Source organism: Dasypus novemcinctus, chromosome 10 (assembly GCF_030445035.2).
Source record: "Dasypus novemcinctus isolate mDasNov1 chromosome 10, mDasNov1.1.hap2, whole genome shotgun sequence".
Classification (NCBI taxonomy): domain Eukaryota; kingdom Metazoa; phylum Chordata; class Mammalia; order Cingulata; family Dasypodidae; genus Dasypus; species Dasypus novemcinctus.
Window position 1 is genome coordinate 15,517,915 of NC_080682.1, and position 72,089 is coordinate 15,590,003.

The 72,089-nt window shown below is 36.7% G+C and overlaps 2 protein-coding genes across 3 annotated transcripts; both read left to right on the forward strand.

The window, feature by feature from the left end:
* The first annotated feature begins 4,899 nt into the window (after window positions 1-4,899).
* Window positions 4,900-31,368, forward strand: LOC101414236 (membrane-spanning 4-domains subfamily A member 4A-like). The gene is made up of 7 exons (XM_004477945.5): window positions 4,900-5,117; window positions 13,719-13,878; window positions 14,980-15,108; window positions 24,576-24,632; window positions 26,891-27,040; window positions 28,772-28,873; window positions 30,727-31,368. Exons 2-7 carry the CDS (start codon window positions 13,738-13,740, stop codon window positions 30,850-30,852), a joined length of 705 nt encoding a protein of 234 aa, XP_004478002.1. The 5' UTR covers window positions 4,900-5,117; window positions 13,719-13,737; the 3' UTR covers window positions 30,853-31,368.
* Window positions 31,369-44,013: 12,645 nt separating this feature from the next.
* Window positions 44,014-70,335, forward strand: LOC101414978 (membrane-spanning 4-domains subfamily A member 6A-like). Of its 2 annotated transcripts, XM_058305388.2 has the most exons (8): window positions 44,093-44,192; window positions 45,312-45,375; window positions 49,854-50,016; window positions 60,445-60,579; window positions 62,157-62,213; window positions 64,609-64,815; window positions 66,704-66,805; window positions 67,540-70,335. In XM_058305388.2, the coding sequence occupies exons 3-8, from the start codon at window positions 49,870-49,872 to the stop codon at window positions 67,621-67,623; spliced, it is 732 nt and encodes a 243-aa protein (XP_058161371.1). In that variant the 5' UTR covers window positions 44,093-44,192; window positions 45,312-45,375; window positions 49,854-49,869; the 3' UTR covers window positions 67,624-70,335. The 2 variants fall into 2 exon arrangements, with proteins under 2 accessions (XP_004478004.1, XP_058161371.1); XM_004477947.4 differs by lacking the exon at window positions 45,312-45,375 and having other exon boundaries at window positions 44,014-44,192.
* The last annotated feature ends 1,754 nt before the right edge of the window (window positions 70,336-72,089 follow it).

Sequence of the window (72,089 nt, forward strand, 5' to 3'; positions counted from 1 at the left end):
AACTCCTCACTTGAAGGATGAAAGAATAAAACCATACTTAATATCAACACTAACTTTTTTGGCTAAGCTGAGATTAAAACTTGGGTTATCTCACTCCCAATCATGCAACTAACAGTCTTCAACTTCCGTGCTTCCTAGATAGTCTTCATAGCAAAGAGTTCTTGCCAGTGGGATAGGAGTTCAGTGAATTCTCTTTGTCCTGATTTTCCCTTACTGTCATCGAATATCTCTTCCCCTCTTGGCATTTGCCCTTATGGTTTTAACACATTTTTCCTAGAAATCATAGCGAGAGCTATAATCTTTTTTTTTTCTTTTAAATGTTACATTACAAAAATATGAGGTCCCCATTTACCCCCCACCCCACTCTTCCCACATCTGCAATCTCTTCCATCATCATGGCACATTCACTTGCACCTGGTGAATACATTTTGGAGCACAGTGGTCTATATTGTAGTCTACACTCTCCCCCATTCCACCCAGTGGGCCATAGCAGGACACCCAATGTCCAGCATTTGTCCCTGCAGCACCACCCAGGACAACTCCAAATCCTGAAAATGTGCCCACATCATATCTCTTCTTTCCTCTCCCTGCCATCAGCAGCTACCATGATCACTTTCTCCACATCAATATTTTAATTTCTTCCCTTACTAATCACAACAGCTCCCCAACAGAAGGTGTTCTGCTATAATCTTCTTGAATCAAACTCATGGGTTTATTAAAATGATTATGTATAGTTTTAATTTATCCACTCTTTTATTAGAGCAGATGATAATGAATGGTTGCTAGATAATAGCACTTTTAGGATTACTGAATATGATATAGAAAGCTTGGGTTAGCTAATAATTCTGTGTTCAGAATTCACAGGGGACGATACTGTAAAAATATTATATCAACCTGCTGAAATGGGACATTAAAAATTGCTAACACATTTTACTTAGTCTTCTGTGGAGTTAATTTTTTTCTGCCACCATTTCGCAAGATAAAATCCAATGTATCATAAACATCCTATATGACTTGATAAAATGGAAATGTCGAGAAACTCCTTGCCAGAGATAATTGGTGATGATTATTAGCTGTGAAGCCCAATGTTCCTAAAGATGTCAGTTTAGACTTTGCTATTCAATTTGAATGACCTAATTATTCTAAAATAAATAAGTTCAGGTGAAAAGCTAATTTACTTTACTTGGCAAGAAATAGTTGCAGAGTAGTAAACTGGGCATAGTTAAGTGAGCTGATAATAATAGAAGAATGTGTGTTTTGCTGCTGGCCTGGACTAGCTAGGCCATTATCACTAAACAGCCCGTATCCCTGGGGGACTATAACAATTATTTTACATGTCAATATGTACAGGCACAAATGTATGGGGTAGAGTGTTAAGAATTTAAAGAGCAATTTCTTGAGAATAATATCTTTCTTTTTGTATATCTGCTATATGCAGAACAATTTTGTTCATAAGCACAGGGGAAGTCCACACAGAAATATATAAAATGTTAGTACTTTTATTTTGGATTTAGACAGACACTGGAAAGAATCTCATTTATTAATAGAAAACCAAGTAATATCCTTCCTGGCTTCAAAATAAGGAAGTGCAATTTTAGATAAACCACATTAACTTTATGTGAGCCCCTGTTACCAATTCATTTTTTTCACATTTTCCCTCTGCTCTAATTGTTTATACCAGATGTCTCTGAGGCTCTTCCTTTCCTCTTTAACTGAGGTTGGAACATAATTTTCTCTGATAATTTATCTCAACTCACTCCTGATATGTCACCTGCATTCATTTTCTCCCTTGACTCTATTTTTCCTACACAAAAACAATCAGCAGTAACTGCCTTACTTGGTATCAGACACTGCTAGTAAGAATACCAAGTATGATTATACGTTTGAACTGATGGCTAATCTTGGCAGCTCAAACACATTTATTGCTGTTCCCCAAATCAGCTAAAATAACTGTAAGGTGTAGGAGGAAAGTCATAAACCAACAAGTCCAGACAGAATAGGAGGTGGAAGTCCCCCAATGGCTGATTGCCTTTGTGGAACCCCAGAAAATCTTAAGAATTGGAAGCACCTCCAGTTGGAGTCATCTCTGGATGTGGAAATGAGTTCTGTCTGTCTAAGAAATCTGACCCTCAATTTCCCTCCTCCACTCCATCTGGTCAATTGGGTTCTAAGTTGGGAAGAACCCCAGCCCAGGGTATCCTCTGTGTCTCCATCAAGAATCCCAGCTTTAGAGGGTGAGTTAGGGTTTTGGTTGGGGCTTAATTCCATAATCCCCTTCTTCCTTATGTGTTTCTTTTCCTTTCTCCCTGTTATTTTGAGGCTCTGAAGTTATTTCTGGCTCTATCCTGTTTCTTAGCCAGCCCTAGCACTTGCACCTGTATATTCCCCTGGAGTAGAACTGCCACTTTGCTTGGAAAACAGTTCTCAAGCTTTGGCTTGGGGATAAACCACATTATGTGATGCCTGAGTGAGGGAGAGAGGCACAACTGATACAGCTGTTTCCAATATTATTTTAAAAATCAATTACCATAACAGAGCTCTAGTCTCTTTCCTACTCTGCTGCTTTTCATAGTTTTTGACACTGAATTTGTGTTCTTTCTGTATTTGCTCTTATTTCTACAGAGGTTTTCTTCTATGCTTACTTCGTGTGAGAACGATTCTATACATGCTTCTCTAGCAAGTCTTTTTCACTGTTCTCTGTGTCCCCATAATTCCGCAAAATTACTTGTCTGCTAATGGCAACCCTAATCTTGTCATCTTATATGTAATATGGAGTGGGAAGAGAGGCTGACACTTGCTCTCAGTCCAGCATCTTGACTTCCCTCGAGAAGTCATGAAACACTGAAACTTCGGCTTCTTTCAAGCCATATTTTCCTGCTACTGTTCCTGGCTCTCTTTTTCACATCTCTCTGGGAACTCTTCTTTCTGTTATTCCAGGTTTAATCCTGAGTTCTCCCAAAGCTTTGATTTTTTTCTGCCTCTACGCTCAACCCTTGGGTGACCTCCTTCCTCTATATGTGATGATTGCCAAGGTTTATCTCTATTGCCATGTTCTAATTCTTATCTGTCACCATAATTTGAATGTCCCAGCACAATTCAAACAAAACATGCTCAAAATTTTACAATCTCCTCTCACCAGAATCTGTCCCCATCTATGCCCTTTGCCATAGTGAAAGTTCCTATATAGTTCATTCAGTTCCCAGAACCAGAATCTGAGTGTCATCCTTTCTGAAATACTTTTTTTTTCAATTTTGAGAATAAGAATTCCAGAAGATTCTAGACAATGTAGTCTCTGGAATTAGGCAAAACTGGATGTCAATTTCACCTATATTACTTCACAACTGTGTGAACATCTCTGAGTTTCAGTTACATCCTCTAGAAAATGAACATAATAATGGCACCTATTTCATAGGCTGGTTGTGAAAATCAAAGTACAATTATGTCTACAGTTTGTGGCCTGGCATATAGTAAACATTCAATACATTCTTTTTTATTAGGGAAGTTGTGGGTTTACAGAAACATTACATGGATGATATAGAGTTACCACATAACTCTCCTATTATTAATATCTTGCATTAGTATGGTAATTTTTATAATTGATGAAAGAATATTGTAATAATTGCACTATTAACTATAGTTAATAGAGTTCCCTGTTTGTGCTATACAGTCTTATGCTTTTTAAAAATTTTAATTCTAATAACATTCATATAACCTAATATTTACCCTTTTATTTATATTCAGATATAGAATTCAATATTGTTAATTATGGCCACAATGTTGTCCTCTTATCACCACCATCTTATAACACTCGCTTATTTAAAGACTTTTTATGAATTCTCATTACTTAGAGAATAAATTTCACAATTCCCAGAAGTAACTTATGGCCCTGAATGATCTATTTTCACTCTGCCCTTGATCTGTTCTTCAGGGATTCTGAAGCCCTTTCAGTTTCGTGAGTGCGTCTTGATTTTTCTAGCCCCTTGGCTTTTCTTCACTCTATTGGCCATCTGGAACACCCCCGAGCTCCTAACTCTGTCTCCTGCTCTCTCTTCATGTCTCAAGTTAGAAACCTCCCTCTCCAGGAAACCTTCTCTGTGTTTAGGCTAACTGATCCTTCTATGAGCATATGGGGAATACTTCTTCTTCTTTACCTTTTAGGGTACAGATTGTCCTGGATTATAAGAGTATGTTTACATCTCTATATTACCCAGTAGCCTATAAACTCTCTGGCAGTGGGACTGTGACTATTTTTTCTGCCCTTTTTTCTGCAGCATGTAGTACACTGTTTGACCCATAGGTTTTATTTATTAAGCCAATGTTTTATGAATGAGAAATGAGCACCACTTTGTTTTCCTCCATATAAGTTAAGTGCAATAACAATGCCATGCAATAAATGATTGATATGAGTTTGTTTTAGTTAAAGGCCCAGACCTTCCAAATATACCAGCTGCCTCCTTGATTTGGAAAGGTGTTGGATTAATTGGTGCTATGCAACCAACTTGTTGCCTTTTTATGGCTATTAATATTTAAGTGGTTACTCCTAAAATATAACTTGAAAATGAATCTTCACTGGTTGAATTTCATGCAAATAAGACATTTGAGTTGTATATAAACATATCAAACATAGTTCTCTAGGTAGACAAGGAAGAATATATAAAAATGTGTGAAATTGTGAGAAAACGGGCTTTTAAAATGGTTTCTAAAACCACTAAATTATTCTGTGCATATAAAGACTTTGAGCAGAGTCTGACCACAATAAATGCTCAATCACTGATGTCCACTCATTTCCTCAGTAATAACCACTATTATATTTATTTAAAAAGCTGTATGAGGCCTCCACTACTTGTTCAGCAAATTTCACAACAGATATCTACACCATATTACGGATGCAACATCAGTTAGCACTTCCTACATAAAAAAGGAACTATTTGTGTTTCTCAGAAATTCTTTGTACAACCTTTGGAGGTTAAAAAACTGCTAGGAGAGATTTAAAGTTCTGTATGGTGTTGAGTGGGGGAAGGTGATCAAATCTGAACAGAAGAGGCATGAGGCATTTGCCCAGAGCCTCCTCCAAGCACTCATCAGACATCCAGCAGACACTGCAGTCTTGAAGCAAGGTATGTTGAAGGACTTGCCTTTCTAGGTTTTAGGCTGAAGGTTTTTCCTACCGGTTAGTTTGAGGGTCTTTAGGAATTGAATGAGAGACGCTGAGCCACTTTCCATGGCACAAGCTGGTATTCTGGGTTAGGGAAGTCTGAATGAACCTTTAAAGGTACATTTAGTCTGTTTTGGGAATGGTTTTTGCTACAGAGGATGAGGGTGAAGGGAGGCTCCTAAAGGCTAAAGCTGGATGCTGAGAAGTTTTACTTTTGTTCCAGACTATCAGAAAGCTGAAAGCAGTATTATAAACTTTGACTAATTGTTTTATGTGAGTTTGATCTCTTCTTCCATGATCTTTATTTTCTGGCTCTGGCATGCTATTTTTATATTTCAACATTTAAGAAAAAATCTGCCACAGCAGAAATTGATATTGTGGTATGGGAAAAAGACAGGGTCCCCAGTTTTGTGCCTTTAGACTAGTCTCCAAGAGAGAACTGTGATCTAATCTAGTTTTCCAATTGTATCTGGCACCTTACACTGGAGTTCCAAGCCTTTAAACTGAAGCTTCTTTTGAGAAAGTCTACTAATTAAAGAGACCTTATAGATTCTTAGCATCTTGGATCAGAAGGAAGCTTGGAGGTAATTATGCCCACCCTATTCTTTTTCTTCTGATGAGGTCAATGAAATCCAGGGAAAAGTATGACTTGCCCAGAATCACACAAGTCAGTAATGGAGCTAAGAGTAGAATCCAGTCTTGATTCCTTGTCTATGCCTTTCCTCTGCCACAAGCCACCATTTCTACATCACCATCCACATCCTCCAACAAACCATCCAGGTCCAGCCCTCCTTTCAGTCTTGTATTCTATTTTATAAGTTTGTCAAAGAAGGAGAGTTAGTCCCTTCAGGCAATCCTCCTCCTGCTCATCATACCTTGGCAATTGTGACCCATGAGGGGATGGTGATATAAAAATAAGGAAATGCAAGATTGTTGGTAGTGTTGATCCAGAAAGAGACTGGAGCCATTAGAAGGAGAAGGAGAGATTTTCTAGTATCTCCACTTCTGTACAGGTGTCAGTAGTCTGATGTATGTTGACAATGTGACAAGACTGAAGTTGACACTCTTCGCCAACCTGGAAAAATGTCTCTCAGTATTCTCTACTGGTTTAGTTTCCTTGGCAATTTAACATAGGGAAGCATGGAGCAATGGAGAGTAAACACAAATCGTTCTCCTTGGGTAACTTCCTTGTCCTAGATCATTAACATCTGGCAGTTCTAGGAGCTCAGGGCCCCAGATCTTCGGAAAGGCAGAGCACAAGCCCTGGGAGACCAGAACCTGACCTATGTCACCTAGAAATATAGACAGACCCTAAGGGTCACTTGAAAAGTTAATTTGATGTATCTTTGTCCTGAGAAAGTTTGAAAGCTTATAGGAAAGACAGTAAATATAGAGGAAAAACCACCCGGTGTTCAATAAGATGGGACCTACATTCCTTACTTCCCCGGTCCTAAGAGTTCATGTGGAAGCTTCTTTGCCTTAGAGATGAATAAACTGAAGCTTACACTTGGTTGGACTGAAAGAATTACTGTGGTTCCCTTTCCAACAATTTTGACTTTATGGTGTAAGAGGAAAGTACAGATTTCTTAAACTGTCTCTTAGGTTGAGTAAGCCCCCTAAAGGGACTGGGGTAAGTGGGGAGTTGTGTGAAAGAGGCAGAGACCATGTAGTACTGTCAGTGTCTAGCAAGATGAGATGCCAGGGTGGGATTTTTTGTATGGTTATTGTGGGAGAGGTAGGGCATTCTTAGAAAGGGCTGAGCATGTGCAAATACCCGAATGTAGGGACAAGATTGCTGATTTGGAAGAACTGAAATAAGTCAAATAGATTTGAGGCTTTGAAATTTTTTAAAAAGTAAGAGATTAAAGGTTAAGATTCAGCAATAGGATGCAGGCTAATGTAGTAGAGTTTCTCTTATCAACCACCTTAAAGGGCAGGGGAATGCCATAGAAAGATTTTTAAAAGGGGGTGACATGATTGTTCTTTGTAGTTTGAAGCTCTGGCTACAAAGTGGAGAATGAGTTGGATATACAGGGCCATTAGTGGACACAGGAGAACATAAGGAGGCCATGACAATGCTCCCGCTAAAACTGGAGGGTAGATTGGTCTGGGGATGTGAAAGAAGTGTCTAGAATTGAAAGATAATTGTGAGAAGAATCAGAATAACGTGACTGATTGCACATAGATGGTGAGTAAGGGGAGGCATCGTGGTGAACTCCCAGGTTTTTAACATAGAAAACTGAATTAATGGTAGGTAGCTCCACTTAATGTGCCTTATAACTCTCTTACGGCTTTTGTGAACTTTAGATCTATATTTGAGAATACTTGGAGGGATATGAAGCATCTTCTCTACATACTTATTGTACCGCATGATTGTCTTTGAACAGGAGAGTTTGAAGAAAGCTAGAAATCTTCTGCTTAAGTCATGCAATGTTTGAATGTTCTACTTCTACTGTTTTAATTACTCCTTGCCCTTTTGAGACGAGTTACTAAATGAAGATAAAATTAGATTTGTTATAAGGGCTTAAAATTAACCTCACTAGGGAGCAGTTCTCTCAGTTGAAGCTGGATTAGAGATTATGGATTAAATTTAAGGCAAAATTGAAGGTTTCTCATTTTGTTCTATCCCATCACAACAAACTTGGATCTTTTTTGATATTCAAGTGTACAGATCAGTCTAAATACATCTACTCAATAGCATATAATATGTAATTTATATCACAGCCTGGTTATTTATCAGAACAAAAAATGCAAACGGGAAAAAAGGGCCTCCTGGCCGCCTTTGACAGTCTTGGGTCTAACTTATTCCATGAGAGCAGGACTCGGGGGCCAAGTGTAATCTTTCAAAAACAAACCTTGAAAGAAACTGCAAAAGAGATGAAGATTCAACCACTGACTACATGGCACAATGAATATCATGCTCTTTTCTTTTCTTTTCTTTTTTTTTTTTTTTTTAAAGCTGTAGTGGTATTTATAAAAAGTAGTTGGAATCCTTACCATCTATGATGAGGGAAATAAATTTTTTTGACTGCAGAGCAGAATAAAAATTACATTCTTACTACTCACAGAGATCAGAAGGCACTACTGAAAGATGTGGATGAACTCCTTGTGTATTGAAAGAATTTACAGATTTGACAAATGATTTTGTTTTAGTTGGCAAAAATACTCCAAAACATATATACCAGATGCACAAAGAAAACCATAGAAAGCTGGTAATAATTGAAGGAGTTCTCAAGTTACAATTCTAAAACATTTATCCTTTGTAGGGTGCTGCCAACACTATTATTCATTCTAGTGCAGGCAGTTACCAACACCTTGCCAGTGTATGTTCTGGTCTGCAATTTTTTTTTAATTTTTAAAAATTTAATTGCTGGTTTTTTTAAAAATACATATATCAAAAAAAATATTACTTTAAAAAAAATAAGAGGTTCCCATATACCCTACACCTCACCCCACTCCTCCCACATCAACCTCTTTCATCATCGTGGAACATTCATTGCATTTGGTGAATACATTTCGGAGCACTGCTTCACCGCATGGATTATAGTTTACATTGTATTATGCTCTTACTAATTATATATCAGACAGGTCAGGATGGAGGGATGTGAGGAATAAATTCCCTCTCTAACTGTCCCTGAGTGACTTGAAATGTTAGAGGGATTTTATGTTTCATGCATCAATCCAAAAAATGGGTATATAATAGTAGTAACAATTTAATATTTATTATATAATTAACTTTTATAAATGTTTTGCATATATTATCTCACTAAGTTCTTAAATAGGTAGTTGCTAATATTATCCACATTATAGAGTTACAGAAACACAGAAAGCAAGGAGATTAAGTAATGTGAGAAAAAAGCACAGAGCTACAATTTAAATCCAGGTGATATATTTCCTGAGGCCCATTGCTTGACATGATCCACTGCAGGAGTTTGGTAAATGGAAAAAAATATTTTTTTGTACATTTATCGTGTATTCAGGTAGTTTTCTGAGGTATTATCAATTCTAAGAGATTTTTCAGTTGTGATGCTTTAAATTCCCTTAATATATAAATAGATCTTCACCAAAACACGGGTTTCTTTCTACCATATAATTTTTTATAAGATAACAGCTTTATTAAAATATAATTTATACATCACACAATTCACCTTTTACAGTGTACAATTTAATGCTTTTTAGTATACTAAGAGTTGTTCAACTAGCACTACTATCCTATTTTAGAATATTTTCATCACCCCCCAAAAAATCCATAAGCAGTCATTCTCCATTTCTTTTCTCCTTTAGCCCCTGGTAACTGCTAATCTTTCTGACTCTATAGATTTGTCTATTCTTGACGTTTCATATAAATGGAATTGTATAATATGTGATCTGCTGTGACTGGCAACTTTCACTCTTAGCATAATGTTTTTGAGATCATTTAGTTGTAGCCTGTATCAGATCTTCATTCTTTTTCATCTCTTGATAATATTCCATGCAAGCACCATAATGTCTTTATCCATTCATCCACTGATGGACATTTGGGATGCTTCTACTTTTGAGCTACTGTAAATTGAACTGCTATGTGTATTCTTATACAATATTTTCTGTAGAAATGTTTTGATATCTCTTGGGTGTATAGGTAGGAGTGGAATTGCTAGGTCTTATGGTAAATCTGTTTTTTTTCACTTTGAGGGACTGCCAAATTGTTTTCCAAAATGAGTGCACCAATTTAAAACTCCATCAACAATGTTGGAGGGTTCCTATTTTTCTTTATTTTAACTAATACTTGTTATTGCCTGTCTTTTTTATTTTTATCATGCTAGTGAATTTCACGTGGTTTTGATTTGCATTTCCTTAAGGACAAATCATATTGAGCATCTTTTCATGTACTTATTCACCATTTGTGTATTTTCTTGATGAAATATCTATTCACATTCTTTGTCCATTTAATAGATTTTTCTTTTTAAAATAGTTCAATTTTAAGAGTTCTTTATGTATTATGCATATGAATACCATATCAGATATATGATTTGCAAATACATTCCCCAATTCTCTGAGTTATCTTTGCACTTTCTTGATGGTGTCTTTTGAAATAGGAACATTTTTAGTTTTGATGAATTACAATTTATCTGTTTTTCCTTTAGTTGCTTTTAGAATCATATTTAAGAAACCATTGCCTAATTCAACATCATAAAAATTTACTCCTTTGTTTTGTTCTGTTTTACATTTAGGTCTACAATTCATTTTCAATTAATTTTTTTTTTTTTTTTTTGGTGTGAGAAAGGATCCAACTTTATTCTGTGCATGTGATCATCCAGTTGTTACAGCACCATTTGTTGAAAAGACTATTCTTTTCCACTTAATTCTATTGGCACCTTGTTGAAAATCAGTTGATCATACATGGAAGGATTTATTTCGGGTCTCTCAATTCTATTTAATGCTTATATATGTCTATTATTATGCCAATAGCACACTCTTTTGATCAATAGCTTTGTAGTATGGTTTGAAATTGGAAACGGTGAGTCCTCCAACTTTGTTGTTCTTTTTCAACATTATTTGGACTATTCTGGGTCTCTTGCATTTCCACGTGTTTTCAGTATGAGCTTGAAAATTTGTGGGATGAGGCAGCTGGGAATTTGAGAGGACTGTAATGAATCTAGATAAAATTGTAACATATCATTGTCATCTTAACAAAATTAAGTCTTTCATTCCATGATAATGGAATGTCTTTCCATTTATTTAGATCTCTCCTGTTATTTCTTTCAGCAATGTTGCTTTTACTATACAAGTCTTGCAATTCTTTTCAGTTTATTTTATTCTTCATTTTATTCTGCTATTTTAAATGGAATTATTTTCTTAATTACCTGTTCAGGTATTAGTTCCTAGTGTAATTCCTGAAAAAGTCTTTATTTGACCCTTTATCTTGAAACACAGTTTTGCTGCATAAAAATTCTAGGTTTATAGTTATTTTTTCTCAGCCTTCGTAATATATTTTTCTGCTTCCTACTGGCTTCTATTGTTTTCATCAGTCTAATTGCCATTTCTTTGCACACGATCTGACTTTGCTTTTTTCTACATTTAAGATAATTTCTAGTCTTTGCAATTTTATACATCCACTACAATATTTTGAATATAGAGTTTCAAATATACACTGGGTGGTGTATATTTCCTGTATATATGAGTTTTATATATTCCATCAGTACAGGAAAATATGTAGTTTATTATCTCTTCAAATCTGGTCAGTATTGCCTACTCTTCATTTAGCTTCATCTTTCTATACTTTAATTATACATATGTTAAACCTTTTAATTCTTTCCTTCTAATTTTAATCTCTCTTTCAATATTACCGTTTTCTTATCTCTCTAAATGGCATTCTGGATGATTACTTTGAATTTATCTTCAACGTTTCTTAATATTTATTTCAACTTTTCCTTGATTTTAACACATTGATCATATTTTTATGTCAACTTTTTTTTTCATATTTGTAATTTGTTTGAGCCTATTTTGAAATTTGGTTATGCCACTTTCTACACACTGCTTTATATTTTCATTTTTATAACTATTTTCTGTCTTTGAATATTTCATTCATATTTATCATATTCTGTGTTTGATGGCTCTAAGATCTGAAGCATAAGCCTATTGCATGGTAATGTTTATAAAAAAATGTGCAATTGGTCATCTTTGACTATGTTGAGAAATTTACTTACTCCTTACCTGTGAGACTTCTTGGAGGCTTACATGGAGGATGCTTGCATCTTTCTTTATATACTCCAATATAAGCCACTCAGGGACAGATTGCTTGCTACAGATGCCTTTGATGCTTCTCTGAATTATACTTGTCCAGAGAAGCTACAGCTTTCAACTAATGCATTCCATTCCTAAGATAATAAACAATAAATTTTGTTTTACACCCCAAGGAGTCTTTTAGCTTTGATAAGTACACCCTGAAATCTGTGGCTAAGGCATCCTGTTTCTTTGATACTTCTTCTACATTTTCTGCAAAACTTATCCTCATTCAATTTTCATTGTCTTTGACAGCCATTTCACCTACTTTGAGGGGATTATAGTTGTTTCCTAGTTTTACAGCACAATGGAATTTTAATTCCCTTTCTTCATATTGTTTCATGAAATTTTCTAGAAGAGAAAAAGAAAGTATAACTTCTTGGTTATAGTTTCATATTTAAGTCCTGATCTTAACTATTCAGTCTCATTCACATGATTTATTCCTTATGAATTATTCCTTATATTTCTTCCTTCTTTTTTAACATTTCATTTTACTTATAACTATGATTTGCCATATATACAGTTCATTTTACAGTTTTTTAAAACTTTGTATATGTTATTAAAAGTTTAACATTTTAACTATTTTATTTCTAAATGAAATTGTTCTTAATTTTTACATTAAACTTTTTCTATCTCTGAAGTTGCCTCTTTTCTTTCCACTGATAAAATTTCCATCAGTTTTCTTTTTAGTTAACTTATAATACAGTGTCCTGGTTTACTGAAGATTTAGATTAGGAATCCTTTACAGAGAAATCTGAATTCTTTTCCAGTCCATAGCAGATTTATACTACAACAACACTCTTGCCTATTATGCTACCAATAATAGGGCACACATCTACAAACTTGAGACTTTTATGGGGCTCCAGTGAAGCATAAATGCCATCAGAATCAATTGTGACTTGTACAATCATAGCAAGTTTCATGGTTCAAAATGTGTGAGAGTGAACCACACAATGTTTGAATATGTAATCAAATAAAAAATATTTATGTAGCTTAAACTTATCTCCATATAACTTGACTGGAGTTGTTATATTGAATTGAGAAAGAGGTGTAAAAGTATAAATTTTGCAAGTTGAGTCTCAGAAAAATAATTTTATGTGTATTTGCTATGCTTTGGCAAGTCAGGATTTAAAGACCTTTCCATTCACAATGTTGTGCTATCATTTAATAGGACAAGAGATTTAATTGCTTGCTGCCAGGTTTATGACTTAGAACCATAAGTTCTACCCTCAAAGTCCAGAGTTTATAGGGCAAATTCCAAGGTTACATAAATACTATTTAGTAAAGATGGGCCTGGGGAAGGTTTTGAGCTCTGAAAATGCAACTCTGCACTGATTAGAAAAGAGGGACTATAAAATACTAGGCAATAAATTGGAACTCAAGAGATTTTTTGTAGGTTATTAATTATTATAAATATTATCTTTCAAAGGGGAAAGTACTCTGATCAAGGGAATATGTAATGAGAAGGATATAGATCAAGTCTGAGTGCAGATTTGAGATATGAATTTGAAGACATGGTCCTAACTTGAGGGATCTACCATATTCACCTCAATGGCAACTGTCTCTTCAAGACTTTCTAACGTCTTTATGTTCCATGGCATTTCTTTCTCTGACTGCCTCTCCGCACTTAAGGTATTACTTGTTTCACTTCTCAGGCTGTCATATGGAATTCATGTGAAGATGTTCTAACAGCTGCTACAATATGAGAAGGGAATTTTAAGGAAGACTGCCTCAAAGTGCCCTTCTGTCATTTCTAGGACTTCATCCTAAATTGCTTTTTTTTTCTTTTTCTTTTTGGTAGCATCTTTTCTATTGCCAGGATGTCTTTGGAGAGAATGGAACAGACCACACAAGAAGCTGGCCCTGGTCTGTCCCAGCTGGGGCAGCCTGCTGCAGTACACTCATTTTTGTGGAAACAGATGGCAGAGAAGTTCTTGAAAGGGGAACCCAAGGCTCTTGGGGTAAGTCTTCGCTGAGAGAAGACCAGCGATGATGTAAACTCACAACTGTCAGACCTAATGCCACTTACTCTGTCTCACCATCACATAAACACATCATAACACATCAGCCAATCCTGGGGATATCAGTATTTGAAGTTCAGGCACTATCACTTAAAAATGGCACAATATGCTATTATGTCATGCTTCTATTTAGTTGTATTTAAAATACAGTGATCTTAGATCTATCCTAGGGTTGTGGGTCATCCTTGATAACTACTTGTAACTTCAGCCTAGAAAAGCAGCAAAGACAAAGCCATATGTGTGCTAGCTGGTTTTCCCTTCACAGTTCTTCCTGATAACTGGTGGCTATATATTGTTGCTATCACTTCCTGGGGCATTTTCTTAAATGTTTCTACTCCTCAGAGGATGTAAACTATTCGGTCCCCTGTGTATTTCTCCTTTGCATTCTTAGGTGGGTTTGCCTAAAAGGGATAGAGAGTGTAAAGAAAAATGGGTGGAAGCATGGTGAACATAAAGGTTTATATCTAACCCAAGCTTCAAACCACTGGACAAAGTCATTGTGGACACTTTGAAATTTTAATGTCATGGGGTCATTGTACTGAAACTCCCCGATTTTTTTTTTTGACCCCTGATCTCACACTTCTGGTCTCAGTCCCAGAACTTAAAGAAATGTCATATTTGCTCTTCTCTCTTTCTTCCAAATATAGCCACCTTCCTTCAGGCCATTTTTCCTTATGAGAAGAATTGCTTCCTAACTCCTGGTTCTCCCTTGTTTGAGCATGTCACAAAGGAGAACGACATGTGTAGAAGGGGTAGCAGCAGGTGCATCAGTAAAGCGACTCAGGGCAAATCTTGGCACACCCTTGAAATTATTTGAAATTAGTGGGGCAATGATAGTTATCACAAGAGATAATTTTGGTAAGTTACTGTAGCCATAGTTTTTTGTATGAAACAAAAATGACTTGAGAATATCAATAAAGACATTTGACTATTTAAAAAGATTGAGAAGGAAGGAGGCTAGTAACTTAGTGGTTGGAAATGGGGGGTTGAGCACCATATCTGTGGCAGGGAGTCAGTTTTCCCTTTCTTCCTCATTTCCAGACAGTTCAGATCCTGATTGCCCTGATGAACCTCAGCTTGGGAATAATAGCGATTAGTGTCTCAGTCCTATATTATGGAAGGCACCCTTTTTCCACGTACACGTGTTACACAATATGGGGCTCAATAATGGTGAGTAGAATGCTTTTTGAAATAATTGAAGACAACATAGCATTGTTGTTAATAGCCTGAGTTTTGAAATCGTATCCCAACTCTACCTTGTCCTTCTATAACCTGAGAAATATAGACATAACCTCTCATTGACTCAGTTTTCCCATATTAAGAGTGGGCTTAACAATATAAAACTCACAGAAAGCTAGGCGAATTAAAATTTTATATATATCAGTTAAGATGTTTTACAACAGCACATAACCAACAACCCAATCCAGAACGGCTTGAACATTGAAATCATTAATTATTTCACAATAAGAAGCCCCGTTGGCAAGTCTTTTAGAGAATTTGATAATTCATTGGTGCAAGGACCTATCAAGGACCCCTGGCAGATCTTAACAGGCTTCTTGAAATATTGCATTATTCCATAAATGGTTCACATGCATATTCCCAAACCAACTATGGGCAATGAAAATGAGCTTGGTCATTGTTGGCTTGGACTAACCAGGTTTCACCCCTGTGGCTGGGACGGTTTGTCCCTTGGAGCTCATAGGACACTAAACAAAATGATTGTTTTGATAGTAAGGAAGAAGAGAGGAAGTAGCTGGCAGGTAATTTATTGTGTCTGGCCCATCAATTATCAAATCATACCAATGGTTAGTTTAGCAGATGGAACTGCTATTAGATGTATTTTGTTTCCTAACTTTAATAACAACTCTAACTAAAATTAAAGATTAAAATTTAAATTTAAGAACATTAAGAAAAACAAAACATGCAGAAAAGTTGTCCACAAATTGACAGTATAAATGAGAATAAAATGTCATGCTTCATTTACTGACAAGAGAAAAATAAATATATAAACAAGATTTACATTAGAATCAGTGAACCAATTCAATTATTCTGGAATTTCTTTTTTTTTTTTTACTTCTACAAAGTTGAGAATGAGATAATTTAGAGTTTTATTTTTATTATGGAGTTGGCTTTAAGCTCCTCCTCACCAATTTCAGCAGATGTGTAAGATTTGAAATATAGCAAATGTTGCCACACTTCTGAGAAGTTGCACAATGCTTTATATATCTCATACTACTAAGGCCAATAAAAACTTTTTATTAAAGTCCTACTATGATGTGGGCACTCTGCTAAGTCCCTTATAAGCACAGCTCCATTTCAAACAATTTTCACTATCTTCTGAGGTAGGACTTAACATTATCTTCTTTTAGTGAAGAAATTGGGACCTTGGTTAAATAACTTTCCAAGGCCACATGACTATTTAGTAAAAGAATCAGGGTTCAAACTAAGGTCAGTCTTGTTCCAGAATTGCATCTATCCAACCAACTAGTTTTCTGTTTTCATTCTCATTTCTTTTTCAAGCCATGTTGGAAACCAGCTTACATAGTTTGTGTCTTCTACACATGTTCTATAGGTTACCAAGGACAGCAGGGGCTGGGTTTCTGAATTAAAATATTACTCAGACCATTGTAGGTACACCGCTTGATAAACATTTTGCTTAATTGATGGAATATTGGTGCTGCTTACCTTCAATTTCCCCTTCAAACTTATTTGTAAACCTCACCTGTGAAGTGCCTCTATTTTCATTCTTAGTAAAATACAATTGCAAAGATTGGGAACCAGTCAAAATTTTCCTTTCATTTTGGCCCCTTTAGTCTCCAGTAGAGTTATATGTCCTTTGCAAAAATCCCATTAAATTATCCTCATGTTAGTCTATTTGTTAAAGTTTTCTTTTGTGTACTTTTGGAACATTTTAAGATTTTATTGACATATATTTTTTGCATTCCTCATTAAGTATTTACTCTGAGATACATTATAAATTTTTGCTATGATAAATAAGTTCCTTTTATTTAATCCTTTTTTCAAACACACACATTTAGAATATATATAGATAATTTCTGTATATAATGCTGTTCCTATCTGCCTTACCAAATGTTCTGATTATTTATATTAATATTTATATATAAATGTATATATAATTTGTTTGTAACATTAATTTTAAATATTTGTGTCCATTTTTTCTTATATAATTGTATTGATTAATATACTAATGAACAGTATTGCATAATAGTGGACATCCCTGTCTTGATTTTTCCTTTAATGAGATGTTCTAGTGGTTCCCAATTAAACATGATAAAGATTTTGGACTGAGTCAGATGTTCTATCGTATTGTGGAAAACCCAACACTTCATATTTTATTAACAATCTTTTAAGCCAATAATAATATTGAATTCTATTAAATGTCTTGCCAGCACATATAGCAATTAGCATGTGAATTTTCTCCTTAAATCTATTAATTTTATAAACTATACTATTATAATATTTTAAAAAATCTGTACACTTGAAGAAATATCCCACTTGTTCATAATTCATTTCATTTGATGGCGGATTTTCTCTGCTATTTTTAAGGTGATTTAATTTACACAAGTCATCAATATTTCTTGGTGTTAGAAATTTGTTGAGGAAATTTATCAAGCTCTTTCACTAGATCAATCTTTTTTTGGTATTGTAATGTAATTTTTTAAAAAAAAATCAAAGTTGCAAAGCAAGCCCAGAAACTAGAAGAGGCAAATAATCTAGGGCAAAGAGTTCAATTCACTTGATTCTAGCCATAATAGCCAAAAAGAAAATAACTACCCAATTGTTAGAGTCAAATGAATTAGTATATTTTAATCATTATCTAATAAGAAATTGGTAAAAAATTATTTGCTCTTATTTTACTTACAACATTAATGATGTGTTAAAAAGACATTAACTTTCAGTTTTTTGTTTTTTGTTTTTTTATAATACCTTGTTCATTTTTGGTACCATTATAAGGTGTTTTAATATCTTATAATTTTGGTTCCATTTTAAGTTTCCTAGGCTGCTGAAGTAAATACCACGAGATGGATTGACTTAAACAATGGGAATCAATCTGTTTATAGTGTTGAGGCTAAAAGAAAGGTCAAATAAAGGTGTTGATGTGATGTTTTCTCCCCAAAGACTGTGGTGTTCTGGGGTGGTTGCCAGTGATTCTTGGTCATTAGTTTGTCACATGGTAATGTACATGGCATCGTCTCCTAGCCTCTCTATTCTCTTCCAAGTTTTGCTGATTTCAGCTTCTTCCTTGTGGCTTTCTCTCTCAGTCTGAATTTCATTCCACTGTAATTAGATTAAGAGTCATCATAATTGGGCTGGGTGACATCTTTACTGAAGCAAAAAAGGTCCTATTTACAATGTGATCACACCCACAGGGATGGAATAAATTTATGAACATGTTTCTCTGTGGTATATCACTTCAAACCACCACACTTCACTTTCTTGACCCCAGTAGACATGGTCTTTCTATTTGCAAAATACATTCATTCCATCTACAATATCCCAAAAGCATTAGATTAGGTTTTCTGGAGAGATGGATCAGAATAGGTACACGGTGCTCAGTTTTCTTACAAAAACAATGGAGGAATGGCAAAAAGATGTCTGAGGGAGCTGCTTTGGGGATCTGCAGACCAGGAGAGTGTTGCACATTGTCCAGGATGGCAAGGGACAGAGAAACGAAGAAGCCAAAATGAAAACTGTGAGTTACTAGACCCTATGGCTGAGAATGACACCGATCCACCATCCTCAAAATGAACAGCCTGGGTAAAACCCATGGCTCACTCTGGCCAAGTGAGAGGGGAATAATCATCCTCCTCCCAGGGAAGAAGGAGGGCACAGTGGAGAGTGGAGAGTGGTTTGTCTTTAATGAGTTTGGCCAGTAGTGCCTGCTTTGACTTTCAGTTCTGTTCAGCCCAGAATCACAGGGAACTAGAGATTCAAAGAGACACATCTGTGGAAAGATATGCTGAAGGGCATCATCCAGTGACATCTGGGAAACAGCAGGAGTAAAAAATGCCTTTTGGAGTCTTGTCATGTCCAGACCCTTAGCTCTGACCTACACACTATTAGTGGGTCCCTAGCTCTATTTTGATAATTTAAGCTGGGCAATTTTAAAGACTTAGAATAAGTTGAACCAAAAATCAAAGAAGAGCCATGAAACAAAACCACTAGGCAAGAAAGAGAAATTGACTGTCAGTAAATTCATCAACATAATTGGATGCCCAGACATCAGCAAAAAATTACAAGCTATACTAAGAAACAGGAAGGGATGGCCCAGCCAAAGGAACAAACCAAAAATCCTGACAATACACAGGATTTAAGGCAACTAATCATGATAACCACACAAATCTCCTGAATCAATTCAAGGAGTTGAACATAAATATAGCTAAAGAGATAAAGGATATTAAGAAGACACTGAGTGAGCATGAAGAACAATTCGAAGGCCTGCAAGGAAAATTAACAGAGCTTATGGGAATGAAAAATGCATTGGTATGAATAAAAATACATTAGAGGCATATAACAACAGATTTGAAATGGCAGAATAAAGAATAAGTGAAATTGAGGACAGAACATCTGAACTTGAAAAGACAGGGGAACAGACAGAAAAAAAGATGTAAAAAATTGAACAGGCCTCACAGAATTAAATGATAGCATGAAACACACAAACATATGTGTTATACCTGTTCCAGAAGGAAAAGAGAACAGAAAAGAAGCAGAAATAATGATGAAAAGGATGAATGAAAATTTCCTAAAGCTTATGAGAAATAAATCAATATTTAAGCAGGACAATGCATCACAAACAGAATGCATCCAAATAGAACTTTCCAAAACACCTACATTTAGAATGACAAATACCAGAGATAAAGAGAGGATTCTAAAAGCAGCAAGGGAAAAACAAAGAGTCACATACAAGGGAAGCTCAATAAGACTAAGTGCTGATCTTTCATCAGAAACTGTGGAGGTGAGAAGAAAGTGGTATGATGCATTTAAGGCACTGAAAGAGAAAACTGCCAGCCAAGAGTCCTGTGCTTTATAAGAGATACTAAAGGGAGTGCTACAACCTAAAAGGAAATAAATGAGGGTTAGAGACTTGGAGAAAAGTGTAGAAATGAAGATTATTAGTAAGGTAAATTAAAGGGTAAAAAGACAGACAATAATAAGATATTACAATAGAAAGCAATGGGATAAAATGGATGAAGTAACTAATGCCCTTATAGTATAACATTGAATGTTGATGGATTTTAATTCCCAATCAAAACATGGTCTAACGGAATGGATAAAAAAGATGAGCCATTTATATGCTGTCTATAAGAGATTATCCTCAGATATAAGGGTATAACCAGGTTGAAAGTGAAAGGTCGGAAAAAGATATTACATGTAAATTGTAACCACAAAAGTTCTGGAGTAGTAATACTAAATAGGAAAAAATAGATTTTAAATGCAAAACTGTTATAATGGAGATCCTTTCATAGTATAAAGGGGGCAATTCATCGAGAAAAAATAACATACTAAACATTTATGTACCTAATCTAGTGTTCCAAGATACATGAGGCACACACTGGCAAAAATGAAGGGAGAAATAGATGTCTCTACAATAATAGTTGGAAACTTCAATAAACCACTCTCAGTATTGGATAGAATATCTAAACAGAGGTGAAATAAGGAAACTGAGAGCTTGAATAATATGATAAATGAGCTAGACCTAACAGACATTTATAGAGTATTACACCCCAAAAAGCAGTATACACATTCTTCTCAAGTGCTCATGGATCCTTCTACAGGATAGATCATATGTTAGATCACAAGACAGGTCTCAATCAATTAAAAAATATGAAATTATACAAAGCGCTTTCTCTGATAATAATGGAACGAAGCTACAAATCAATAAAAGATGTAAAAGGGGAAAATTAAAAAATACATAGAGATCAAACAACACTCTCTTAAATAATTAGTGGTTCAAAGAAGAAATTGCAAGAAAAATCAGCAAATATCTTGAGATGAATGAATAAAAGAACACAACATATTAAAACCTATGGGATACAGCAAAGGCAGTGCCGAGGGGGAAATTTATAGCCTTCAATGCTTACATTAAAAAAGAAGAGCCCAAATCAATGACCTAACTGCACACCTGGAGGAACTAGAAAAATAAGAGCAAACTAATCCAAAACCAAGCTGAAGAAAAGAAACATTAAAGATTATAGCAGAAAGAGATGAAATTGAGAACCAAAAAATAAAAAGAGCAAATGAACAAAACCAAAATTTGGTTCTTCAAGAAGATCAACAAAATTGACAAACCCTTCACTAAACTGACAATGCAAATAAATAAAATAAAAAATAATTTCCTAGTTGCACATTCATCATTTCAATAAATATTAGTGCATTTTCTTTATTACAAAAAAAGAAAGTAAAACAACAACAACAAAAACCCCAAATGCCTTTGATTGTAAACTTTACATAAATTGTATGGTTTATGAACAACAACAACAAAAATAATAGGGTGGGTTGGGGAAAATACACCAAATATAAGGTGTGGACTATACTTATTAGTAAAACTTTGATGATACTCTTTCATAACTTGTTACAAATGTTTCACGACAATGCCAGGTACTTGTGGTGGGGTGATGTATGGGAGCCCTGTATGATGTTATGCACGTTTGTTCTGTAAGTGTACAATTCTTACTATACACTTATTATTTATATATTTTCATGTATGGATGATATACTTCAATAAATTATTTTAAAATTTAAAAAAATCTTTGCATTTGAAAGGGAAAAACAGAAATGAGAGGGAGGACATCACCACTGACTTCTCAGGAAAAAGAAAGATCATAAGAAGATACTACGAATGACTGTATGTCAAAAAACTAGACAGTGTAGAGTAGATGAACAATTTTATAGAAACATACAAACCCTACACTGACCCTAGAAGAAACAGAAGACCTCAACAAACCAACCCTGGGTAAAAAGATAGAAACAGTTATCAAAAACCTCCCCAAGGCGGTGGACTTGGCCCAGTGGTTAGGGCATCCGTCTACCACATGATAGGTCCGCGGTTCAAACCCCGGGCCTCCTTGATCCGTGTGGAACTGGCCCATGATCCGTGTGGAACTGGCCCATGCGCAGTGCTGATGCATGCAAGGAGCGCCCTGCCACGCAGGGGTGTATCCTGTGTAGGGGAGCCCCACGCGCAAGGAGTGCGCCCCGTAAGGAGAGCCGCCCAGCACAAAAGAAAGGGCAACCTGCCCAGGAATGGTACTGCACAAACGGAGAGCTGACACAAGATGACGCAATAAAAAGAAACACAGATTCCCGTGCTGCTGACAACAACAGAAGTGGGCAAAGAAGACACAGCAAATAGACACAGAGAACAGGGAGGGAAAGGGGAGAGGTGTGGACTGTCCTGGACACAATTCCCCTCCATCTGTGGACCTGTGAAACCTAGAGAACAAGTTACCTTCTTCAGGTGTACAATGGAGATGCAACATAGGATAAAAATTTTCATTCCCATAGGGAGAAATTGGAAGGAAAAAAGATTCATGTGTTCCAATCAATTCTGAAACAAAGCAGGGCATCCTCCATTAGATTTCAAGGACTGAGAGTCATCTATGGAATGATGTTTTATCTTCTAGACCTGATGAAGCAGCAACCCTACCTCTTTTAAGAGCTTTCTCAGTGGCTATGTGTTCTCTCTGAAAACTGGGGTGAAGGATCCAGCCAAATGGTGCCCATATGCTTTGTGAGTACTGATGCACAGGCTCCTTACTCTCAGAGCACTGGAGTGGTAGCCAGACTCTCTGCAATTGCTGAGGTACATGCTCCACCCTCTCTGAGCACAGGGTTGGCAGTGCTATTCCTGAACAATGGGGCAGAAGCCTCATCTTCTTTAAGCACCAGGGCAGACCCATACTTTCCACACTTATGGGTGGGTCCACTTTCTTGACCCAGGAAGATGTCTTCAGTCCAGGCCTCAGCTTCCACGGTTCTTCCCTTGAAATGATTTTCCCTTCAATTTGTACCATCTCTGTCCATTTTTGTCCAGGCTGCTAGTGATTCCATTCAGACAAATTGCAAGAAAACTTGTTGGTTTTGCACATAGTTCACAGGGGTCTGTACCATCAAGACAGTGAGTTTCCACAGATCCTTCCTGGATAACTATACCATCAGTCCTGGCTTTCTTTGTGCCCAGGAGTTCAGTTCTCAGTTTATAACTGTCTTCTCAATTTTACTGTAAGATGCAAGAAGAAACCAGGCTGCAATCTTTACCCTTAGCATGGAAATCTCCTTAGCTAAATATTCAAGCTCATTACTTTCAAATTCTACCTTCCATCCAGCATCAGATTTCTCTGCCACTTTAAAATAAGGGTCACTTTTCCTCCAGTTTCCAATAACACATCCTAAGACCTCATCCAAAGTACCTTTAGGATCCATATTTCTACAAACAGTATCTTCACAGCAATCTAGAACTTTTCTATCAAGTACCTCACAGTTCTTCCAGCCTCTACCCATTAAATTCCAGAGCTATTTCCATGTTTGTTTGTTTGTTTTGTGTGTGTGTTTGCAGTAATAGCATCCCTATGTCCTGACACCAGCATTTGTTTTAATTTCCTAGGCTGCCCAAGTTAATACCATGAAATGGGTTTACTTAAACAATAGAAATTTATTAGCTATGGTATTTAAAAAAATTTTATTGTATTTTTTGAAGATACCTAGATCACAAAAAATATTACATTAAAAAATATAAAAGGTTCCCATATACCCCACACCCCATACCACCACTCCTCCCACATCAACAATCTTGTTCATCATTGTTACACATTCATTGCATTTGGTGAATACATTTAGGAGTACTGCTGCACAGCATGGACTATAGTTTACATTATAGTTTATACCTTCCAGTACATTCAGTGGGTTATGGCAGGAGCTATGGTTTTGAGGCTAAGAAATTCCAAATCAAGTCTTCATCAAGGTGATGATTTCTCCCTGAAGATTGTGGCATTCTGGGCAGACTGTCAACAATTCTTAGTCCTTGATTTGTCATGGCAAATGCACATGATGGCCTCTTCTGGCCTCTCCATTTTCTTCCAAGTTGCATTGATTTCATCTTCTTGCTTCCTGTGGCTTTCTCTCTGTCTTTGAATGAATTTCACCCTGCTTATAAAGGACTACAATAATAGGATTAAAACCCATCACAATTGGGCAGGGCTTCCCCTTAACTGAAGTAGCCTTATCAAAAAGTCGTACTTATGGGTTCACACCCACAGAATGAAATAAATTTTAGAACATGTTTATCTGTGATGCATACAGCCTCAAACCACTATATAGGGGTTACTTCATATTAGGAATTTGGAAGATTTTTTATATTTTGGTGCTTTGGGACAGTTTATATGTCATAGCAATTAGCTAATTTTTTTGAAAGGCTTGATAAATTTTCACATGAATCCATCCGGTAGAATTTCTCTATTATTCTGGGGGAGGGGGATCCAAATTTAAAATCATTTGTGCTTCTTCTAGGATAATTGCTCTGTTTGACACTTTAATCTAATTTAGACGTAGGATTTGGTGAATTATCACTTCAAATATTTGTTTAAAAGTTTACCTTTAGTTTTTCCTCTTGTTACTAGTTTATTGTTTCAGGTTCCTTGACAATTGCAGCAGGAAATAAAACTGCCAAAGGATTGGTGAGTAATATTTCCTTTGTTTATTTTTAATATACTTTTTTATTTTTTTAAAGTTATTTAGATTACATAAATATTACATAAAAAATAAAGAGGGTTCCCGTATACTCCACTCCCTACCCCTCCCACACTTTCCCATATTAACAACATCCTTCATTAGTGTGGTACATTCATTATTATTGATGAACACATTTTGGAGCATTGCCACTAAGAGTGGTTTATAGTTTACAATGTAGTTTTCACAATCTCCCACACAATTTTGTAAATTATGACAAGATATATACTGCCTGTATCTGTCATTGAAATGTCATTTAGGACAATTCCCAAGTCCTGAACATGCCTCCATATTGCAACTATTTTGATGTCTTCTGATCCTTTGTTTTTTGGTACCAAAAAAGGAAGGGTTAATCAAATATGCATTCTTTCCACCTGGGTAGAAAAATATTTTGTTTGTGTAAATTTTTTTTTTTTTAAATCAGGAGGGACTGGGAGTTTTAGCTGGTTAGATTGTTCTTTCAAAAATTGTTGGGAGTAGATGTGGCTTAAGCAGTTGAGCACCCACCTTCCACACGGGAGATCCCAGGTTCAGTTCTCAGTGCCTCCTGAAAAAAACAAAGGCAAACAACAAGCAAAACAAATGAAAAAACCAACTCAGGGAAGCCAGTGTAGCTCAGTGGTTAAGTACAGGCTTCTCACATGTAAGGTCCTGGGTTCAAGCCCCAGCCCCTAGTACCCCAAAACAAAATTGTTAATCAACCAAATGACTGATGATAGAATTACTGACATGGGGTTGAATATTTTGACAAATTAATCACTGGGAAATTTTTATGAAGATACAAAGAATTCCTTAGAAGAAATGTCAGGTGTAATCAATTAAAAAAACTCCCTCCCTGCAGCTTAAGATCCAGCACATGACAATGGCAACTGATTGGTTAAAATGTATCCAAAAATGTTTCAACTGTATCCAAAAAGGATCTTGATTAAGTTTGTAATAAAAGGCAATTCACGATAAGCTATGAAAGGAGAAGCAGCAAATTTAAAATACCTTCCATGTTTATCAGTCTTTCAAAAAATCAATAAAAGGCAAAAACCCAAATCTCATCAAATGTTTCTTTTTTCCTGCTTAAAGAACATATTGAGTTTTCCTTTCTCAAAAGATAAATATCAAATATGGCACATTATCAATATGGCTTCTCTGATTCTGACCTCAGCTTGCCTTCCTAAGTATTTCTCTAGCTATACCCAATAAAATGTACTGAATGCTACAAACACACTATACCTCTTACTCTTTCCCAAGCATTTGAGTTCTTATAAAAGGACTCCATACCTTCGCATATGAGAATACACTCTCTCCTCATAATCCATGAAAGGTCTAGAGGCATGAGAGGTGAAGAGCATTTCGAGAATGATGAAGGGTCAGGTATCTGAAGCAGGGCATGATAGGAGACTGGAAGTCAGGTTTGTCCAGCTAAAGTGTAAAGGGCATTGTACATCCTGCTAAGGAGATTGCAGTTTATCTCATGTGTCCAGGGGAATCATCTAAGGGATTTAACCTTGAGAATAACAAAATAATATTTGCATATTGGCAAGTGATTAGAGTTGAAATGGCTGTAAGGAAAGAAATAAGTCAGAAGGCTATTGCAATAATAAAGATAGAAAGAAGATGGACTGTGTTGGTGTATTAGTCAGCCAAAGGGGTGCTGATGCAAAATACCAGAAATCTGCTGGCTTTTATGAAGGGTATTTATTTGGAATAGAAAGTTAGTTACCATGCCTTCAAATGTAAGTTACTTCTCTCACCAAAGTCTACTCCCATGCGTTGGAGCAAGATAGCTGCCGATGTCTGTAAGGGTTCAGGTTTTCTGGGTTCCTCTCTTCCCAGGGCTTGTTTCTCTCCAGACTCATCTGCTCTGCTTCTCAGTGTGCTTACTTCCCAGGCTCCAGCTCAAAACTCCAACGTCCTTTTTTTGTGGTGTGGTTTCTCTGTGAGTCTCCACCCAACAAGGGGGTGGGGGCTCAATGTCCTATCAAAGCCTTACTCATTATTTAATCAACTAAAAGTGAATCCTCTGAATCCAATATAATCTAATATGTCCAGAGGAAAAGAACAGTTCACAAACATAATCCAATATCTATTTTTGGAATTCATAAACAATATCAAAAAGCTGTAGTTGGGAAAGATGCAGTGCGTGTGAAGTGATTGAAGGAGGCATACATGAGGATGTCATCAGACTGTTTCATTGATTTTCATTCCTTTGCAGGTCCAAGGTAGCCTGGGTGTGAATATAGTCAGCTCTGTCTTTGCTGCAACAGGGATCATACTGAATGTAATCAGCATTACTACTTTTTCATTCTTTCACTATCACTGTGCCTATAAGGGAAATTGTGACTTTGTCACATCCATTTTAATGGTGAGTACTTTATTTTTCATGGGATACTGTGGTGGAAGCATGTCACGGGGGAGTCCTGGCTCTGGCAAAAGCTTAATTCAGCTTTCCCCAATTGCTGGATCATTTTGGGAATTTGGACATGATTGAGAAATAGGGTGATCTTTAGGAGGCAAGTCTATACCTCAATTTTGGTTAAAATGAAATTGCCAATGATCAGTCATACTTGACTTAGACAAACAGTACTTTCATGTAACTCAAACTAGTATATTATGTATTTTTGCTACTTTTTGTTGGAAATCCAGCCAAGTATTAGTTTTTGTAAATAAAGTTTTATTGAAACAGCCAGACCCATTTTTTCCATATTGTCTATGGCTTTCATGATATAACAGAACTGAAGAGTTGCAATAGAGACCATATGACCTGCAAAACTTAAAATATTTATTATCTAGCCAATCACAGAAAATGTTTGCCATCCCCTAGGTTTAACATCTACCCTACTAGATGTTAAAATCCTTGAGGGGAAGTTGTCTGCCTTGTTTGTTACTCAGTCTTTAGTGCATACAACAATGTCTGAAACAGAGAAGTTACTGAATAATTATTTACTGAAAGGATGGGTAAACAAATGAAGAAACAATAAATGCAAATATTCTTAAAATATCACTTGCATTTGAGAATCTTTGTTCTATGGGTTCTTCCAGAGCAGAGGGACTATCCCTTGTGAATGGAGAGAAAAGGATAGTATTCCTAAACCAGAGAATATGTGGTTTCTTCTCAGAATAATATTATTAAGAATAAGAACACTGACCAAGGTCCATCAAGTCAAACCGTGTGTTTTGGCTAAAGCCAGTTCTCCTGGGAGACGGATTAAAGACAGACTCACTTGGTGTTCATTACTGCATTAGTTTCCAATTGCTGCTGTAACAAATTACCATAAATGTGGTGGCTGAAACAACACACAGTTATTACCTTAAGGTTCTTAGGTCAAAAGTCCTAAATGGGTTTCAATGGCTTAACTTCAAGGTGTTGGCCAGCCTGTGTTCTTCTATAGCAGGGGAGAATCTAATTCCTCACCTTTCTGAGATTCCAGAGGCTGCCTGCATTTCTTGGTTTGTGGCCCCTTCCCCTACCTTCAAAGAAAGCAGTGCAGCATCTTCAAATCTCTCTGACTTTGCCTCTTCTTCTTCTGCTTCCACATTTATAAGGATGTTTGCAATTAAATTGAACCCACCTGGATAGCCCAAAATAATCTCCCATCTCAAGATCAGTTGATTAGCCACCTAAATTCCATCTGCAACCTTACCTTTCCATTGCCATGTAACCTAATAAGCATGTTCACAGGTTTTGGGGTTAGGTTTTAGACCTTTCTTGGAGACCTTTATTCTGGCTACAGTTACTAGATATGAGATCATATTATAGTGTCAACTATATGGAAGTTCTGGTGTTTGAGAGGACTAAATGACAATTATTTTAATGACACTTTATCCCCTTTTAAAGTGTCATCAAATCCTGTGGTCACAATAGCACGGAAAGTGATAGACAGGGAAGAAACATAATTCTTTTATCAGTGAGGAAAGGGAAGGATAAGTGATACTGAGCAAGCTAAGAACTGGCCAAAAGTGTGACAGCAGTTAGGAGCTGGTTTTCCTGGTCTCTGGCCAATACTTTTTCTCATTTGGCACTGTAATCTGTGATCAAGGTCTGGAATTTCTTATCTCCATCCCTCACTCTCCTTTGTTATGGATGTGGTCCTAGGGTATGGATTGTATCGTGCTCATTTTAACTGTGCTGGAATTCTGCATTGCTGTGTCCCTTTCTGCCTTTGGATGCAAAGTATGCTGTTGTAACTCTGGCAGGGTAAGTAGAGAGCTTCCCACAACAATGTCTGTATTAGTTTTCAATTGCTGTGGAATAAATCCCCACACACTTAGAGGTTTAAACAGGCACATTATTTTTTCTTGGTTTCCATGGTTAGGACTCTGGGCTCAGCTTAGATGGGTCCTCTTCTAAGGTTTTAAAAGGCTGGAAGCAAGGTGTTGCCTGAGGTAATGGTCTCATTTGAGGATTATGACTCTCTTCCATACCCACATGGCAGAATTCATTTCTTTTCAGCTGTGGAACTTGTGGCTTCTTCTTTGAATCCAGCAGGAGAGGACTATCACTGCTGCTTTGAAGCTCTTTTAATAGGCTCTCTTGATTAGGTCAGGTCCACCAAGCTTGAAGATCCTTTTGATAAATCAAACTCAACTGGTTGCCAAATTAATCATGGGGAAGATTATCCCATCATATTCACAAATCCTCCTCATACCCAGGGAAGGGGATTAATCAAGGGTATATATAAGTTATTGAGGGACATTTTAAAATTATACATTCAACAATGGCTAAAGTAAAGCTATTTTTTACCCACTCTTATTCCCTCAAAAAGCTTCCTCTCTGAGTACAGAGCAGAGAATTCTTCAAAATAAGGAGACCCCCAAAGAAAGCCATTTTGCTCATTGTCCTATGATAGCCACCTTCCCTGGACTATGGGGGAAATAACAGGGTTTCAAACTTCTATACCTGATTGTGCATATGTGTTCTTTCTTTTGCCCTGGGTCCTGCAGCAGATCATCCTGGTTACTAAGCAGAAAGGAGACTGGGAAATGGAAGCTTAGAGGAGACCAAAAGGCTCTAGGAAGAGTAGGGCAGGGTATCTTCCAAGGTGTGAGGATTCCAGGGTGAGGGACTGGAAATATTAAACCCCAGCACTAACTCCAGTTGCTCAGAGGCACAGTGTCAGACAAGAACCCCAGCCAAATCATAGAATAATAATTATTTGGTGAAACTGTTTTCCTGGTGCTGGTCTCCATTCACTTGTGTCTTTTCCCTTTCTTTCAGAGCTCTCATGGTGTACCACATACCCCTGCAACCTCACAACCTTTTTCTACAGAATAGTGATGGGTGAAAGCACCTTAACTCTATTAGTGGATTTTTATATTATAATATCCTAGAAGTGAGATTTTCTCAGAAATTCCCAATTATTTTGTAATTTTATATTCATTGAGTGAAGCATTTGGGCATGAGGGCAAACTCCTCAGTAAGCTTCTCATCATACCATTTAGGTGTGTGTTCCATTCTGTTCCTAGAGTAGTTACACAGCTGGGGGCTATTACTCCTAGTAATCTCCTGGTTTGAATTCAGGAGAAGTGCAGTGACTTTGGGGATGTGATGCCTAAGTCTCTATCTCTTCCCGATCTCTCCACCTCCAACTTTCACACTGAATTTGTGGAAAGAAGACCAACATTTTCCATAGCTTCTTGAGGATTCTTGCCATTCTGGGCCAGTGTAGTTTTAGTAAAGTTTGTTGCCAGCCAATTATGGTTTGTGTAGGCTGTCATCATTCAGGATGAGCAGCCTGGTTTGAATGATGAGCTCCATATTTACCTTAACACAATGGCTCACCCATCTTATAAGTCAGTCACTGGACATAAGAGTGATCCACCTGCTCAAGAGCAACCATTAGCATCCTGTGTCACCAATCCTCACTAAAAGCTTGTCCTAGATCTAGTCTGATCTAAAGGAAGCCTGAGAACCCAATTAGACTGATCTGGGGACCAGATTAAGGAAAGAAGTAGTAGATTCTGACACTGATGACATTGTGTAGGGAGGGTTCAAGGGTAGGGAAGATGATATGTGGGTGACTAACTATGGTGTTCTGATTGATTTCATAGGTTGTGCTCATCCTGCCATCAAATCCTCATATGGCAGAAACAGCATCTTCTGCATTAGTTGGAGAAGGCTTGATGCCTCTGACAAATGAAGCAAAAAATGTTCCAGAAAATCTATCCTTAAAATAATGCAAGAACCTTCCTTGGAAAAGTACCAGAATCCAGCTTTGATTTTTTTAGAAGTTATATTTTATAAAAATTTTTAATTGCATTTTCATATTCCCCAAGAACTCAATAATTCATTTTACTCTCTTTTTATCAGAATAGCAGAAGTTAAATAAATAAATCATGGCATTTAATGAGGCAACAGCACTTGAAAGTTTTCCATCTATTCTCAGGACTTTCTGTAAGGGCATCAAGTTGGCAAATAAGATTTGTCAGCGGAAGCGTAAAAGATATTATTGAAATGAGGACCCCACTTATATTTTCTTTTTTTCCCTTTTTTCTTTTCTTTTATCTTTATTTTCTTATTTTCTTCCTCGTTTGATCTTTAACATTTATTTTATTACATCATATATTATAAATTGAATGTATTTTACCATATGTAAAATCAATTATGGCAACAGAACTTTCTGCATAGTCCATCATTAGCCTACTGACATTATATGCTAATATTTTACCATACAATAAAAATCTTCTTGTCTATTCCTGTCTCTGTTACAATCTTTTAATTAGTTTGGATGTATTTATATCTTAGATAATGGTCTCTAACAGTTTGATATTGTTTATGAATTCCAAACATAGATATTGGATTTTTTGTAAGCTAGTCTGTTCCTCTGGGCATATTAGATTATATTGGATTCTGAGGTTTCACTTTTACTTGATGAAATAATGATTAAGGCTTTGGTTGGGCCACATCAGAAGGACGTGGGTGCTCTGTAGGTGGGGACTCACAAAGAAATTGTACAGCAGAGAAGCGATGTTGGAGTTTTAATGCTGGAACCCCAGGAAGTAAATAGAGAAGCAGATATGTGAGGAAAGAGAGAACAGCAGAGGCCCCAGGAAGAGAGACAGAGCTGTTTGCCTGACAGTTTATAGCTGGCCTTGTGGAGAGAGCAGAGCAGCTGAGCTCAGAGAGAAATAAGTCCTGGGAGAGAGATGAGACTTATCATACCCTAGAGCTGATATTGGAAGATGCTGGGACAATAGAGCCTTAAGAGGAAGAGGAAGCCTGAACCCTTGCAGACTTTAGCAGCCATCCTGTGCCAACACGTGGCAAAAGACTTTGGTGAGGGAAGTAACTTATGCTTTATGGCCTGGTAACTGTAAGCTTCTACCCCAGATAAATACTCTTTATAAAATACAACAGATAGTACTTTGCATTAGTACCCCTTTGCCTGACTAATACAGGCCCCCATCATTTATTATTTTTCCTCCAATATTTCATTTATATATTGGAACACAGTATGTATTCATATTTATTCTAATACTTATGGCCTGAATTTTCTCTAAGAAACCACACTTCCCTTACTCTTAATTTATGTGCAAATAGAGAAATTACTCTACCTCCAGCTTCAGCCACTGACATAATCACATCAACCTATCAGAGTGACTTCTTCCATGATAACATTGTGACCTAAGAAAAGAAATTAATTGAACTCTTGGAACATTTCCTATCAAAGGTAATGCTGACATTATTGCTTCACTGTCCCTCTTTTCCTGCTGGGCTTGGAGCTATGAGGGTGTAGATCTTCTCCTATTAGCAGCCATCTTGTTAAACTCTATAAATCCTGTGATAGACAAATATTTACAGAGGAAGGCAAAGTTGAGAAGGGCTGAATGAAAGATCAGTCCTAATGGTATCCTTCAAATCTTGAAGTTATGCTCTTCTAAAAGTCAGGCAAACCCTGAGAGTTTTTGCTATTTAATAGAATGTGGGTGAAATTATTCAAATAATACAAACCTGAGCAAAATCTTTCAAAATCCTCCCTAATTTGTAATAAAAGCCAAATTTATGCTAAGCCCTATAAAGCTCTATGGCAACTGATTCTTTGGTATCTCTTGTACTTTGTAAAAGACTTCAGTCATGTTTGTCAACATGTTTTTGCATCCCACTGAACCAGCAGTAGGGCTTGCCATGAAAGAACTCATGGCTGGGACTGCCCCAAACTGCCCCACAGTGGGGCCTGTTGAAATCCTGAAGAAAGAGGCACTAAATGCCAGGGTAATCAGTCCTTAAGCATTTATTAGGGGAAATTATGTACAGAGTGCTGCAGCTACTCACAGACAGTGAGACTAGCAAGAAGCTTATTTGAGTCTGTTCATACCTGTGGCAATCACTCTTTGGATAATACACGGCTGGGGCCAAAGGTGGCTGAATGCCAGAAGCTTGCTTGCCAGTTTTGGGAGAACATCTGGGTGTGCACTCTTTTCTCAAAGATGTGCTCAGAGCAGGCAGCATTCAAGATCATAGTAGCCAAAGCTTAGAGCTCAGCTTGCTTCTAGGCAGGCCCGGGGAGGGATGCCTGGGTGAGTGAGGTGGTGGCAGGATGAGAGGTCAGTCCTGGTCAGGGAGAAGATGTTATGTGTCATACATATATTGCTTTGGGTTTATTTAAAATGGCCAAAAACTGTCATCCTTTGATAAGAATTGTTTCATAAATATAACTTTTTATGTTAATATTCATTTAAGCTATCTAAGAGTAGCACATTTTAGTTGGAAAAAGTTCTTATAAATATTCCAATCTCTTAAATCAAAATGTTATGATTCTATCTTTTAGAGAAAACTGCCTACATTCATATGTCATTTCAAACTTATTCTTTAATCTGGTTATTTTAGGTCCTACTAATATGTGATTAGAATGCAAAGCAGTAGGAAAATGTCCGTAAGAGTTAGCATTCTCTTGCTCAATTAACAGTAAAAATAAATATTTCCAGACACATAATTAGAAGCCCCACAATTTATCTAGCTAAGTGGCCTTGGGATAATTACTGAACATGGTGGAACCTCAGTGTCTTCATTTACAAAATAAAGATTACATTAGTACCTGTATTAGTTAGGGTTCTCTAGGGAAACAGAATCAACAAGGGATAGCTGTCAATAGTATGTGATGGTATAAGAGTCTCCATGTGACTGTGGGGATGCACAAATCCAGGTTCCACTAGTAGGCAATGAAAGTCCAATGAAGGTTCTTGATGAGTTCTGGGAGATGTTGGCTGTCCAAAGACAAGCTGGGAAATTCTCTCTCAGTGCTGGAATCACTTCCCCATTTAAGGCATTCAACTGATTAGGTTAAGCTGCACTCTTGCTGATGGCAATCACCCTGATTAATGTAATTAAAACCAGCTATCTATGATTTACCACTGCAGTAAAGTCAATGGTGACTAAAGTCCATAAATGCCCTTGTATTACAGTTAGCCCAGTGCTTGCTTGACCAAACAACTGGGCACAATTACTTGGCCAAGTTGACACAACAGCCTAACAATCACAGTACCTTCCTCAGATTCTTATGAAGACTAATTAGTTAATATTAATAAATCATTTAGATTAGCATGTGACACATGATAGGTGTTATATAAAGATCCATTAATTAAAATCAAAACCAATAAAAATAAATTTGAAGTTATAAGAGAATTTAACTTGATTAGGGTAAGTCCTAATTTGAATGTATAAACTGTCACTTTTAAATGACATAAAGAGAAAAAAATAATGGTTCCCACAGAGCAGGGACTTTTAAAAAATTATAAACCTATTGAACCATGAGAGTAGCATTTACTTTGAGGTCAAGGGTGAAGAAACTCTGCTATTCAGAATAGTGGTAAATCACATTAACTTAAGTCATATTTTAGGAGCTGGAATTTATAAGTTCATGGTATCCAATTTAATATCTTAGTCACTGTAGCAGTTTGGCATTATTTATGAATTCTAAAAATAGACATTGGATTATGTTTGTAAATTGGTCTTTTCCTCTGGGCATATTAGAGTGTATTGGATTCAGAGGTTTTGCTTTTACTTGATTAAATAATGATTAAGGTTTTGATTGGGCTATGTCAGTACAACTTTGAGTCCCCACTCCTTGGTGGGGAGGGACTCACAGAGAAAACTATACAGCAGAGTAGAGGAGTTAGTTGGAGTTTTGAGCTGGAGCCTTGGAAGTAAACACACAGAGGAACAGTGTAGCTGATCCCAGAGATAATTGCACCCCAGGGAAAGAGACAGAGCTGGTCACCTGACAGTCTACAGCTGACCTTGTGAAGAGAAGCAAGCCTAAGCCCAGAGAGAATTGGGCCCTTGGGAGAGAGACAAAACTTAGAGAGCCTGATGGCCTACAGTTGATATTGGAAGAATCATGGAGCCTTAAGAGGAAGAAGAAGGATGAATGTTGGCAGCCATCTTGCTCCAACACGTGGCAACAGACTTTGATGAGGGAAGTAACTTATGCTTTATGACCTGGTAACTGTAAGCTTCTACTCCAAATAAATACCCTTTATAAAAGCCAACAGATTTCTGATATTTTGCATTAGCACCCCTTTGGCTGACTAATAGAGTCACTTATACTAGAAAAATCTAAGATCCTATAACAGTGGGGTTGTCTTCCTACAATTGTTTGCTGGTAGGCCAATGTGAGATATGCAAAATGAGATTCCAAACCTAGGACTAATTTTCCCATTGCAGACATTAATACACAATTGGGGGAGTGAATGTGGCTCAAGCCAAAGAGCACTCCCTCCCTCCCACATGGGAGGTCCTGGGTTCGGTGCCTGGTGCCTCCTGAAAAGACAAATACAAGCAACAAGTAAAACAAACAAAAAAGCCAACTCAGGGAAAATGATGTAGCTCAGTGGTTTAGCACTGGCTTCCCACATGTGAGGTCCCAGGGTTCAATCCCCAGCCCCTAGTACCTCAAAAAATATATATACAATTGGTATCCAATTGTAGATATTAATACACAATTGATATAGAGTCATGGATTCTTTTACTTAGAAGGGGAGATTTTGACTTCTATAGATGTCTTCCTTATTTAACTTGGTAAGGAGTTGGAGCCCTCCCTTAAATTGGGAATGACATGACAGATCAATCTTCTAAAGTCAGGTGAGCTGGATAATCCTCCTGCAGCTAATCAGCTGTGTTTGCATAGGATATATATCACTATGTATTTAGGGCAGAGGTTCTTAACCAGGGGCCCCGTGGACCCAAGATTTCAGGGGGCCCATGAGCTTGAATTGAAAAAAATCAATTTATTATCTTTTTTTTCTCTGACCTCTGATGTTGTGTGTCATAAAACTATTTACCGCTACGTTCTGAGAAGGTGTTCATGATTTTTACCTGATGGGCAAAGTGGTATGTGGAACAAAAAAAGGTTAAGAAGCCCTGATTTAGGGAACCTTCAGTATATTCAGGATTGTTCTCAATCTAGGAAGTATCTTTTCAACACCTAAGGGGAATTTTAGGACAGGTAGAATAGGATAGTGAACAAGATAAAGACCACATAACATCTCAGCCAGTCTAGCACGTTGTAAGTACATATAGCCTAATAATTTAGAAAGGTACCATCTAGGTCATCTGGCAACTTCCTGTGTGTCCTACACAAAATATCATTGAAAAGTTATTTAAAAGTATGTACAATTGTCATTCACCTTCTTTGTAAACAGTCTCAACCCCAAAAGATACTATGTCTAGATTTTGGAAATAAATTGATTTTAATATATTGATATTGTGTCCTATGACCTTGATAGATTTATTCACTCTAGTGTTCTTCATTTCTTAGGGTCGAACTAGGTTTCCATCTGATATCATTTTCCTTTAACTTGAAAAACTTCTTTTAACATTCATTGTAGTGCAGATCTTCTGGCACCAAATTCTCTCATGATTTTTGTTTGTCTTTTGTCTGACTGCATCTTTATTTTACCTTGTTTTTTTCATGGATATTCTTCCTGTATATAGAACTTAGGCTGACAGTTTTTGTCTCTAAGCTCTCTAATGAACTTTTGATTATCTTCTGGCTTATATATTGTTGGAGGGAAGTCTGCAATTATTACCTTTGTTTTTCTGTTTAATGTGACTTTTTTCTCTGTTTTTAATTTTTTTTAATTATGTTTTTTTAGCAATGTGATTAGGATTTTTTTGGTAATGGTTTTATTTTTGTTTGTCCTGCTTAAAGTTAGTTGTTGTTTTTTTTAAAGATTTATTTATTTCTCTCCCCTTCCCCCCACCCCCCCACACTTGTTGTCTGTTCTCTGTGTCTATTTACTGTGTCTTCTTTGTCTGCTTTTGTTGTTGTCAGTGGCATGGGAATCTGTGTTTCTTTTTGTTGCATCATCTTGTTGTGTCAGCTCTCCTTGTGTGCAGCTCCATTCTTGGGCAGGCTTCACTTTCTTTCGCACTGGGCAGCTCTCCTTACAAGGCGCGCTCCTTGCGCGTGGGGCTCCCCTACACTGGGACACCCCTGCGTGGCAGAGCACTCCTTGCACACATCAGCACTGCGCATGGGCCAGCTCCACACAGGTCAAGGAGGCCCGGGGTTTGAACCACGGACCTCCCATGTGGTAGATGGACGCCCTAACCACTGGGCCAAGGCCACCACCTAAAGTTAATTGTTTGCCTTGTATCAGTGGGTTTATATATTTCATCAAGTATTGGAAATTCCAGTCATTTCATCAAATATCTTTTCTGCTCCCTCTTCTTTTTGGACTCCAATTGCACATAGGTTAGACCACTTGATATCATCTCACTGATGCTCTATTTATCTTTCAGCATTTTTTTCTCTCTGCTTTAGTTTGTATAGATTCTATCTCTGTGTTCAAGTCCACAAACACTTTCTTCTGCAATATTAAATGTGCTTTTAACCAATCCAGCAAATTTTAAATTTCATATGTTTCATTCTTTACCTCTAGAATTTCTCTTTGGCTTTTTCTTTTTATCCTTCATTTTTCTATTCATTATATTCATGTCTTTCTTGAAATTTTTAGCATATTTATAATATATGCTGTAAAGTACTTATCTGCTATTTGAACCCTCTAGATCTGTTTTTAATTGATCAAATTTTTCATGGTTATTGGGCAGATTTTTCAGTTTCTTGGCATGTCTAGTAATTTTTAGTTGGATTATAGATATTGTGAGTTGAGTGTTCCAAATTTTCTTTTTCAGATAGTATTGTACTTTATTCTGGTAGGCATTTAAACTTGCAAACCAGTTTGATTCTTTTAAGACTTTTTAAACTAAAAAGTATAAAGGAGGGCTTAGGGTTGCTATTACCTTGAGCTAATTTAGCTTTACTACCAAGGCATAACCCTTCTGGAGATCTCTACTCTATGTCCTAAATGTTCATGGAAGACTGCACTCTACCTGGTTGGAACTTGAATATCTTCCATCCCTGAGTGAGTTCTGGTCATCATTTAACTTACAACTACTTGGTTATTCTTTGTCTGACAGTTTGGAATTTCACTTTATAAATGCACAGTTTAGAATTGGAAAACTCTGATTTCTATCTTCCAATTCAGCAAGATCTGCAGGGATCTGTTTCCTTGACCACGGTCTGGAAAGTTCCTCCAGGTGGAAAACCAGAGTAATTATTTTCTTAACATTTGTTTCCTTTTACTCATTGCTGACCCTGCCTGTTGTCCAATATTTGAAAGCAATTGTTTTATTTTATTTTCCAGTTTTCTAGTTGTAGTTTTATAGTTATGGGAAAGGAAGTCCAGTTGCATTAAGATGAGAAGTACTAAATTTCAATGTTAAAAAGATGTCAATAAATGTAGACATTTGTATTGTCTATATTTCTATTACATTTTTCCATTTTTAAAATTCATTTAAGGATGTAAACATATGTAACCCAAGTCATTGTTTATATGAGATCTTTTAAAATCTTCAGCCATAAAGCTCAAGTGATAAAATTTTCATATATTAATTTTTTAGATACTTTAAGTTCTATGAAGAACAATTCATAAGAGATACTAGCAAGTTCAGTTGTTATTTTATATTTAAATTAAGTTGTGGTATATGCAAGTACCTTTAAATATTAATTTCCAAACAGTTTTAACCCTTGCTCAAAGGTATTTGTTCTCATATAACATAATAAAAAATCACAAGACAAAGCTATACAAGCATCAGTAAAAACATTTAAATTTTTGAATGATTAAAATATGCCCCTTGGTTAGCATTTTGAGTTAATTGCATGATCAAAATGAGAAGATATTTTAAGTCCCTTTCTTTGAATTGCTGCTTGGATAGGAAAAAAAAACACAAAACAATGCTAATTTTGAGATGTGGCTTACTGAAACTGACAAAGCATTTGGCTTCCTCTGAGACTCTTTGGGGTCAGCAATTCGATGTTTACTCTTTGAGGTTTGGTGGGGTGGCTGCTGCTCATGTGATTCACAGGAACTCAAAAAATTTTGATGAACTCTATTTTTCATGTCCAATAAATCCACTTAGTGAGCTCTTTGTGGTTGCCCCTCTGAATCTTTTTCTTATCAATTTTGGCAAAGCTGCTATTTTTCTCCAATGAAAAGACAGCTTGTTCTAATCCTTCTCAGGCACCAGATAGAGTGTCAGACTGCATTCACCAAATACAGTCTCTAATTTGCTCCCACCCCTTAAGGGGTTCATTTTCACCTTCTCTAGATGGGGTTGTCAATGCAGGAGGAGAGTTCTCAGTCTTGATGGGGCTCAGGTACCTCCCTGTACCTGCAGCCAGCTAACAGCTGGGGCGGTTCTGTCCGCTGCCGGTAGCAGGAGGGAATTTCAGCTTTTCTTGATTACCCTTAATAATCAATTTATGTTTCTCAAATGGTTTTTACCATTTAATATTCCTTCCCAAATCTGACTAAATGGGATAGAAAGCAGAGCAATCCTTCCCCTTTTAACTCTTAGCTCTGAAGCCACAAAAGAAGCTATGGGCATACCAAAGTCTCCAAATGGCCTATATTACACACACACACATACACACACATTTAGAGAGAGATATCTATTTATGTATATATGTATATTTACTTGTGTATATATATAATTAATATATATTACTTATATATTAATTTGTACATGTACATATGTCCATATATATGTATGTGTGTGTGTGTATATATATACATATTTTTTTTCTCTTAAGTCATGAAACCTTGGCAAGTCTGGGTACAATAACAAAGTTTTCCTTTCTTTTGCTGATAAAAATTATCTTTACCAAAACATAATTATATATGAATTATAAAAGTTTGTTATTTAGCACTTAGTTACATTGTCATAACATCACTTTAATTAGTCTTGGAACTTAGTTATATTGTCTCAATATCACTTTAATTTGTTTTGGAACTAAGGATGAAGCTGCAAATGATACAAATTTTGCATAGAAATTTCTCAGTTGCTTAAATCTTAACATTTACCTCTTTTAGTCATATATTAATAGAAGTTTTATAAGAAGTTTATTTTAATTTACCTGATAAAGGGAGGTTTCATATTTTAACCATTTTTAAATTTTTTTGTCTCAAAGATATCTGATCCATGATGAAAATCAGTACAGAGTTTTTGTTTGTAAATATTATTTCTTCCTTTTTCCCAATTAGATTATCCAAATTAAAGTCTATTTTGATATTCGAAAGGACTCACCAGAACCCACAAAGTATAATTAAATGTGGCTTTTATGTAAAGGTAGGGTGTGCCATTTAGCAAGAGGAGTGCAGGCAAACATTGGAGATCCTGGAAACATTACATAGTACAAGCTCCCCATGGGCCAACAACACACATGGACGATTCTGAGTCTCTGGCTTGAATTGATTAGATTTGTGCAAGGAAGCTCTCAGTTACTCTGTAAGTATTCAAATCAGGCTTGTCAAACCAATTAGATTAGTAGCAAGTCCAATAAGAAGAAACTGCCTTGAGGATCACCAAGGGAGATCTGGACTCAAAACAGCACATGATAAATTCTACTGCTCTTATACTCAGAATATTGAAAAGTGGCAAATATCATGATACTTGAGCCCTAAGTGTTTAGAGTAAATCTCTTCAGAATAACATTCTCCTATATAACTTCAATATTGTTATTACACCCCCAAGTTTATTTATATAATAACCCAATACATTGTCCTTTATAACATTTTCTCAAATCATTTGGCTATCTTGGATCTTAACTCTTCTATAATTTAATTGCTTGCAGCAGTTTACCACCCCTTTTATTTTGTTTTAGTCTTATGGCCTTAACATTTTTTCAAGGGTATGGCTCGGTTGTTTATTATACAGTGTCCCACATCCTGGACTTTTCCACTGTTTTTTCATGATTTGTTATCACATAGGAGATGCTGTGCACTTAGCACAGCATAAATCCAGGTAACTCCATTATTGATGATGCTTAATATGGTCACTTATGGTTGTGTCTACCAGTTCTCTTCATCATAGGTATCCTTTCACCTTTCTAATTAAAAAGTGTTACTGCAAGCAAGGCTATTTCCAATAGAAGGGAGATAGCCCAATCTGTCACCACAAAGAAGAAACATGTCTCTCAGTGAGAAGGTGATTTATTGAGAGTGCCCAAGCAAGGAACAGGGGGACTCTTCCCAAAACCAGTTCAAAGTGAGAATGGAAGCTAGGATTTTTATAGGTAAAAGGAGAAGGGTAAGAGAGATGAAAACCAAGAAAAAATAAACAAGTAACAATGTTAGATCTTCTAGGGGTCTTGTATGTGCAATTTGGCAGCCTGCATTGTGTCAAGCATGTTCAACTTGTCTTTGTTTTTAGCAGCTAACAAACCACAGTTTAGATATTGTTGTCCAGGTGCAAGGCCTTCATAATTCCTTTCTCAGCCAACCACTTAAGCTTTTTTATCTCTGAGAAAAGTTACATATTTATTGGGTTATAAGGTGCTTCTGACACCATTCCGTCTGTTTTTCCTTTGAGATGTTATCTTATTCCTATAAGTCAAACTGAGAAGGTCTGGTTAATATACTAAGTGAAAAGAGTAAACGTTTGAAATTGGATTAATAGAAAACCATCTCAATTAGTTTTAGAATTTTCAGAGCTGCTTAAGTGAAGAAATTTTAATAAGCAAATGTTCTACCTATCAAAAGTAATCCGTGAATGCTATGTTCCCAAACAAGCTTTCACTGAATGATTTTAGCATCCATTCAATTTGCCATTTTATTTTCTATTCTCATCAAAGTTTTCTTTTAACATTTGATTATAGTAGCATATACACAACTAAAAACTTCCTATTTGAACCACTTTCAAGTGCACAGTTCAGTAGTATCGGTTACATTCACAATATTATGCTACCATAACCAATATCCATTACCCCAACATTTTCATCAAGTCGAAGAAAAACTTTACACCCTTTGAGCCAGGAGTTTTTAACAAGAGGTTCATGAGCTTGAATTGAAAATCAGAAAAACATTGTTGTGGGGATGTGTTGGTGCAGGTGTGATATATTTATTAAATAATATACAGTATAGTATGGATTTAGTAAGAGTCTGTGGTTTTAACCTGTCAAAAGGGTCAGAATAAAAATGGTTAAGAACTCCTACTAAGAAATAACTTCCTTTTCCTGCCCCATCCCTGGCTCCTGGTAACTTATAATCTACTAAATTTCAGCATAATTTTTTATCCCTTTTCCACTAAATAACAGAAACTCTAATATCATGGCATTGATATTGTCAATTTCCTGGGAAAAATTGTTAGAACAAACCCTCTTAGATAAATTGATCCTAATAATGCATCAATGTTTGTTATTCATTACTGAGGTAATTAGCCTAGCTCTTCTGTTACTTTCACATGGCACAATTTAAACCATATGTATATGCCAGGTAAGGCAATGTTAACAGAAGTAGCTGGGGTGCTAAAAGTAAATTTATTCAGAGAGTCATAAACCTTGTCAAAACCATAAAACTGCTAACTTTTTATCAGTTGGCCCATTGATAAATTGGTTTTGATATTTCAAGGCATCTTCACATATGAGCCAGCAAAGTTAAATAGCAAGTGTGATATAAGTGAGACACAATGGCAAATGATGTGAGGATATTAATTAGATACAGCAAATAAGGTTTTGCTTTAGGAGAGGCAACCAAATATCCAGAGACCAAACACAAGTTATCTAGCAGGGGTGGGACCCTGTTTCTAGCTATGAATTTTTCAAATACACTAAGAGTCTGCTTGAGGACAATCCTCCTCCCCCTGCTTGCTCTCACACTTCCTTATTTTCCTTGAAGAAGGACTTCTGATGGCTTTTATGAACTATTAAGCTGAACTCAAGCCTTTCCTTCATCAATTCCCTTGGAAGCTGGAGCCGACTGCCAGCCTGTGTTTTCAACTGCAAACTGTTGCCCAACTGTAATTTAGCTGCAGAAGAGCTAAGAACCAGATTGGCATTCTTGCAAAACAATAATTTTTTCTCCCCTACACGCAAAATGTAGGGCTTTCCTAGTTTTTTTTAAGGATAAACTATGCAATAAGAGTGAGGGGATGGTTGGGAGGAACAGAGAAATGTGCAAATAGAGGGAGGAAATGGAGATTTTTTCTGCTTTTGGCTTTTGTTTTCCAAAAGCCTGAAGAATAAGACCCTACAAAAGAGATTGTGATAAATTCTTTGGAAAGAGATATCAAGAAAGAAAAATCCCTGGTGCTTCTTCAGGAAACCATCTTCTGTGTAAGTTTCTGTAGGCCATTCTGAAACCTCCCCATCTGTGCCCCTCTCCAATTTCACCACTTCCCTTGAACTAATGACCTATTTTTCAGGGTGTGAAGATCTGGTCTTAGAGAAAGAGACAAAAGAAAATGGAGAGGAAGAAGATTCCTAAGAAGTGGGCAACAATTAGTCAATGAGTACCCAAAGGCTGCTTTCACTTACCCCGTACCTGAGGAATTGGAAAAAGAAAAATATATATTTACATTAACAAAATAGAAAAAGAAACATTTTTTATATTCTGCTATCACTATTATTAACAATATATTATTGAATGTTCCTTGAAAGCATTATAGTTATTATTACTATTACTATTGTTATTTATTTATTTTAAATATTATTATTTAGTATCATTATTATTACTATTATTATTAGGTGTTTATTAATGTAAACTTCTTGGCAGCAGTATAGGCTTATTGTAAACACTTTCTCTAAGCTTTATAACAACTTTCCACCATCAGTATTCTTCCCCTATTTAACAGATTAGAATACTGAGGCTCTGAGAAGAACACCATTTTAATAACACAAAGCTAGTAAGAATTTGGTGGTAATCCACATACAGAACTGAATGACTCCCATATTCTCCCAATCATTAACTGATTCATTTTGAGGTACTTCTTAAGACAGTTAGAGTTTAGAAAAAAGGAAGTACAGACACATTTCAAAACTCCACAATCTGAAATGCTGCACACATCACATCCTGTATAGTCGTAAATACTGGACTAAGGACAGGTTGGAAAGGGTGTTTCAGAAGATAAAGGCACATAGGAAATTCTGGAAGGACTGTATGGGAACTGAGAGCTAGGAGAACCTCTAAGAAGCTTCTGAGAGCTCAGTTGGAACCAACGGGCTGGTCTACAGGGAAAGGTAGGCAATCAGCAAGACTTTTCTCAGCTCCTTGCTCCCTTGTGTGACCCCTTCAGAGATTATTTGACTTGAAGCTCTTTAGGAGCAGTTAAGAAACACTAGTGGGCTTTGGAAATAGAATGGGTAGGGAGAAGGAATCTCTGGTTTTAGCTCCGTTTCTGTTGTTTCTTAACTTCATGATCTTGGTAAATCACTTACCCAAGGTCAGATGATTATTGGGAACAATGCGTTTGAATCTGCAGAAGTTCTTAGGCCGTTATGAAAACTGTGTGGTTCATGGGCTAAGAACTGTGCAGTGAAAACCACAGGCAATCTGCTCTTCATGGCTCACAAGTGGAGGATCCAGGCCTCAGACCTGGGTTTTGTGACTTCAGCTCTTGTTCTCATATCACTATGTGCAGCTGCCTGTCCAGACTAAATCCATTTAGTCAGGAGCTGACATTGCCAGTGGGAAGCAGGGTGGGAAGGAAAGAGGTAGTATGAGCTAGGAAATTGCTCAAAGGCTTTGGACTCAGAGTTATCTGGTATCCAACCTTGGTTCTACACCTTACCAGCTGTGTGAACTTGGCTTAGTGATTTGTATAATTGCAAATATTAATATTTCTTGAGCATTAACTCTATTTCATGCATATATATGAAATGTGTATGATTTCCATTCATAACTTAAACTTTCTGATTCTGAGTTTCCTTAACCATTACATAGTTCTAATAACTCACTAATTAACTAACTAACATGCAGAGTTCTAGTAAGGATTACAGCACTACAGGATAATGTCATGTAAAAAAGAATTAGAAAAATATTTAGGTTTAATGCTAAATAAATGTTATTACTAGACTAAACCAACTAGGCAGGGCCAGATAGTCTAGAATAGTCTAGAAAATGAGTATAATAAGGTTGAAGAGCATAAATTCTATTACATCTCATGATATAGTGGGATAGATTGAGGATGAAATTCATTGATTATATGGTGATGCAGCATCTAGGTAGGACTGGGGAAAAGGGAGATTGCCACATGATATTTTGAAAAGTAAGTGCTTTGTGAACTTTTCTCTCTGAACATTGAGACCTCTCAAGATTCATACTGTTGCATTCCTGTGATGTGTTTATTGTCTATACAGGCATATCTCAGTGATACTGTGGATTCAGTTCTAAACCACTGCAATAAAGTGAATATCACAAAAAGTGAGTCAGACGAGTTTTTTGGTTTCCCAGTGCACATCAGTTACACTGTGTACAATATGTGTACAACGGCATGATAGGCAAAAACATATGCACATAATTTAAAAATACTTTATTGCTTAAAAAATGCTATCATCTGAGTCTTCATTGAATCATAATCTTTTGACTGGTGAAGGGTCTTAACTTTGACGCTGATGGCTGCTGATTTATCAAGACGGTGGTTGCTAAAGTTTGGGGTGGCTGTGTTAATTTCTTAAAATAAGACCACAATGATGTTTGCTGCAAATTGACTCTTTCTTTCACAAAATATTTTTCTATAGCATGCAATGCTGTTTGATAGCATTTTACCCACAGTAGAACTTCTTTCAAAATTGTGGTCAATTCTCTCAATCTCTGCTGTTGCTTTAGTGAATAAATTTATGCTATATTCTTAGTCCTTTGTTGTCATTTCAACAACATTCAGCATCCTCACTAGGAGTAGATTCCAACTCAAGAAACCACTTTCTTTGTTCATTTGTAAGAATCAACTCCTCATCTGTTCAAGTTTTATAAAGAGATTGCCACAATTCAGTCCCATCTTCAGGCTCTACTTCTGCTTCTAGTTTTCTTGATATTTCCACCACATATGCAGTCACTTCCTCTGATGAAGTTTTGAACCCCTCAAAATCATTCATGAAGCTTGGAGTCAACATCTTCCAAACTCCTGTAAATGTTGATATTTTGACCACCTCCCATGAATCACAAATATTCTTAATGAAATTAAGAATGGTAAATCCCTTCCAAAAGGTTTGCAATTTACTTTTCTGAGATCCACCAGAGAAATCACAATCTATGGCAGCTATAACCTCACAAAATGCATTTCTTAAATAAAAACACTCATTAAGTTTGTCTTCACAAAAGTTTTAGATCACAGTAATTCACATACACAATATACGGTACTCCCACATATCCAACATCAAACCTTTTGTCCCTTCCGCAGCAATGATCTTTTAACATGTTCATATTATATTTGCTGCAGCTGATGTACACTGAGTAAGAAATGGAAGAAACTGCCTTACCACTGTACATAAAGGCCACCACCTCTAGCAGTGATGAAAGACAAAACATCAAAAACAAAGCTTTTTCATTTTTTCATTTTTTGATACCCTAATTTATTTTTACTTTATTTAATTTTTCTAAATTAGTATTATTCTATATCTAACCTTTAAACCCATCACTATATTCTATTTTACTATTAATGGAGCCTGGCAATATATTAGGCTTAATTTTTAAAGAAGTTTCAGCCTACAGAGAGGTTCAACTACGGCAGGGGAGGAACACTGGTGTGGGGTGTTATTGATAGGGAACACATGGTTGGGAGGGAGTTCTCCAGGGCATGTATACAGGGTACATAAAAATGCTTGGATATTTTCATAGTGGTTTCAGTTAAAAAAGACAACTGAGGGAGTGCTGAGTTCCTAGCCAGGGGAGCTCTATTACATTCTCCAATGGAACAGCAACAATCCCTCAAGTGCAATGGCAAAGACCTATAAAGATGGTTTGAGCCCTTGATAATGATGGCTATGATTATAAGCCTGTGCACCTGAAATCTGAACTAGGCCTAGAGCTGCAGGGTGCCTAAGAGTTACCTCATGAGAGCCTCCATGTTGCTCAAATGTGGCCACTCTCTAAGCCAAACTCAGCATGTAAATGCATTATCTTCGCCCCAGGATCAGACATGACTCCCAGGGATGAGCCTCCCTGGTGCTGAGGGATTACTACTGAGCACCAGCTGATGATGTAACTAGAAAAAGACCTTGTATAAAAGGGTCAACTTAGACCAGCAGAATATCTCAGCCTACATGTAATATCAGGAGTTAAAAATTGCTTTTTGACTTTGGATAAAAGGGGGAAATGGAAAGGACAAATTAGTTTATATGGCTATGAATTTCCAAAAAAGAGTTGGAAGGTCATCAGAGGGGTAATGCTTATGCATGCCTCAGTAGGGTACCAGAGACAGCCAAAGTAGATAGAAGCCCAGATCCTGGTTCTCCTGAGGGCTACAGAGACCCATGGCCCATGGTCATGGCAGATGGCTCTGGAGTTCAGTGCCATGTCAGTTGGCCCTACTTTCAAGTTTATGTTCTTGAGTGTGATGGAGTTGGGCTCAGATATGACCTTTCTACACATGCCTCTTCTGTTACTTTTACCAGACCTTTGGTTGGCATTGGGATTGGTGTATACTCAGGAGACCTGACTCTCTGGACTGTCCATGTGATAACCAGGTCCTGAAACTCAGCAGACTTGCAACTCCCACCCTTTGGTTTATTGGACTTACCCTGGCCAGCTAACAGGGAGGTGAAGAAGGTCAACCACCACACCAGGAAGTCAAGAGTGCCTACAACTGCAAGCAGGAGAACTGCATCCATCATCCATGTGAAATCTAAACCCCCTCTTGATATAGAGGTGGAGTGGACATGACCATCCCAGGGTCCACAGGATGGAGGAATAGAGTATGGATTAGAGTGGGCTTACTGGTATTCTACTATGGAACTATGGTGATTAGTAATGAAATAAATTGTAGCATTGATGTGGAGAAAGTGGCCACAGTAGCTGCTGATAGTAGGGAGAGGGAAGAGATATGATGTGGGTCATTTTCAGGACTTGGAGTTGTCCTTGGTGATACTGCAGGGACAGATGCTGGACATTATATGCTCTGCCATGGCCCAATGGGTGGACTGGGGGAGAGTGTAAACTACAATGTAAACCACTATCCATGTGGTCCAGCAGTGCTCCAAAATGTGTTCACCAAGTGCAATGAATGTGCCACAATGATGAAAAAGGTTGTTGATGTGGGAGGAGTGGTGTGAGGGGTGTGAGGGGTATATGGGGGCCTCATCTTTTTTTTAATGTAACATTTAAAAAAAAAAAGAAGAAAAAAAAACTTAAAAAGTTGAAATTACTCCTTGATCCTTGGGTTATAGAATGGATGTTCAGTTAGCATGCAGGAAAATGTTAACCTCTTTGTTCATCTCCATTAGAGCTCTTAGGTAACCAGGTACACTATCAATAAGCAGTCTTATTTTGAAAGAAATCTTTTTTATGATCAATAGTTCTCATCAGTTGGCTCAAAATACTCAGCAAACCATGTTGTAAACAGATGTGCCATCACCAGGCTTTGCTGGTCCATTTATAGAGCATAGGCAGAGTAGATTTAGCATAATTGTTAACAGTCATAGGATTTTTGGATTGGTAAATGAGTATTGGCTCAACTGAAAGCCATCAACTGCATTAGACCCTGATAAGAAAGTCAGCATGTCCTTTGAAGACAGGCATCGACTTCTTCTCTGTAGCTATGAAAGTCCTAGATGGCATCTTTGTCCAATATGAGGCTGTTTCATCTACAGTGAAAATCTGCTGTTTAGTATAGCCACCTTCATCAGTTATCTTCTGGATAACTTGCTACAGCTTCTACATCAGCACTTGCTGCTTCCCCTTGAATTTTTATGTTATGAAGATGGCTTCTTTCCTTAAACTTTAGGAACCAACCTCTGCTAGCTTAAGAATTTTCTTCTGTAGTTTCCTCATCTCTCTCAGCCTTCATAGAAATGAAGAGAGTTAAGGCCTTGCTCTGCACTAGGCTTTGGCTTAAGGAAATGTTGTGGCTGGTTTGACCTTCTATCCAGACCATGAAGCCAGATGTAAGCAATAAGGCTGTTTTGCTTTCTTATCATTGATGTGTTCATTGGATTGGAGTAGCATTTTTAATTTATTTCAAGAACTTTCCCTTTGCATTCACAAATTGGCTAACTGTTTGGCATTAGAGGTCTAACTTTTGGGATGCCTTAGCTTTTGACGTGCTGTCCTTACTGAGCTTAATCATTTCTAGCTTTTGGTTTAAAATGAGAAATGGGTGACACTTCCTTTAACTTGAAAATTTCAATATTGTTTTGTCTGTCCCAGGGAATAGGGAGGTCTGAGGAGAGGGAGAGAAATAGGGAAACTGCTGGTCACTTAATAACTTAATAACATTAAGTTCACCATATTATTTTAGTATGGTTCATGGTGCCCCAAAACAGTTACAATAGTAACACTAAAGACTACTGATCACAGATCACCATAGCAGATATAATAATAATGGAAAAGCTTGAAATATTGTGAGAATTACCAAAATGTGACATCAAGACATGAAGTGAGCAGTTGGAAAAATGGTGCCAATAGTTTTACTCAATGTATGGTTGCCACAAATCTTCAATTTATAAGAAACACAGTATCTGGGAAGTGCAATGAAGCAAAGAGCAATAAAATGAGGTATGCCTGAAAAGGATGAACCATGACAAATATTTCAGAAAGATCCTCATTAAACTGGGTATTTGAAATTTCCACTACTCCATGCTGGTCATCATTGAAAATGGGCAAATACTGGATGTATAGTTTGGGGAGCCAAGACTCTGGGATGTAATCCAATGATGTAATCAAGCTTAATTTATTTTCTCTTCAAGCATTAGCAACATCATAATGACATCACAACTGATGTCCAGTGGGTCCATTGTGGTCCTCACATCAAATGGCATCAAGTTCCCTGAAACAGGGAAACCCGAGCCCACTGACGAAGGACAGGATAGCCTGAAGAAACATCTAAAAACAGAGGTCAAAGTTCTTGGGGTAAGTGTTATTCAGAATGGGCTGGAATTTGGGGCAAGCTGAGGGAAGAGACTATGTAAGCCTCCAGTCTGGAGATTCATTGATACAGAGTTTTAAATTTTGCTAGAGGGACTCCAGGCTGATCTGGAGGTCAAAGGAAGCCACCAGGAGAGCTGTTTGCACCATTCCTAGACTTTTTTCACAGGAAGTGATAATAAAAATTTTCTTTGTTATTCAACCTGAATATGAGTAGTTGAGTTTTTATTACTGTTTTTTTAAAATTTTTACAATACAGTAATTCTCTACATTTTCCTTTAAAAAGTGATGGTGATAAATAATTACATATGTCATGTACATTTTTCTATGTGTTCACCAATTGCATGGTTAGCAATCTGTCCTGATGTTTTTAAACTTTATTTTAAAGATGTTTTAGAATCCAGAAAAATGACATTAAAAATACAGATGTTTCTTAGCCCTAAATGATTTGCAGGGACAGATGCTGGACGTTATATATCCTGCCATAATCCACTGAATTTACTAGGGGAGAGTGTAAACTATAATGTAAACTGTAATCTATGTGGTGCAGTAATGCTCCAAAATGTATTCACCAAATGCAATGAATGTTCCCCAATGATGAAAGAGGTTGCTGATGTCAGAGGAGTGGGGATGGGGAGGGGTGTGGGGTATAGGGAACCTCTTATATTTTTTAATGTAACATTTTTTGTGATCTATGTATCTTTTAAAAAACAGACATTTAAAAATAAATAATAAATAAATACAAAAAAAATAAATATAGGAAATTCCCATATACCCCATCCCCACTCCCTCTCACATTTTCCCCTATTAATAACATCATACACTAGTGTGGTACATTTGTTAAATTGACGAAAGTACTGAAGCCTTGCTACTAACAGGGTATAGCAGTTTGGTATGGTTATGAATTCCAAAAATAGATATTGGATTATTTTTGTAAACTAGTCTGTATCTCGGCATGACTAAGTTATAATTAGGGCTTTGCTTGGGCCATGTCAGTAGGGAATTGAGTCTCTGCCCCTTGGTGGATGGGGTCTCAAAGATAAAAGGCATGGCAAAGGACAGAGTTGAAGGTTTTTGGTGTTGGAGTTTTGATATTGGAGTTTGATACTGAAGCCTTAAGCTGGGACCCCAGGAAGTAAGCACACAGAGGAAAGAGAAGCAAGCCCCAAAAAGAAGTGAGGCCTGGGAAAAGAGGAACCATGAACCCAGAATGAAGCAAGACCCTGGAAGAGAGGAACCCAAGAAGCCTGACCCCTCACAGATGTTGGCAGCCATCTTGCTCCAACATGTGAGAATAGACTTTGGGGAGGCAAGTAACTTATGTTTTATGGCCTGGTATCTGAAAGCTCCTACCCCAAATAAATAATCTTTATAAAAACCAAAATTCCTTTGGCTCACTAATACACAGGGTCTATAGTTTACATTAAGGTTTACACTTTGCATTGTACAATTTTATAGGTTTTGACAAAAATGTATAATGGTCTATATCTGTCATTGCAATATCATGCTGAACAATTCCAATGCTCTAAAAATGCCTTATGTTCCACCTATTCAACCATTCAACTCCCCTTCAGAACCTCTGGTAGCCACTATCTTTATATAAAAATTGTAAGTTCTTCCATTACAACATTAATAATAAGTCTATCTTGGTCCATTGCTGCAGACCCTGCTTATGTTTTTTCCTTCCTCAATCTTGAGGATTTTGGAATAGTGATGCCTACTCAGCTTCAGATTGAGAGAGAGCTTGGACCTTATGGGGCAGATGGAAGGAACTGTTTTGCTTGCATTTTTAGATTCTCTTTGCTTTTTGGGATAGGCCTTGAGCGAGGCCAATAAACTGGAGACTAGATCTTAGCAACAACTTTGTTGAGATTTAGGGTTCAATTGGTATATGTTCACACTAAAGATTTAAGTATCTGGGACATATATTTAATGGGTATAGTGTTAATTATAGGTTCAAATAACAGTAGGAGAAGAATCATGGATAGGGAAATTATAAATAAGCCTAACCCTGTTACAGTGGGGAAATAGATAATCATATACTCCAAGGCAAGGACCACTGATGGGGTGCTGATTTCATGTGGTTGTGTGCCTTGCCTATAATGTCCAAATGTCTCCAGAGGCCTCGGAAGCACCCTTATTTGAGGCTTTGTTTATTGTGGCAGTTAGTGGATCTGCCTGAGATGGGCAAAAGTGTAACCTCTTGAATTACTCCTGATATACTTTGAAATCTCTTAGCCATAAAAACTCTTTTGTATTTAATTTTTCTCCTTTTGATCAAGGTCTTTTTCCAAGTGCAGTGCTGGCTGGCACTTGGTAATAATCCATCAGTCCCAGGGCGGTTCATCTTCGGAGGTTATATTCCATGCCAGGGGAAAGGTAATGTGTTTATTTGCTGAGTCGAGTCCAACTTAGATTCCACATTTGAGGAACAAGGAGATTTTCAGAAGGTGACTTTTAGGCAATAAATATTATTAGACTAAGTTTCAATTTTAGAAGAATAAGATTCATAAGTACAAGTCTTAATATTGAGGGCTTGGTGTGTTGGTCTGTTTTCTTTTATTAGGCACTACCTATGTACTATAGAGATTCTTGCCACTCTATTAGAGAATCTAGCAAGATTCCCCAGGGAGGGGAATGTAGCAGTTGATATGGTTATAAATTCCAAAAATAGATATTGGATTATGTTTGTAATCTGGTCTGTACCTGGGCATGGTTAAGTTATGATTAGGGCTTTGATTGGCCCACATCATTAGGATTTTCGATGTTGGAGTTTGATGCTGAAGCCTTAAGCTGGAGCCCCAGGAAGTAAGCACACAGAGGAAAGAGAAGCAAGCCCCAGGAAGAAGCAAGCCCTGGGAAGAGAGGAACCCTGAACCCCAAGTGAAGCAAGACCCTGGAAGGCAGGAACACAAAAAGCCTGAGCCTTCACAGACGTCAGCAGCCATCTTGCTCCAACACATGAAAATAAGACTTTGGTGAAGGAAGTAACTTATGCTTTATGGCCTGGTATCTGTAAGCTCCTACCCCAAATAAACACCCTTTATAAAAACTGATCAATTTCTGGTATTTTTCATCAGCACCCCTTTTGACTGACTAATACAAGGGATGAATACATTCATTTTCCACAGAGGCATGTGCCAGGTGCACCCCTCCCCACACATTTTCCCTCCATCAACACCCCACACAAGTGATCCTGTCCTGCCATCATTGTCAAAAGAGCACCCCACAATTGTGTTATCAACTACAATTCTCTACCTCCCCATAATTCACCTGTTCCTTTCTCCAGCCTGCTCCCCAGCCCTATGGATAGCCTAACCCACCCCACCAACCTCCCTCATACTCACACTCCAGCACTGGTGATCGCACTCACATTACTGCCCCAACATCCCCTCCATCCACTTCCAAAACTCTCCCATCCACCTTATCATAGATTTTGCCCATATTGAGCATCAACACTCTCTATTCCTTGATAATTTATCTTCCAGATTTTACCTCTGTGAGTCTGGTCAATATCCTTAGTTATATATTGGTGAGATCATTCAATATTTTTCCTTTAGTGATTGGCTTACTTTACTCAAGCTAAGATCTTTGTGATTCATTCATGTTGTTACATTTGCCTATACTTCATTACTCTTACAGCTGAGTGATATTCCATCATGTTATATATATATACCACATTTTGTTTGTCTATTCATCTGTTTATGGACAGCTGGGTTGCTTCCAACTTTTAGCAATTGTAAATAATGCCACAATGAACATTGGTGTGCCTATATCTGTTTGCATCCCTGATTTTAATTCTTTAGTTTATATGCCTAGTAGTGGGATTGCCAAGTCATATGGTAATTCTATACTTAGCTTCCTGAGAAACTGCAAAACCATCCTCCACAGTGGCTGCACCATTCTACATTCCCACCAGCAGTGGATGAGTGTTCTAATTCTTCAAAATCTTCTCCAACACTTGTAGTTTTATTTTTCTTTAATAGAAGCCAGTCTAATGGGAGTAAGATGGTATCTCATTGAAGTTTGGATTTACATATCCCTTAACTAGTGATGCTGAAAACATGATCTTATCATGTGCTTTTTAGCCATTTGTATTTCCTCCTTAGAAAAGTGTCTATTGAAATCTCTTACCCACTTGTTAAATGGGCTGTTTGTCTTTTTGTTTTTGATATGTAAGATTTCTTTATATATGCTGGATACTAGGCACTTATCAGTGAGGTGGTTCCGAAATATTTTCTTCCATTGAGTAAGTTGCCTTTTCACTTTCTGGATAAACTCCTTTGAAGCACAAAAATTTTTAAATTTGAGGAGTTCCCTTTTAACTATGTTTTCTTTCATTGCTCATGCTTTGGGTATAAAATTTATGAAACCATTTCCTACTACCAGATCGCACAGATGAAGCTTCCCTACATTATCTTCTAGGAACTTTATGGTCTTTGCTCTCATATTTTTTTATAGGGATTGAGATGGTGATCCTTTTTCATTCTTTTCTCCAGGCCCCATTTGTTGTAGAGACTATTCTGTCCCAGTTGAGTGGGCTTGGTGGCCTTGTTGAATATCAATTGGCCAAATATGCATGTGTCTATATCTAAACTCTAAATTCAATTGCATTGGTCAGTATATATATATATATCCTTGTGCCAATAGCATGCAGTTTTGACCACTGTAGCTTTGTAGTATGCTTAAGTCAGTTAGCATGATTCCCCAAATTTTGTTTTTCCTTTTGAATATGTTTTTGGTTATTTGGGGACAATGACCCTTCCAAATAAATTTCAGAATTCACTTTTCCAGTTTGTAAAAAATGCTGTTGGAACTTTTATTGGAACTGGTTGAATCTGTAAATCAATTTAGGTAGGATAGACATCTTGATGTTATTTAGTCTTCAAATCCATGAACATGGACTACTCTTCCATTTATTTTGGTCTTCTTTGTTTTCCTGTAATAATGTTGTATAGTTTTCTGTGTACAAGTCCTTTACATCCTTAGATAAGTTTATTCTTAGATTATTTGATTGTTTTAGTTGCTATCGTAAATATAATTTTTTTCTTGCTTTCCTCCTCATTATAATGTACAGAAACACTACTGATTTTGCATGTTGATTTCATATCCTACCACATTACTGAATTCATTTATCAGCTCTAGAAGTGTTGCTGTAGCTTTTTCAGGACTTTCTGCAAACAATGGCATTATTACTTCTTCCTTTCCAGTTTGGAAAACTTTTATTTCTTTTTCTCTCCTAAGTGCTCAAGCAAGTATTTCTAGTAAAATTTTAAATAAGAGCAGTGACAATGAGTATCCTTTTCTTGCTCCAGATCTTAGAGGAAAAACCTTTAACCTTTCACCATTGAATATAATGTTAGTTGTAGGTTTTCATATATGCCCTTTATCATTTTTCAGGAAATTTCCTTCTGATTATATCTTCCAAAATTTTTTTTATGAAAAAGGTTGTCATATTTTGTCCAATGCCTTTTCTGCATGTGATTTTTTCCCTTCAATCTGTTAAATGTGGTGTATTACATTAATTGATTTTCTTATGTTGAACCATCCTTGTTTACTTGGGATAAAACCCATTTGAAGTTGAGAAAAATGGGTCCACACCCTGGTTGGAACTGGATGAAATTCTTGCATGACTAATAAAACATTTACTCTGTAAGAAATAAAGTTAAGAAGAGCCTGCTTCAAATCTTGGTGCATATTTCCATCCTTCTCTCCCATTTCTCAGCAACTCTATTCTTTTCCCCCATTTCCTAAAAAAAATTCTTTTTACTGGCCTAACAACAACAATGATAACAACAAAACCTCACTTGATCATGGTGTGTAATCCAATGGATGTATAGTTGGATTCAATTAGCAAGTATTTTGTTGAGGATTTTTGCATCTCAGTTTATTAGAGAGATAGGTGTATGGTTTTCTATTCTTGTAGCATCTTTATGTGGCTTTGATGTTAGAGTGATGTTGACATCATAGAATGAGTTAGATAATGTTGCCTCCTCTTAATTTTTTGGAAGAGTTTGAGCAGACTTGGTGTTAATTCCTTCTAGAATTATTGGTAGCATTCACCTGTGTAGCTATGTGGTCCTGAGCTTTTCTTGGTTTGGGGGTTTTTGATGACTAGTTCAATCTCACTACTTGTGATTGTTTTGTTAAGTTCTTTTTCCATCAATTTAAGTTCCTTGTTTGTTTCCAGAAATTTGTCCATTTCATTTAAGTTGTCCATCTTATTGGCATACAATTTTTTAAAGTAACCCCATTGTTTCTGTGGGGTCACTGGTGATATCCCCCCTTCCATTTCTGATTTATTTATTTGCATCTTCTCTCTTTTTTTCCTTGTTAGTTTAGCTAAGGGTTTGTCAGTTTTACTAATATTCTCAAAGAACCAGCTTTTGTTTTGTTAATTCTTTCTACTGTTTTTTTTTTATTCTCAATGTCATTTAATTATACTCTAAACTTTGTTATTTCCATCCTTCTTCTTGCTCTGGGATTAGTTCATTGTTCTTTTTCTAGGTCCTCCGGGTTTGCAGTTAGATCTTTGATTTTAGCCCTTTCTTCCTTTTTAATGAAGGCATTTAGGGCTATAAATTTTCCTCTCAGCACTCCTTTAGCTGCATCCTATAAATTTTAATATGTTGTGTTCTCATTTACATTTGCTTTTAATGATTTCTCTGGCGATTTCCTCCTTCACGGACTGATTGTTTAAGAATGGGATATTTAACTTCCATATATTTGTGCCTATTCCTGTTCTCCATATTTTATTGATTTCTAGCTTCATACTGTTGAGATTAGAGAAGGGGCTTTGTATAATTTAGATCTTTCTAAATTTGTTGAGACTTATTCTATGACCTAATATGTGGCCTATTCTAGAGAATGATCCATGAGCACTGAAGAAGAAGGCATAACCTGCTGCATTTGGGTGTATAAGTCCATTAGGTCTAGTTCCTCTTAACATATTATTCAAGGTCTCTTTCTTTATTGAGCCTCTGTTGAGATGTTATGTCTAATGGTGATAATTGTGTATTGAAGTCCAGTACTATGATTGTAGAGGTGTCTATTTCTTCCCTTAGTTTTGTCAGTATTTGCCTCGAGTGTTTTGCGGCTCCCTGGTGGAAGGCATAAATATTTATGATTGTTCTTTCTTCTTGGTTGAGTACCCCTTTTATTAGTATATAGTGTCTTTCTTTGTCTTTTACAACAGTTTTGTATTTAAAGTGTATTTTGCCCAATATCAGTGTCACTACATCCTTTTTTGGTTATTGTTTGCATGTAAAATCATTTTCTAACCTTTCACTTGCACCCCTTTTGTGATCCTATGTTTAAAGTGAGTTTCTTGTAGACAGCATATAAATGGGTCATATTTCCTTATCCTTTCTGTCAATCACTGCCTTTTGATTGGAAAATTTAATCCATTAACATGCAATGTTATTACTGTAAAGGCAATACTTACTTTAGCTATTTTTTCTTTAGGTTTATATATGTCATATTGTATTTTTTATTTCTTTTTTATCCTTTTAATTACTTTTACCAATAATCTTCCTTGCTTCACTGTTCTCCAGCCCTCTCTCTCCTGTTTTTTTTTTTTTTTTTTTCCTTTCAACCTGAAGAATGCCCTTTAGTATTTCAAGAGGGGGAGGAACCCTGTTGAGAAATTCTCTCAATTTCTGTTTATCTGTGAATATTTTGAACTCTCCCTCATTTTTGAATGACAGTTTTGCTGGATACAGAATTCTTGCCTGGAAGTTTTTTCTTTCAGCACCTTAACTATGTCATACCACTACCTTCTTGCCTCCATGGTTTCAGATGAAAAATCAGCACTTAATCTTATCTATATTCCCCCTTTTTAAAAAAGATTTATTTATTTATTTGTTCCCCTCTTCCCCATTGTCTTCTTTCTGTGTCCATTCACTGTGTGTTCTTCTGTGTCTGCTTGTATTCTCATTTAGTGGATTGGAGAACTGATTCTGGGACCTTCTGGAGTTGGAGAGAGGCGATCATTCTCTTGAGCAATCATTCTCTTGTGCCACCTCAGCTCCCTAATCTGCTGTGTCTTTTATTGTCTCTCCTCTGTATCTCTTTTTGTTGCATCATCTTGCTGCATCACCTCTCTGTGTGGGTCAGCACTCCTGCATGGTGTGGCACTCCTGCATGGGGTAGCACTCCTGCATCGGGCAACACTCTGCAAAGGCCAGCACTCTATGTGTGCCAGCTTGCCACAAAGTCCAGCTTTCCTTCACCAGGAGGTCCTGGGTATTGAATCCTAGACCTCCTGTATGGTAGATGGGAGCCCAAATGCCACATCTGCTTCCCTCTATCTTCCCTTATATGTGATGGATCCTTTTTCTCTTGCTGCTTCCAGGATTCTGTCAGTATCCAATAAAAAGGAAATAAAGAAGAAAAGAAAAAAGAAAAAGAAAAGAAAAAATAAAAAAGAAGGGAGGATAAGGAAAAAAGAGATAGAAAAAATAATAGGAGGGAAAATAGTTAGCAGGAAAAAATTTAAAAGATGAAGAAAAGAAACAGGGAAAAATAAAACACAATAAAATAAAAAGCCAGATAAGTAAAAAGAGAAGAAAGAAATAAAAATAGGGAAAGGTAAGAGGAAGAAACGAAGAAGGAAAAAATGAGAGAAAGAAAAGGAAGAAAGAAAAAATAAAAAGGAAGGAAAGAGAAAAAAGAAGAGGATTAAATACTATTACTAAATAAAAGATAAAAAGGAAGGAAAAAAGAAAAAAGAAAAATAGGAAAAAATAAAAAATAAGAAGAATGGGAAGAAAAGAAAAGAAAAAGAGGAGAAGAAGGAATGAAAATGAGGAAGAGGAGAAGGAACAAACAAGTAAAGCAAAACAAAAAGAAACAAAATTTTGAGTCTCCCTCTCAGACCACCAGGACCAGCTAGGCTACTTCTCTCAGGCTGCCTGTCTTAGCCAATTGATCACTTCACAAACACACAAACATACAACAACAACAACAAAAAGCCCTCCTCTTAGTCCACCAGGGACACATTAGTTTTCTCCTGTCCAGCTGTTTCTACCTGCCAATCAGTAATTCCACAGATAGCCTCTCTGTCAGTATCCAGATAAAGGAAAAAAAGGCGGGGAAAAGAGAGGGGGAAAAAAGCCCCTCTGACTAATTACCCTCAGTTCTCTGTTTGGCTTGCCTGGCTTTCCCCTACCCTAAGCAGGATGGGAACTAGAGCACCTGTGGGATAGCTCTTCTGCATCTCCTGTCTCCCCCAGAGTAGGATCCATGTCTCCTCTCCCCCAGGGCTGGCTGGGTCATTTTCCTTTCTCCTGGGGGTGGCTGGTAAGCTCCCTTCTTCCAAATGGCCAGCTGAGTGGCTCCTCTTTTCCCCTTGCCTAGCTGGGACCCTTCCCTCTCCTATTGTCCCGTGACACTCCAACTTCCCTTATGTCTGGCAAGTATGCCATCTTACCATAGTTTCTAGAGAAGAATGTAGCCTGCTGTTCCCTGCTCCACCATCCTGGATCCCTCCCAAGCATATCTGTCTGGATTTTTTAAGGGAATTTTCCCTCATTGAAAATTACAGGAAAAACCAACTTCCTCCCCACATTTTCTCTCCCTTTTTCAAAGCACAGATATTTATCTTTTGTTTTGCTCATCTGTGAGTTATTAGAGAAGCTCTAGTGAGTGAATAAGAGGAGGAAGGGGGAAATGGCCACATCTAGGACTGGGAAGAGGAAATAGAGAGTTCTGGTTCCCAGAATTGTCTCTGTTTTTTTTTTTTGTTTTTTTTTTTTTTTTAATGATCTGAGAAGTAGCATTATTCTGACTGGACTTCAAAACCTGGTGGGACTTATTACCTTGCCTCACATATACAATAACACGGGTTTCCATGTGGTATAAGGTATAGAAAACTGCTTGGTAAATGTTAATGGAGCTCTGAACTCTGAATCTCTGAGGTGGATTTCAGGGAGAAAAACGTCAACTCCTACAATAGAGACTGAGGTTACTCAGCAATAAGTGGAGGGCCTGAGGAGGCCAAAGAGATGACCAGAGGACTAGGCTTCATGTGTATGTTCAGCAGGATCTGGGAGTATGGGAAGAGGTTTTCACACTGCCAGTGCTCAAGAGAGTATGGGGTTGAGGGAAGATCTGAGAGTTACTAGCAGTGGATCTCTGAGGGTTGAGTGTTCCTTGTGAGCAGATAAGGTCCTGAGAGGCAGGGATTTCTGAAGGCTTAATGAGCACTTGCCTTATGTCCAGAGTCAACGGCGACCTGTGGTGGAAGAGCATCCCCTCTAAAATGTCTTTGCAGATTTCTCACTCCAGAACTTTTACACTGTCATCGTCCTCACTGGATGATAATGATAACTCATGGGCACTGTGGAGAGGTGAAGAGCCCTTGACCTTACAAATGCTGATTTTAATGCTCCATCTCCCTTCCTCTTTCAACAGACTCTCCAGATCCTGTGTGGAGTGATGGTTATGATCCTGGGGTTCCTTTTGGCCTCTGCTTCCTTTTCTCCAAATTTCACCCCAGTGTATTTCACCCTGTTGAAGGCTGGTTACCCATTTGCAGGAGCTTTGTGTGTGAGTACATTTCATAGAAGGACAGGATGGGATGGATGTGGAAAGATAATGCTGATAGCTTAGACTATTCACCTTCTTGTTCCAGTGCTTCTCTCTGTCAGGCACAAGCAGTCAATGGGTGAACTTATTCTCTTGTGTATGTAGCCCATAGGAGGATGAGTAGGGGGTAACAGGTGTGCCTAATATTTCTTAGCTGGCTCAACATTAATTTATTTTGAAGACCATCTTAATTTTCATCTCATCACCTGGAGATACATTGAGGCTAGTGGCTTCTCTCCAGTTTTAGGCAAAAATCCATGAAGTTGGAGAAAGTTGGGAAGAACCTTTCCATACAGTTGAATGACCACCAAAGTAAGTCAATACACACTTGCAGAGAACAATTGTATGCTTTGAATCATGGACAAAGGGGTACTTTCAGCTCTGAGCATTTTGAAAATGCTTTTTGCTGTGTTAATGGCACCCAGGGAAGGCTGACCAAATGTCTATGCTTTTGTGGTGTCCTGAAAATTCCTCTGAAACAGTGACATGTTTAGGGTTTCAAGAGGACATAGTGGTCCTTTTTTGAGAAAATCTTTCTTCTAAATTATGGTGGGTGAGTCTTTCTTGCAATTAAGCTTCTATTTCACAGTTTTTTATTGAGCATTTCACAAATCACTAGCTATTTTTTGCCTTTCCTGTATTTTTTTCTTTGATGTCTCTAGAAGCCCAATTTTTCTCTATTTGGTCCACTTTTCTTCTTTTATATTAAGTAAACTCAGCATTTTATTTAGATTCTATGAGTTTTGCTTCAATGTCTTTTTTCCTTTCCCCCATCTCATCAAGAATATCACATTACACTTCCCTCCCTCCTCTCCATACTCTTTTTTTTGGAAGTAAGTCACTAAGCTCAGCCTACAAATAGAGAGATATCTGATCCATTTTTAAAAGACCCAGCATTTATTTATGCAGATCTAAATTACTTAATGCTGGGACTCCTGGAATCACAGCTTTTTTCCTCATTGTTTTGTCCCATTTTTCCATTGTCAAAGTATTTCCTGTTACTTAGCTTCCCCAAATCTAATACTCCAGAGAGTAATAATAATCCTTTGGTTTTCTGAGCAGAGTCTCAAAGGTTTTCTGTCTTCCAGTCTTATCCTTCTTTCTGTTCTTAAGTATCTGTCAACCATAGCCTGTGGAGTCATCAAATTAAAATCTATGTCTCTGTCCTCCCATGCTTGTTAGCCACTCCTATTCTTTTCTTTTACCATATCATTGATATCATATCCTTCTCTCAATTACTCTTGACTCCAAAACTTTCATTTCTCATTTGAAAAAAAAATCTTTTCTCCTGGCTGTTAAGGTCATCATTTTGTTTATTGGGATGGATTCCTGCTCATATGCGCTTTCTTCTCATGCTTTTCTGAATTCTATATGAGCACAAAGCGTATGTCTATATATAAGTGGGTATTGCATTGTTGTTCCTTAGTCTTCCAGGGCTTTGTTTCCATGGAAGTTTTTCATAATCATGACGATAGTAAGATTGTAGTTATATCTGTACATGGAAACTCACCTGAACAATTTCTGTTTTTGCTGAGTAGTTCATCATCTCTGGATCTCTATCAATCATCACAAAGAAAAAGTCAACTAAATCTTTGGTGAGTATGAGAACCATGACCTACAGCTTAACAGAGCCAAAGGAAACTTAGGGAAAATACTTCAAGGCCATCTCTTCACTTGGCAGAGTTGCAAACTGAGCTCCAGGGCAGATATTTGGCAGAGTTAGAGGCCATGCCTGTATCTTCCCTGTTTTTGCTCAGAGCACATTACTCCAACCACTGCACCTTAAATCATAGCTTACATTCAGGATATTGTATTACACCCTAGAAGATTGCCCAGGAATCTATTCTAGAAAAATTCTTCCCCTTAATGATGCCCTTTTGGTAGTAATTGGTCTTTGAATTTAGTTCTTCAATGATGAAGAAGCTGACAGTGTTATAAAGAGGTGATGGTCTATTTGTTGTGGGTTTACCATTTAAGCCCACATGTCAGACATTATCCCTGGTGAAAATTCAACAAAACACTGTTAGTGTGAGGACTCATCTCCCAATATTCCATCTATCTGACCCAAAAGCTAACTCCTCTTGATTTTGTGGATAAACACTTGAGTCCTTCAGTTGTTGTTAGTCATTTGTAATTACCTAGAGGAAACTTTACCTGGCTGTTACTCTTTCCAGGGAAAACCAGAATTGGGAGAGAAAACCTGGATTATAGTGAGAAGCTTTTCTAATCTGTAAAGGTTTACTAAGTCTTCCCTCAGCCCTATATCCCTCAAGTGTTTGGATATTTGGGACCATGTGTGGGAATGTCATATATTGCGGTAGAACAGGGATTCTATTTGGAAGCTCTTACTACAAAAATTTACTGAAAATGTTGGAGGAGGTACTCAGGTCGGTACTAGTATCTCTCTTTCTTTCATCAGAATTTAAGAGATTGTCATCTACTAGAACAGTGTTATCCAATAGAATGTTTGTGGTGATTGAAATGTACTACAGCTGTGTTGTCCAATGTGGAGCCACATGTGGTTATTGCAAAGTAGGAAAATGGATAATGTGATTGAGAATTTACATTTTCTTTAATTTTACTTTAAATATAAGTAGCCCCAAGAGTTAGTGGCTACCATATTGGATAGCACAGCAAACAGAAATATGTCTAAGTTTCAGGAGGAATCATATGAGATTTAATCCAGAAAAGAGCTGTCCCACAGCAAATTTGTCAGAAAATTCAAGAATATGGAATAAGGTCTAAGGGTGGACTCTGGCCACCAGAGTCATCTAGCCTGTCATGAATTCAAGAGTTGTCATATATTATACTGGCCCTTTTTGAGATTGATGAAGAGTGGTGTCCTAAGACAAACCTTATGTATTCTAAGGAAGATATATTCTCAGCATTATAGTTATTGGTAGTTATCAGGAGGTCCATGCACATGTATTTTCATCATTATTTTGGGGAAACAGATTTGGAAGACAAAGGCATTCTGCCTGTCTTCTACTGTACCCTAAAGCTCCAACTACCGAGCCTCTAAAAGAAAAAGGACGTGGATGGAATTAGGCTTTATTCTAACTAATGGTTATTGGGTGTTCCCTAAAGCTCATAAAACTAATTATAGTTCTCAGTATGGCCTTAGCTTGATTCACCTCTTCTGTGAGCTGAGATCGGCAAAAAGCTACTTCTGAAATCATTTTATTTTTCCTCTCATTTCATCAATGTAGCAGTGAAGCACAGAATGGGAAATCAAACTGAAGAACTGAGTACTCATGAAAACGGAGGAACTCAGAGGCAAAGCTAGCACTGTGACCTGAGTTTCCTAACATCCAGTCTAGAACTCTCTCTTCTACCTCCCTCTGCCTCCTACATATTACACTATCCCTGGAACTATGTTTAGAGCTCAGCTTATAACCGCAGCACTGGATGTGGCCAACGGCATGCCTGTTCATACTTCAGGACCACCTGAGATTAAGAACCATGTCCCCATATTCATTGTTGATTGTGCATGCCTTTATGGAGGGATAGCGTGCAAGGTCCGAACTGCTTCACCTGGCGCCCGCTTTGGGGCTGATGTTTCCATTCAGGGTTTCTGAGTGTGTTGGGGTAAAGAAAAACTGCAGTTGGTCCACTGACAACTTTGATCACACACCCTTGGGGATTTTGCAGGCGTAGCCTCATCTGGCCTTAGTGTGATCTAGGGTAAAGAATTTTGGACAACAACATTCTCTGCCATCTAACTAAAATCTTGGTTAGGGGAAATATTTCATTTACATATTTGCTTGGCCAACATTCATCTTCTAGGTTTAGAGACTTTGTTGTGCACTGGGGAAGCATTTAGAAATAAATGATCAATCCTAGACTTCCTGAGGAAGACAGAAAGGGAAATAAATAATTGCAATTCACTGGCAAAGAGGTATAATAGTGACATTTGTTCACTTTTTATTTTTTTTTGACATTTTTATTTGACTTTTTTTTTGACATTTTTATTTAACATTTCTCTTTCAGGTTCAGAGCAGCCTGGTTGCAAACATTCTGAGTTCTTTATGTGCTCTAGCAGGTTTAATTTTGCTCTCTACCAAGTTGGCTGCTCTGGGTTCTGCCTTAAAACAGTGTTTCTTAGAACAAAAGGATGTGACACCTAGAACTCATTATTCATATCATTTTCCCCAATATCCTGACAATGACTGCAATGCTGCCAATTCCATTCTGGCTGTAAGTATTTTTAAATAAGATGTTAATCATATGAAGTTTCTGTAAACTTGACTTTTTAATTCCTTCTTTTAAAACCTTCTGTATTCTTTCTGGTTTCAGCATTCGGAAGAAGGTCAGGACCATGTAAAAGAAAGGGGACTATGTGGCTTTAGACAAAGGGACTGGGCTTTGGGATTATATAAAGTAGGGCAGAGTTGAAGAGTAAATGCCAAATAAGATGAATGATGGGGAAAAAATCTATAATGTATTGCTGGTAGAGTTTCTTAATAATCAAGATAATCCTGTTGTTAGGGGTATAAAATATTAGTCTGTCACACCAAAAACCTTGGTGTTTGCCGTAAGAGATTAAGACGGAAAAGAGAGCAGAAAGATGCAAGATATCCAAAATGCCATTGAGGACATCTGGTATGTATGTGTGGTAGGATGTTAATTTGTCCTGAACAGTGTCAGGCTCAGCCCTGAGTTAGAAACAGGACTCTGCCTCCAATGAGCACAGTGTTGGGTGTTCCCAATCAGGTGAGAACGCAGCAACTTTGTTGTTTATTTGCTATAACTTACAGAGCTTGGCTTTTTAAAATTAGGCAATATGAAATATAGGAAGATGGAGAATGCTAACTGATAATAATAGAACAGGAACTCTCTTATTAGAGGCAAGAAATCAATGAGTTTGGCTAAAAAATAATGTCTTAATTTGAAGCATTAAGAAACTTTTGTATGGTTAGCAATACAATGAGAGAAAACAAACAAGATACGAATAAAGAGGCTGTGGGGTATTTATTTTCCTTCAATTATAAAAATGAGTTAAGTCAAGGACATGCTGTGGCCAGAAAGTAAGGTCTGGGTCAAGTTCATGCTTGCTTATCTCTTATGTAGGTGGCCCCAGCTGTTTCTCAAGTCAATGATATTACGTTGAGAAAATACATGTAAATGAGTATAATGGAGCAAATGAGGCAGAGCCACCTCCATTTTGGGATAAGGGCTGGGGAAGAGAAGGGGGCATGGCTGTTGTGCAGTGGACAAAATTGGTATGTATCACAGGATAATTTCATAAGTAAAAGGACTTTATCATTTTATTTGGTATGCTTGTTGGGACAATTTTTAGGTAAGGTAGACATATTCTATCTCTTCTTTAACTGAGTAAGTGAACTAGAGATTCACATGGCCTCCCCTCTCCTACTGGGTGGTCAGTTCTGCGTGAAGTGTGCCTCAGGACAGAAAGAGTAGACCTTATTTTCTTGGTTTGCTGTCTTGTTTGAGTTATGCTGGGTTTTTAACAATTGTGGCAGTTTGCTAATTTGATTGTTCTTTCTAACTTTTACTGCCACCCATAAAGAGCAATAAAACCCATCAAAAGGGGATTTAGATAAATAGAATATAGGGTCACAATATCCAGATTTACAAAGAGATTACACAGTCAGCTTCATTGGACCCTCATAAATCTCTGAGAAAGAAATATTATTATGTAATTTTAACAAATGAGAAATAGTAGCTAGAGGGGAAAAGAGACCGGGCCAGGCTCACATGGCTACTAAGTGTTAAAGATGAGGTTAGACTGAAAGCTTTAACTTCTCAATCCTGGGAGTTTTCATACCACTCTGCTTTCTCACTGAGTGAACAATGTAGTAAGAATGTTTGCAAGATCTAAGACCTAAGTAGCGTAATTGATTTAGTTATCCTTTACCACCTTCTCTTTCTCTCAAGGGAACAAATAAACAAAGGAATCGAAACAATCTCTAGGCTTGGAGTGACCAGTTTTCTCTTTCTGATGATGTCCTCACCTCATTTTATGACAGTTGGGGCAGCCTTCATCTCTGCAGTCACCTCCCAACAAGGCAGGACGGTTTGGGTTTTCTCAAGCACCATTGATCTTTTATTGCCTGAATTTCAGGGACTGATGTCTGTGATGCTGATTTTCACTTTACTGGAGTTGTGCCTTGCTGTGCTTGCTACTGTGCTTTGGTGGAAACAGGGTCACTCTGACTTTCCTGGGGTGAGTATATTGCCCGGCCTCAGTGAGTCTTGTCTGTCCTATCCCACATTCTGGGCTGTGGTGAGCTATGTTACCAAAAGTGGCAGAAAGAATGATCTGTTGTTGATATTAGATCCACATAGGTGATGGAAGGCAGCTAAATAAGGAGAACAGGTAGCCATTGAGCTGCTGATGAGCTAAGGGTTCACTGCATGTGAAGATAGTTGAACCTGAAACATACCTGGTTCAATCCTCCCATTTTTCAAGTAAAAAAAAAAAAAAAAAAAAGCCAGGGCTCTAGGAAATTAAATGGTTTCCATAGAATTATACCATGAATTTGTGTCTGTGGTCAAGAAATTAGACCTTGGTTTGCCATGAGTCTCTAACAGTCTTGATTTGGTAAAGGGCATTGGCACATATGATTGGATTCATTATGTGTTCTTTGCTCTGATTTTCCTTTTCTCTGTTCTTAAAATTATTTTCTTCTGCTAAAAGTTATTGTTGAATAAAACTCCATGAGGCACTCCTCCACCACCACTAAATAACTCAATTCAAATGCTTTAATTTACCCAAAATTTAGTCATAGAAAAGTAGAATGAATATTAGACTGAGAAAAAGCAATTTCAAGAGTTAATCTTAGAATAACTATGAATTCTATGTATAACATTAAGAAGAAATGCCATCAAGGTAAAGATACGTTAAATTGAACCTCAGTGAGGTCTGAAGAAAATTATAACGTGTTTTGTTTCTTCTAGAGTGTGCTTTTCCTGACTCAGAGTCACAAAAATAAACCCAGCATGAACCCTGACCCCGGATATGAAGAACTGTTGACATCTTAGAAAGAGACCGGAAAATATTCATCATAAAATTCATCTTTCTGTTAATATGTGAAACCCAACCACTACAAGAAAGCAAGTTGAGTTCCCTGAAATGTAGGCTTTTTATGAAATGAACAACAAGACAATCTTCGTTCTTCTGATATTTAAAAAATGGTGGTCTCTTGATTCACCAAAATCAGCTTTCCAAAAGCCTCAAATTGAAATTAACATTACTACACTGACCAAATAGTCATAGACCATTCCCAAGAAATTAGGTAGAATGATGATTCAGTGCATCATGATTAACCATGGGAGAAACTTTTTCTTTTATTGCTTAATTGTCAACAGAATTAACCAATTTATTGTGGTGTACAAACTCTTATTAGAGTAGGGACTAAGGTTTCTTCACATGTAACTTAATCATTAGTACATGTGGACAAACCCCCTGGGTTTAAATCTCAGGAACTATATAAATAATTTACTTCAAAATAAAAACTATATTTAATCACATATAATTTTTAACTCATTTTGCTACTTTTCCCTTAAATAGAGAATATGTTGGCAATGATAATATATATCTATATCTGAAGTTCCCCTACCCCTCGTCAAATTTCAAATGAAAGAAATAAGCAAACAAAAGTTAATCAGTGTACAAATATATGTCTGAGTTCCTGCTTTCAATTCTTTTGGGTATATATTTAGAAGTGAGTTTGCCAGTTAATATGGTAGTTTCATGCTTAACTTTCTGAGGAACCACCAAACTGTCTTCCACAGCAACTGCATCATCTTACATTCCCACTAGCAATAAATGAAAGTTCCTATTTCTCCACATCCTCTCCAACATTTGTAATTTTTAATTAAAAAAAGAGTTATTCTAGTGTGTGTCCAATGGTATCTCATTGTGGTTGTGATTTGCATTTCTCTAATAGCTAATGATGTCAGGCATCCACTTACATATCTTCTTTGGAGAAATTTCTATTCAAGTCTTTTGCCCATTTTTAAATTGGGTTATTTGTCTTTTTATTGTTGAGCCGAAAAGTTTCTTTTTATATCCTGAATATTAAACCCTTATCGAATACGTGGTTTCCAAATATTTTCTCCTACTGTGTGGGCTGTAGTTTTACTTTCATGGTAAAGTCCTTTGAAGAACAAAAGTTTTTTTATTTTGACGAGTTCCTGTTGATCTATATTTCTTTTGTTTCTTGTGCTTTGGATGTAAAGTATAAGAAACCATGGACTGATACAAGGTCCTGAAGATGTTTTCCTATGTTTTCTTCTGTTTTATAGTTTTAGTTCTTATACTTAGGTCTTTGATCTATCTTGTGTTAATTTTTGTATAGTGTGAGGTAGGGGTCTACCTTCATTCTTTTGCATATGGAGATCCAGTTTTCTCAGCAGCATTTGTTAGAGAGACTATTGTTTCTCCTGCATGGACTTGGCATTCTTGTCAAAAATAATTTGGCCAAAGGTTTGAGGGTTTATTTTTGAGCTCTTAATTCAATTCCATGTGTCTATATGTCTGTGCTTTGCCTGTGCCACACTTTTTGATAACTGAAGCTTTGTAAGAAGACTTGAAGTCAGAAAGTATGAGTCCTCCAAACTCGCTCTTTCTTTTCTCAAGATGGTTTTGGCTAGTCACATCTATTAATCCTTCCATATGAATTTGATGATTGGCTTTCCATTTCTGTGAGGAAGTCTGTTAGAATTTTGATGGGTATTGCATTGAATTTGTATATCCTTTGGATACAATTGCCATCTTAACAATATATAGTTTTCCAACCCATGAGCATGAAATGAGCTTAAATTTATTTAGGTCTTCTTTGATATTCTTCAATATTGTTTTGTAGTTTTCCATGTACAATATATTTTACATCCTTATTTAAATCTATGACTAGATATTTGATTCTTTTCGTTGCTATTATAAAAGAAAAAAGTTTTTAAAAAGTTAAATATAGAATTACCATATGACTTAGCAATTCCACTTGTAGTTATACACCCAAAAGAATTGAAAGCAGACTTAAACATTTGTACACCGATATTCATAGAAACATTATTCACAATTGCCAAAAGGTCGAAGTAAACCAAATGTCCTTTAACAATGAATGGATAAACAAAATGTTGTATTTACATACAACAGATGATTATTCAGCAATGAAAGAATGAAGTTCTGTATGGATGAACCTTGAAGACATATTGATTGAAGTAAGCAAGATATAAACAGAAAATATTGCATTTATAAGATAGTAGAAGAATATGTATGTTCCTATAGTCTGAAACTAGAATTCATGTTACCAGGGACTGCATGGGAAAGGTGAATGGGGAATTAATGTTTAATTAGTATGGGGTTTCTGTTTGACATGATGGAAAAGATTTGGCAATGGATGATGGTGATGGATGCACAACTTTGCATATGAAATTAACACCACTGAAGTGTACATTTGGAAGGTATAAAAATTAGGAAAAATTCTACAACCTGTAGAATTGTACAGCATAAAGAGTGAACCCTAATATAAACAGTGGGATAAAGTTAATAGCAAAATTATAATAATATTGTGCCTTCAATTGAAACAAAAGTAACAAAGGTATCTCACTACTGCAAAATGTTTGTAAAAGGGAAAACTGTGTGTATGAGAATGGGGTATATGGGAACTCTGTACTTCTGCATGATTTTCCTTAAACCTACAACTGCTCTAATAATAATAATAATAATAAAAAGATAATAAGTACACCTTATTCCTTCTTCTTTGATTATACCTCATGCTTTGACCAAAGGAATTGTAGAGAAAGCCAAGTACAAGAAGACTGATCTCTTTCAGAACCTGGGAAAGAAAGGATTTGGTACAACTTTTGTTCATCTGCATCCTTAAACTGCCAACAGTGAACTGAAAATATTTGCGTCATTCTTGATTTCTTCCTCCTTTATGATTTACTTAAAACTGAAGTGGCTAGGTTTCTCACTTCTCCTTTCCCCTTATTCTTTGCTTTCTGTTCCTCCTGCATTCACTTTTACCCTGTTACCATCTCATCCCTGAATAATTCAAATACCAATTAGGCCTCAGTTTCAAAGTACAGTATATACATTCGTTGAAGAATTGCTTACATGAGGTAATGACTTGAAATGAATTTTTCATAGCTTCTGACTGCCAAGGGAATCAGTACCCATTCCATTTAGATTAGTCCCAAGCAATTTCCCTCAAATTAGCCTCAAATCCAGTTTGATTGAGGGTTTTCTATTCTATTTTATCCTGTTTTGCATCAGAAATTATGTCCTCCTGCTTTATTAGAATGGTGGCTAACCATAAAATTGTAATGTTTCTTTATTTTAAGATCTGAAATTAGTCAATATCCTTTAAAAATAGTAAATAAAAAAATAAAAAAATAAAAATAAAAATAGTAAATAACATATCACTCTCAGTTCAACCTCTACCTGTTTTTCATTTTAGTCTATACAATATTTTAAATATTGTTTTACTTTTCCCACAAAATTAGTAATTTTTAAATGTTATGTAATGATTGGTTTTTGCATAGGTCTATTATTGATTTCTCATGTGGTTTCTTGCCTGTGATACCATCCTTAGTGACATTTTTGTCGTTTTTGAATTTCTTTTTAAGAGCTCTAATTAATTCATCCATTTTTATTTCACCCTCATTTTAAATCAATTTTACTGATGTGTACTCTATATAAAATAAAATGAACACATTTTAAGTGTACAACTGGACGAGATTTGAAAAAAGAATTTACCCATTTTATCATTATACCAAACAAGACGTAAAATATTTCCAACACCTTAGAAAGTTTACTTCTATCCCTTTGGAGTCAACCCTTCATCCCCAGCTCTAGGACACTGCTGGTCACATACTTCTCACTACAGGTTAATTTTAGAAGTTATTGAACTTCATATCGATCTAATCATGTTGCATAATCTGTGTCTGATTTCTGACATTCCTTATGCGGTTTTTACATTTTGTTATGTTTTTCCATCTATCAGTAATTTGTTCCTATTTATTGTTGAATAGTATTTCATAGTATGGACATTTCTTAGTTTGCTTATCCCTTTACCGGTGATGGGCATTTGGGCTATTTGAAGCTATTATGAGTAAAGCAGATATGATTATTAATGTCTGAGCATTTTTGCATAAATATTTACATTTCTTGAATAAATATCTAAGGTTAGATTGCTATATTATAAGGAAAATGTATATTTAATTTTATAATAAATTGCCAAATTCTTTTCCAATTAGCTTGTACCATTTTACATTTCTTCTTGGTATGTGAGGAAGTTCTAAATGGTACTCATCTCACTAACCCTTGCTGTTGCCAGTATTTTGCTTTGTTTTTAAATTTTTGTCACACTAGGGGTATGAATGGCAACTTAATGCAGTTTTCATATGCTTTCCTTTATGAGACTGAGCAATTCCTCGTGTGCTTATTGGCCGTTTTCATATATTCTTGCTATCTTCAAAATATTTTATCTGTATATTCTTCA

Bases quoted from the DNA above. Each gene is read 5' to 3' on its own strand.
- LOC101414236 (XM_004477945.5), top strand. From the start codon at position 13,738: ATGTCTTTGGAGAGAATGGAACAGACCACACAAGAAGCTGGCCCTGGT. The intron at 13,879-14,979 runs GTAAGTCTTCGC...CCTCATTTCCAG, and splicing joins GGGAACCCAAGGCTCTTGGG to ACAGTTCAGATCCTGATTGC. The intron at 28,874-30,726 runs GTAAGTAGAGAG...TTGATTTCATAG, and splicing joins GCTGTTGTAACTCTGGCAGG to GTTGTGCTCATCCTGCCATC.
- LOC101414978 (XM_004477947.4), top strand. From the start codon at position 49,870: ATGACATCACAACTGATGTCCAGTGGGTCCATTGTGGTCCTCACATCA. The intron at 60,580-62,156 runs GTGAGTACATTT...TTTGCTGAGTAG, and splicing joins CATTTGCAGGAGCTTTGTGT to TTCATCATCTCTGGATCTCT. The intron at 62,214-64,608 runs GTGAGTATGAGA...TTTCTCTTTCAG, and splicing joins AAAAGTCAACTAAATCTTTG to GTTCAGAGCAGCCTGGTTGC.